The 64,099-nt window shown below is 36.2% G+C and overlaps 3 protein-coding genes across 3 annotated transcripts; 1 reads left to right on the forward strand and 2 right to left on the reverse strand.

The window, feature by feature from the left end:
• The first annotated feature begins 4,718 nt into the window (after positions 1-4,718).
• On the forward strand, positions 4,719-13,351 carry LOC110441355. Its single transcript, XM_021484470.1, has 2 exons — positions 4,719-5,929; positions 9,058-13,351. Exons 1-2 carry the CDS (start codon positions 5,114-5,116, stop codon positions 10,135-10,137), a joined length of 1,896 nt encoding a protein of 631 aa, XP_021340145.1. The 5' UTR covers positions 4,719-5,113; the 3' UTR covers positions 10,138-13,351.
• Positions 12,945-39,155, reverse strand: LOC110441353 (protein dispatched homolog 1-like). Its single transcript, XM_021484469.1, has 12 exons — positions 38,586-39,155; positions 32,306-32,516; positions 27,756-29,182; positions 27,192-27,419; positions 23,887-24,012; positions 23,224-23,367; positions 22,849-22,966; positions 18,676-18,803; positions 17,786-17,872; positions 17,155-17,325; positions 16,518-16,625; positions 12,945-12,998 (listed from the first exon to the last, which is right to left on the reverse strand). The coding sequence occupies exons 2-12, from the start codon at positions 32,514-32,516 to the stop codon at positions 12,945-12,947; spliced, it is 2,802 nt and encodes a 933-aa protein (XP_021340144.1). The 5' UTR covers positions 38,586-39,155.
• A 16,077-nt stretch (positions 39,156-55,232) lies between these two features.
• Positions 55,233-61,296, reverse strand: LOC110441352 (hemoglobin-2-like; the record flags this gene model as incomplete). Its single annotated transcript, XM_021484468.1, has 2 exons — positions 55,233-56,469; positions 61,071-61,296. Coding segments are annotated over 2 exons (373 nt in total), but the record flags the coding sequence as incomplete, so codon positions are not given.
• Between the last annotated feature and the right edge of the window lie 2,803 nt (positions 61,297-64,099).

Here is a 64,099-nt window from a genome sequence, read left to right on the forward strand (position 1 = left end):
AATAATTGAGTTTAATACTATTTTATTACGTACTGTGAATTCATTATTATTGGTGGGGTACTAATTTTCGTGGATTTTGTGGATAGCACTATCCACGAATTAAAAGTCCCAACGAAATATGCTTAATTAGTGTTTTTATTGTTAGGCACTAACTGGCAAATCCACGAATTTAAGTACCCAAGAACTTGTCCATTTCCATCAATCCACAAAATTTGGAGCCCACGAAAATAAATGAATTCACAGTATATTTCCCATGGCCATGCACAATTTTTGGCCCCTAAATTAACTATTTACTTCATGTAAGTAATTACTATAATGCCCTTATCCAAATGATTAAACAAACCCCACAAATTATGACATCATGCTGAGTTATCACGCAGCGACCGCAATTTTTGAAATTGGGGGTAGGGGTAGCAAAATCGTCATAACACATTCCATATTTATAACTGAAGCCTAATTATCGGTGTGGAGTGCCTGACATGAATGAGGAACATATTGATATATTGTATGATGTGATAGCATCATCTCTTTTTGATTACCAGTGAAGTAAAAACGAAAATATGAACAAATTATTAAAATCGGGGCGCTATTTTGGGATTTCAATAATTATAAATCATTTCTGAATGTTCTTTAAACATATTTTTCTATTTGATTAGGTTAAGACATGTCTAACGTTGGTCTGGAATGCATGTGATGACGACCATCGCCACCTACAATTGATTTGAAACAAAAATTTATATTTGTCATATTTTTGCTATAAAATAGGGGGATGCATGTACAAAATTGGCCACAATTATTTTTCGCAAAGCTTCCGACAGAGCAGACCTCTCAATTGTCTCACCTTTATGTCCAAACCAATAGAAAAAACACATTTAAAAAGTATATCGGACCGTGTCAGGTCCAACCCTTTTTATTGAGCTTTTGGATGTCTGGATCCCCGACTATTCACACAACATATTATTGTGTACGTAGTAATAAGTTGTACGTACCAGAATGAGATGATATGCTGTACTTACCAGTATGATAATTTTAAATTAAATTTAAAGGTGACGCGTATGTACCTCCTAAGTTGTACCAATTTAACCAGATAGCTAAGCAAATGTACCACTGTAGGTAATATGCACGCCCTTACATGAGTAAATCAGCGTGGACAAGTGAATTAGTCAACAATTATAAAACGCGAGACTATATAGCTAGTGGCCTTGGGTGTCGCACTGATTTGAACTTATCCGTTTGTTTAGCAACTTAGTGATGCCATGAGTAACTCATTAATTAAACAGCAACGATGTTATGGTGTTATTTGTTCTTTTGTACGACAAACTTATACATGAAGTACTGTACTGTAGGTACAATGTCTGAAGACTAGATATTGTGCGTCCCTACATTTATTTTTTGACGGTGGACCTCTCGTATCCCCCTTGCGGGCGGGACGCCAAATTAGGTAATAATGAACAAGCCCCCTGTGGATTCATACATTTGTCATCACCAGGTTGTCCGTATAATAATACCATCTGACTTCTAAAACACGCTGTTGATAGAGAATTTGAACTGAAACTGTAATTTTCTTTCCAGTACACAAAAAAAGTCTTTGGGCCATCCTTAAAATTTGTTATGTTCTTCTTGTTAATTAAACATAAAAACAATCCTCAGAACACGGGAAATCGCTTCTGAGACGTTCTAGAAAACACTTTTTTTTGGGGGGGGGAGCCCCCACACACCCCTTAAAGGAAGGGGGAATACCCCCTCCCATACCCTCCCCCTCCTCGCTACGTGCTCGGGGTGCTGCCTACGGCACCACACCGTTGACTATTAAGAAAAATTTCTCGGCCCCCCCTTTTAGGAAATCCTGGATCCGCCCCTGATATCGACTCTGTATGTATGATTAACTCCGTAGAGGATTTCCTTTAGGTACATAATATATATACTGTGCAACGAGGTTCGCATTGCGATTCACATCGGACACACGTTAAGTTCCTGTAATGTGATTTACAGTGTCAAGAGATATAATCGGAACAATCTTCCTAGGTTTAAAACATAGCGATGATGTCACAGGTGTCCAATAAGATGCATACACTGTCCAATAAGTTATCCACATGTCTCATAAGTGAAGCCTATTGAACAGTTGTCGCATGATATTCTAGAGAATTGATGGGCGGAGCCAAGTGGGAGTAATTCAGCGATATAGCTAAAACAAAATTAACAAGCTCATAGATTGTTTTAGTATAATATTAAATCAACAATTAGAGTACTAGTTGTGTTATTTTGAGAATCCAACACATTCAAAATTCAACAGCTTGAGTACTGTATAGCTGTGTATACATTCTCGGAATCCACCACATTCAAAATCAACGGCGAGATTACTGTGCCGGTGGTGTATATAGAGACAAATTTTCCCTGGTTTTGGACCGATCATAGACTCAACTGGTGACGATGCCGTTGCATCGTAATCTTTGATTTTTAATGCCATTGAATCTTCAATAGCAGCATTGAATAATCTAAGATAATTTATCCTAACTTATATACGTCCTATTTCTTTTCTGACACATTATGATTTGTTTATTTCTTTTAACCAGTTTTCAAACACTCTGATGATCCACTTTGTATTGCAACACATTGCACTTTTCTGAAGATAAGGTATCTCCTTTTATAGATTATTCTGCAGTTCTTCTGTTAGTCTCATTGTCTATATATCCTGTCTACTTCTTGTGTAATTTTCTCTACATTCTTTTCAGATAGTCCTCAAAAAATGTTGCCTTTCATCTTCAATTTGGCCACTTATTTGCCTCTTTCATTTCAAACATGTCGCCCAAGACACCACCAATATAAACCTGTTTCTCAAGTGAATCCATACATTTTGATGGAGTTACAAAAGGGACCTCCTGAGCGTCAGAACACATTGTGCCATATGGACACACTCATGAGCTTTGCATGAGTGTGAGCATAGTTTCAACTTTACTGTCCAATACGTTAAATGGGTCCTTTGAACACCAATAGAGTATATTTGTTATCTGAATCAGCACTAGAGGCACTCAGGTCTAGAGGGCACTATGGTTTAAGTTAAATATAAGCCTCAAACTGTTCAATAAGTGAGAGAAAGAACAGTTGTCGGCCCTAACGGGTCTAGGCCAGTCCTTTCTCTCACTTGTTGGACAGTTGTCGGCTTATATACTTAACATATTAATGGGTTTTGTTTTTCGTATACATACTCGTCCCTGTTAGCATGATCATAACATTCATGGTTAGGGTGTTGCTATTAACCCATGGAAAACAACACCAATCTAGTACAATTAAATACACTGTTACACCCACAGTCAACGGCTAGAATTGACCAATGAAAAAGGACGTTAAAACACGTAAGAAACATACTAGTATTACTTTTAATAGACGTTGAACATGTTTTAAAGGTATCAATTAAAAAACCTGTTCAAACGTGAGTTTTACTATTCTTTTAGTTTTTAATGTGCATAAGTTAATTTCAGCGGAAAGTGTTTGACGATTCGTTAGGACAACTTGCATCCATGGTTTTCACTTTATAAGTATTTGAATATAAATCTATACACAAAGGCGTCTAAAACTGTTTTATTTGCTCACAGCAATATAATTTCTCTTGTAGGTCGGGGATCTAAAAAATCTAGAAAAGAATACACCCAATGCATGTATCGTAAGCGGCGACTAATGGGGACGTCCTGCAGAAATGGGGATTTGTTTTTACGCCCTCTATTCGTGGACACAAACGCAACCAATATAAATCTGCTGCACCAATTGCAAAAAACGGTAGTTGTTATTCCCTGCTTTACGTTCAACATAGCATTCAGAGTAATGGAAACAACTGGCTCACCTGTGTACTGTGCTGAGTGCCTTTGGCATGGCATTTCAGTGAAACAGCACTATAAAGTCGGCATCAGATCTGCGATTTCACAAGGAGGCAAATACGACATCATACCCTGTCTCCAGCACTTATACACCCTGTCTCCAGCACTTATACACATATGTACGCTTACACAACACACATGGGGGCACGTCCTTAAATGACCTTAGCTGTTGAAGGACGTTGAACAAAATAAAACCAAACCACAACCAAATCCCGTCAATATAAGTGTATTGCTAAGTCAAGGGTTTCAACCACGGATTTGCACATCAACATGTAGAATGGTCCAATACAGCTCATTTTTACTTTCAACGTTTTTGTTTAGCAATAACGTAGCGGACATATAGGAACTATAAATCCACTGGCTAATTAAACGACGCTTGTTTGAAAATATCGTCGGTGGTTTTTCTATGTGATAGACGCTTGATATATGTGCATAGGCGTTCGTCAATGAAAGGTCAACAGCTGTTTGGCTCACTATTACAACGGAGACACCAGCCCGTCCTTTTCACGTGCAAATATGTTTTATATTTCAAATAAAGTAAAACCTTCTTCTTTAATTAGTTTGATAATTCAAATTTGCTTTCGTGGAATATTTCATGTTGCATCCACGAGAATGCTTAAAGTAGCAAAATCATAACAGTGTGATGTCGGATGACCGGACATCTGTTTACTACTGTGCTCGTGAAGTGGAGATGGTGGGCGTAGTATCTTTACCGATACTATATATGTTTTATGACGTAGTCTGAAAATAATAAAATATATATGAATGAGTTGAGCGTATGTAGGGAGTAGTAGGCGATATCCGTCTGACGTAGTACAAACCTGTTGCACACCTTACACTTTATTTAACATCGATTTCATTGATTGAACCACTGTACTATACATTGCCCAGCCGTGACGCACGTCGGTAAGCAGTGTATGACATGGGAGCAAGGTGACAGGAACTGTACTTTCCACCCTGAATTTATCAACTTTATCGTCATATATTCCTCTGAGGAAAAAATAAGTCAAAATCTCGAGGATGACCGTGCTGTTGTTTTCGCGAAGCCACATGCACTGTGTTACACACTTAACGTATTTTTTCATTAATAAATGCGTGTTTAGAGTAAGATGTATTGTTTGATTGTCAGGAATGGTTTTTCACTGTGAGGAAATACGGCTTGCCCTGGGAAAATCGACCAAAATTCGACAGGATAGTTGCGATGACATTGGATGACAAAAGGATGAGAAGCGTTAGAAAATATGATAGATACCAATATTCAACAAAGGTTTTACAAGATCTCAATCGATCCTAATACCCTATGCTATCAAAACATCAATGACTTACCTAATGAACTCCTTGCTCGAATATTTTCGTTTCTTCATCCAATTAAAGATACACTTCCGGTTCTTGCACTAGTCTGTAGAAAATGGCGAGAGATTCTTTTGAACAATGGTTCACTCTGGCGCGTGGTACATGTTGATCCCCGCCATTATGTATATTGGCACTTCAGCATGATGTGTTGTATGTTTCGTCTGTATGGCAAACATATACAAAAGCTGACTTGGACCGACCACTCGCCAGTGTACGAAAGTGTGTTTTCATATGTTCCGCGTTTACGAAACCTGAAATATCTAAGACTGCCAATTCTGTGGACAAAATCCGTCGTGGAGACCCTGTCTTCTCTGACGCAACTAGAAAATATACAGATCAATGGGGGATTTGCTTTAACAGATGATGAACTGGAAAGGATAGGGAGATGTTTTCCAAATTTGCTCGAAATTTCGTTAAATGCTTGTTGGCGGCTGACTGCCAACGGTATTGTAAACCTTATGGACAACTTATCTAGCCTGAAAACATTGAAGTTAAAGATAAATTCGGGTCTCAGTCTGAGTGATCCGCGGAGTGGACAGGCCATTCAAAGGGGATATGACATCACCAGATGTGTTATAGACGACGACAGATTCGGACTCGTGCAGGTCTTATGTCTTCACTTTGTACCAATTAAGATGGAGGAACTGTGGGACTTGGTCAAGAAACTGGAATGTCTTACGAAGCTAAGCATCAGTAACTGTGAGGTAGGTAGGACATATGTTTGGTTGCTCTTACCACTCTACAGATAGCTGTTAACACTCTACCAATAGCTACAACCACTCTATAAATAGCTGTTACCACACTACCAATAGCTAATTCCACTCTACAAATAGCTACTCTACAAATACATGGTTTGATTTGGTTTGGTTTAGTATTGTTTGATGTCCTATCAACAGCTATGGTCATTTAAGGACGGCTACCATATAATTGCTCTTGGAATTAATATCTCCAACGACTTTATCACTACTTTATCACAAAGGTATACGTATCTGAATATCTTCACAAATAACTGCTCTGCAAAACTGTTATATATTCGAAAGAACTGTACAAATAACTCCACACATATGTTTTGCGTTTGTAATCACTCTACAATTAAATAGTCTTTTCATTTTTAGGCATATGAATAAAAAAGAACCATCAATCAAAAATATCAAATGTTATTTAAATTGGTATCTGTAAAGAGTTATCGAATGCCAAACTTATTATAACAGTACACTTAAAAACTTGGGTGATAGACAGCAGTAACATCTTGTGCGCGACACGTGGCCACTAACTCGATTACAACAACATTGCAAGCTGTCTCAGTATCCCTGTGTTCTCATATAGCCAACCTACAAACGAATATCTGATTGCTTACCAAACATCGATCTTAATGATGATAATGTCAATTCGAGTCCCCAATTAATGACAAATTATATCAATAACAACAGATGCTGCTTCTACAGATTAAAAAAAACGGTTCTTTCTTTTCTCAAGTGCATCTAGTGTTTGTTTTTGATTTTTGATTAGAAGAGGATAAATCTTCACTATTAGAAACTATTGAAATACGTAAACGTAATCGAATAAGTTTTAGATTGGCCCATAATTAAACTACTAGTATCAAATACATTTTTTCATTATTTAAGTATGCGTCAAGGTAATCGACACGCTGGAACAATTCCGTGAAGCTATTACTGAATTCCTCGTGTAACTGTATAGCTGATCATGCCTGGATTACGTGTGTGTATTTAAGTAAAATTATACGTATCGTGACATTTCTTCCGTGTATAGTAGACACAGGGATATTGCCTTCTTTTATGCACGTTCATTGTCTGCCAGCTGTCATATGAAATCTATAGAAATAGTCCCGTTACACTGCGTCAGAAGTTAGCTGTCAGTCATTTTCCTTACTCACATACCGCGTTTATGCATTTATAATGTTACCTGAATTTACCAATATAGCTAGTTCTTAACTTTGTAATACTATGCTGAAGTTGGATAGGTGTTCTTAAGTATTATATCTCTCTTTTTTTTATTATCTTTTTCACTAGGTCTGTTAGTTCAAAGATATAACACTCGTGTATACCGGTAGAGGTGTAGCCATCTGTTACGATTGTGCGGTATATCACCATCTGTTTGTACGGCTGTATGCAGCACACATACCATTTCATTTGGTTGACATGTTTTGCGTACCATTCTTTTCGGAGATACTCATTAAAGGCCATAACGATTTTTATAAGGAATTATTTTAATGCAGATACGTACTTTATTATTGATTATTTGTTATGTTTGCAGCATTTATATTTAAATTAGAATGATAAATATGATACCAGCGCAATGTCGTTTAAAAGTTTTTAAAAAAAGATTGAGAAAAGTCGGCCCGAAAGGTTAAGAATTTTGTCTAGGATGATATTTGACGAGTTAAAGGCAAATGTACCTCAGCCTGAGATGTGAAGATTTCTCCGTCGCATACTGTGAGTAACGATTACTTGTTTTGGCCATTACTTTAAATAAAGTGGCCTTCGTCTAGACGGGTACTTTGTCCTGCTTATATGGGACGTCACAGCACGCTCTAATCCCATCCAACATCGAGACAGATACATCTCACACGGCGTTAGATATGAGATTATTCTGTAACATATGTGAGTAATAGAGCTTTCCACTCCCTTGGTGGTGAGATAGGGTGATCTAAATAATTGAAGATTCTGAAGCCAAAAACGTAACTTTAACGTTATCTGATGTACATGACAGCGAAAACAGGAAAAGAGAAAACTAATTATTCATTCTTTGGGTGTCAGATGGGGAACGTAACCATCGGAGAAAGATACTTAGGTTGCAAAACTCGGCAATCCTCGTGTTTGGCAACTAAAGAATCTTTATCTTTTAGTTAAGATAACTCATTACTTTAACTCACCTGTGGGTGAGATAGGAAGAGATCAAACAATGAGGGACGATTCTTAAGTTGCCAAGCACAAGGCACACTGTTGACGTTGTTAAATTGACGTGACGTCATACACTTTTAGCGACTTGAGGATCCCCTTGTCGCAATATTAGGATGAGACAAGGATGTATCTCATCGGGAATAGTGTTGATATACCTGTCCAGAGTAAGATAACTCCCTATCTCACCCATTTCCTACCATGTTGGTCTTTTCATAAATACAACTTTGACGCAACAGGACCAATACACTGTTATTGTCACGTTTATGCATTGCTTAAGTGACGTATTAAAATTGTTAAATCCTTGGACTCCCTTCGTATCAAACGAAAGGATTTCCCACTCATAACAACTGTATGGACGAAACATCAACAGTGCAAAAACGACAATTTCCCTTTTTTTGAGTAGAGATAGGGGATCTTATAAACAGTGGTAAGATTCTTAAGCTATAAAACATTCGAAACGCTTTGTGATCATTTACCTCTTTGAGTGAAAGATTTCATAAATGTATATCAGCTGTATTTTTTTTAACTAGAATTACATACCCCTTTCAGCTGTATTACTAGATTACTTACCTATGTCAGTTGTATCACTATAATATCATACTTTCTGGAATATCGTAACTATAGCAACTGTATCACAAGCATGTACTTTCGATATCAGCTGTATCCACTAAAAGATGGCTTTTATCAACTTTTGTGTTTGTTCGGAATATGAAAATGACATTTTAAAAATGAAATAGATGCATCGGACATTATCATTGGTTCTAAAACTATTCATGAAAATGTGCAACCACCATTCGCGAAAGTGATATAGACGACATTAACATATGTGTTCTTTTTTGTTGAATTCAACTAAGTTTAGTACTCAAAGTTATTCTATTGAATAATGTAGATTATCAAACATTTTTTTGTAGCAACTTCATGGTGTCCGATTGGTTTCCAATTCGCTACAAAAGTGCTATCTGTTCAACCTCTGGAATGCCCTGTTTGTATGTATAAGATCTTCGACCTTAAAACTCCTAACGATAGACCATGGGATGGAGGCAATGGAGCATGTCGAGGTGGAGGCGGCCTCACTGCGACGAGTTACCATAGACGGTTGTAACGTTATGCGCACTCTCCGCGTGTCCAGCAAGCGGCTAACGTTCATAGAATTGTCAAAGTGTGAAAATATTGACATGAGGACATTCCATGAAACCCTTAGGAATAACGTGTCTCTTCTGTCTCTTCGACTTGGTTGCATATCGCAAGACAGTCTGACCTTCGACGAGACCATGATCCCAAGCTTACAGGAACTGTGTCTTCTGGGGGACTTTTCTTGTGAGACTTTACACATTAGAAGTCCCACTCTTAGATTACTACACACAGAATCTGATAATGACATCGTTACACTGAATCACATGTACATCACGGCCAATCACTTGTGTAAGGTTGCCCTCACGGGAATGCCCGCCCTCAAGACGCTCACCATCCAGTGTGTGAGTGTAGACTGTATAGAAATGAACCTCTGTAGTGATGATCGGCTCAACCTTGAGTCATGTGTTATCCACGCTCTGAACGCCATTGGATTCCTTCGGTTATTTGACTGCAAGGTGAATCTTCTGTCTGTGTGTACCCCTTTGGCAAGGACAATAGTTCTTTATAGGTGTCAAATGACAGATTACGTCCTGCAGATGGCGCTGAATGGATGTCTGAATATAGCTTATCTGAATCTCGAGAAGTGTCGCGAGATCAGCAAAGTGTCTGTTCATTCTCCTCTGATGAAGTTTTTGAATCTGTTTGGATGTGTAGACGTACACAAGCTTGATTTGGAATACTGCCCACAGCTTCTGGCCTTGAATGTAGGGCAATGTACAAATGTAAGACTATTTATTCGTGGAATAGAGCAAAAGCTTGATTCTCTTTGTCGAACATATGACATAGTTCACCCCCAGGAAGTACTTAGGTGGAGTCATGATTTTCCTCCAAAACCTTATGTCTGCGACATACCATAGAGTCGTGTTAAGTGACAAAGAAAGGATGTTAAACCAGGTTGATGCCGGGAGGGTCTTGTTTTATGACATATAATAGATGTTTTAGGTACTGGTCTGTTTGAAAATCTGCAACAACGCACAAAATGTACATTAACCAGAGTAGCGTGTGTTAGTTATATGTCGCTTTTGGTTATCATTATGTTGTACTCCTAGTAAATGAAGTCTTCTTTTAGATGTTTTATTTGATACAAGATGCAATACATTTAATTCCATGTTAACAACAGTAATTATGTATAATTGTAATAGGTGACCTTTGTGTTTTGTACTTCCATTGTGTAGAAGAAGTGTTTATATTGAATGGGCTTGCTGGTTTTGATTTGGAACTGTAACCGTACGGTGTTTTAAACCATTTGTTTGTTGTTTTCTTTGCAATGTCGTATATTTTTTAAATTGATCCAAATAATGATTTTCATAAAATTGCGTCCACGCTATCGTGACAATGCTTAGAATCAGTTCAAGCTCTGCAACTAATGCCCGGTGAACTTTTAGGTAAGATAAGAAATGACATATGAAGGTTATTGAAATACTGAATTGCAACAATGTTTGCAAAACTGTTAATAAATATTGATTTGAATGATAAATATATTTGTTTTATTGATTTTCATATGACATGAATAGAATTAAGAACCCAGTAATATCATTGCTGCGGAACTACATGCGTTTTACGAATGATTGATGATATGATACCAGGCCCCGGAATTAAAAACAAAATTTAATTTTAGCGTTGAAATTATTGTATTTTTCCTTTTATTTACTCCATAATCCGTAACGAAACGAAAGACTGGGGAATAGCGATAAAATGGTGCACGACTTTTAAATATCTGTACAAAAAAATAAACAATGATATAAGTGTAATGAGCAATTTATATAAGTTCTATGCTGATGTGAATCTTATGTGGATTATAATGTTTCATCTATATTTTGTTAATACCTTTGGTTACATTAATATGTTTGCATATTGTTATTACAGTTCATTTGATATGATGCGTCAATAAGTGGCCAATTAATTAACACAAATCAGGTCCACATTCATGAAACAGTTATCATTATCAAATTATTTATTCAAGCTCAAATCTTAGCTCAAAGGAAAACAATCAAATTTAAAATAGTCTTTATAAGAATATAACCATCTCCGTGTTTGGTGTTTACCTTTTTATATGTCGCACTTTATAACTATGTGTTGCAACAAAGTTTCATCACGTGACTTTAACTTGAGTATGTTAATGGTTTTATGAATACGGACTCCAAGTGTGGGACACTGTCTATAAATTAAGTGTTTAAATATATTTAGTTCGTATCATCAATTGTAGTGTCTTGATTTTCCTGGTATATCATACCACCTGTTTTCTCAATGTTTATAGTAAAATAGATATTTTGTTTCAGTCACAAGAATCTCTGGCAAGATCAAATAACAAACTTACAATTTATTTATAAGTTCAAAGACATAATACATATATTAACAATATCACAGAAGGCAACACGTGCAACGCATTTTGTAAATCCTAGACAAACTTTAATGTAGTGACTCAATGTAATAGAACTCAGACTCTCTTGAATAACATGATTTGGAGCTTCATACCAATAACCAGTAAAATAACATTTAGAAATAATATTTTGTTCATGGGTAATAAGTTACAAAAGAATTTCTTTTTCATAATATGAACTGATATGGAAAATTTTGTATTCCGGTTGTTTAAGTGTGCCAGATATCCTAAATTCTTATTTTTCTTCTCTCTCTCTCGTAATTCTCTTGAAAGTAAGTTAGGCCATATAGTAGTAGCTTTAAGAATTATTATTGTTTATTTACAACAACATGTCATATGCAGAAGAACAATTTTCTAGGCTTATGTTATATGCATCTATTGATGTTGACCTGAATCATATTTATGCTCCTCTGGGTATGCTAGAGTTACATGCCGAATATTCACAATGAATTGTAAAACAATTTATTTTATTTCTCATTAATTAAAATGAAAAAGTCATGTTGTCTGTTGACGTTTATTTGAGGGAAATATAGAAAAATAAGTTCCAAATAATACAGCATTATGTAAAGCTATTGTAATGTGACTTCATTATTTTGTCATCGACATCGTATTCCTCGCCACTATTCCCATGTGTTAAAGTTTTCGGGAAACAAAGTGAGGATCAATGCGGGAAAATCATGAGTTATAGTTGGATTAAATACAATATACATATATATATATATAACAAAAATATTGAAATGATACAATAGAAGCAATATTACACACGCAAACCTTCAGCTGACATCAATTAAATGTAATGCTATCTGGCAAAACGTCGGATTAAGGCCGTTTTGGTGTCGCTTATATATTGCACAGATGTTTATCAATAATGCAATGATGTTTGACGTTATTTTTTTTACCGGAGTTAAAGTTTTCTGTGAAATCATTTACCTACATGAGCACCTAGTCGTGAAAATCAAGATATTTGACTTACGTATATACGTCATTAGTGTCCGTGTGGCAACGCTCACACTTGTTGTTGGGTATACCATCTACGTCAGTACAGCAGCTGGTCCTCCTGTTATCCCGAAACGTCTGGAACATATGTTCATGTGTCATAACTGTGAGGTCATACGTTCATTCATAAATAACGATTGACGTGCGATAAACTTCAGCTGCCGGATCTCAAACACATCTAGGTGGTGACAGCTGTTCCGTGTGGAGGCACTCAGGCAGGTACAGGTGACGTTTTAAATTGCGTTGCCCTTCTTCACAGACCTCCGTTGTCTTTCGGCACTCCCAACCTTAGTTTTGGAGGACTGTGCAGTAATTCCTTTTATAAGGTTGAATTCTCCCAAACTGCTTGAATCATCAAGAAAAGGACGAAACCTTACACTTGTGTACTTGTATCGCGTATTGCTAACTTTATTAGGTAACAATAAGCGAAGCTGTGAGTAACTAAATAAACAACCTTATGGTAACCACCATTGGTTAATCGCCAATAACACTAAGATTCTTTGCAAAATGAAATGAATAGAATTGTTATCAATAGGACGTCAAACAAATAAACTTATACTTCCAAGACAAAAACATATATCAAAATGGGAAATATCAACTAGCTCGCTATGGAGGCTGCGATTATGAGAAAATATTAATTAATAGCTAATTAACAGCTCATAAACTCTATTTTTGTAAAACCTTAATGGAATTTAACAAAATATACAATTGAAAAAAGATTTTTAAAACCATCTTTTGTTAAAGAACATGAAACAAATTCGGAAGATTTAAATAAGTACAAGTTATTTTAATCTATTTTAGGGTTAACAAATAGTGCAAATATGAACTAAAATACATATATAATATATAAAATATGTATAACTTCTTTAAATTTGAAATTGATAGTTATAAATATATGACCGTAGATATCAGATATCTAAACAATACTGTTTATTTTGAAAAATATTACTGAAATGATGCTAACTGTATTTTTACATTTCAACAGCCGATGCACTGTGCACGTTATTGTTGCTGTTAATTCTTTAACATCAGTTGGTAACTTACAAATCTACACTTACCTGTAATCTGCACGGTAAGCTGATAACTGTCTTACAGAACGTAAGATTTTGTGAAATGGTAAGCTATTCTGACTGTCTTTTCATATATCAAATGAATATTCTTAATATTGCCCCTATCTTTATATTTGAATGTGCACAAACGGAAATAACAATAAAAATACTTCTTTCAATAAGTTGTCTGAATACCAAATGTTGCTGACGATAGATATTGAACTATCATACAACTGATTTTGAAATATTTTTGGATTTACTTAATGCTAATAGGGGAGATATTCATATCAGGTTAAGTCGTAAGTATTGCATGTATTAGAAATATCATCAATTGACTTTTAAATTGAAAATGTTAATTTGTTAATGCATAAGACAATCAGAGATAGGGTTACAAAATTAATACGTCAGCTATTTTTCGAATGAATAAAAAAGGACGGGTAAAGGAATTTATAAATGATTGAAAGAACGAATTGAAAATATATATTACTAATTTAAGGGTTTAATTTAGGTCCCAACCTGGTTCTTATCTATTTTTTTTACCATTATATCTGTTAGTAAATAAAACATTTAAAACAGAAAATAGAGACAAAGGATTTATATTACCGGTATTTGTCTACTTTGATGATCGAATAGCAACAATGTAATGTTAAAACAAATTATAGGTATGCAGATTCGGAGAAATTTTTCGATCAAATTCGATTTTTTTTTTTTGTAAATGTAGTCCATGAATATTTTAGATTTCGTTGAGGTGAAATTGTCGTTATATGGACATAAGCAATTGATTTTGACTGAAGTCGAGGTCAATATCACTCTCTCAGGTCTATGTAATCCCATATGCACCGAAATAAAAGTCTTCTATTGCTAAATCAGATTCTAAATAATGTTTTATCATTATGAAGATGGAACGTATGAAAATTGTTCGGAGGAAAGTATTGCATTTGGCGGATAGCATTATAAAGTAACAATTGATATGACGTCATAAAATGGATATTGACCTCCTATTTCTAAAAATTGTAAGACAGAATATTACGAATTACCAACCTCCACGTGATTATAATCCAACCAATGAGGTAACAGGAGAAAAATACATACATGAAATACAATCTTGAAAATACTATGTTTTTCATTTTTCTTGTTGAACATAAACTTATCACTCTCGATTTGAAGTTATAAAATTGTTTACATATTACAATAGGTAAATTCTATTGTGAGCAATTTATCCTTTATCACCATCATTAAAACTATGTTTTAAGTAGTACTGCACAATATTTTCGCAAGAATAGTCGACCACTCATCCAATTTACATTACTGTTTACATTGGATAAATATAATTCCTTTTGCAATAATTAAATTTTGTATTCAATTATGTTTCAGACCTCTATAGGCATGCTTCCATTCTTTTGATAAGTAGTATCACCGACTCCTTAATGGGCGCGTTGGCCATTTTGTGAAGCAAATCTTTACTTTGCCTGGCTTTTTTAGCACAGACTTAATCTATTTTCAGATAGATTCTCTCTTACTTCATATTCTAGTGATTACATTGTCACTTACCCGCGTATGGTTCACTTGTGATAACCTAAAAGTCACCGACTGCCTTGGTTTTTTCTTTGGAAATTTCATTTTTGATCGGCCGAAAGATGATAAAGTTAAAGATATATTTTGCCAAAAGTGAATGAATAGCAAGTAACTTAACAATTTTTTTTTGGACTTTTAAATGAAATTATTCATTGGTCACTTCTCAAAGTAAAGAAATAAAGTATTTTCGACAATACAGTGATATACAGAAAACAAATGAACAGTTAATCAAATATATGTAGGGATCAAATAATTGACAAAATAAAGCAATGGTAAACTATTTCTTTGGTTGTGTAAATGTATATAAATCGTCTTTTTTGACAATATATTATCATACCATTTAACACAATTTGTCTTTGCACAACAGTTGAAAAATACCGTTCTTATCACATCATCTGTCTCATAGACGTAATGCGACACTCCTCTACTGGAAGTATTTTAACTCTGTAAAACTACATGTTATAATCAATTTCATCGAAATTCTATTTGTCAAATCAAATATGTATTCTTAGTCCAAAAATAATGGCAACTTAATAGTTTTTTCAATCATATCATTTTCCAATATCATTTCATTATCTGACAATATTTCCGTTCTAATATGTACTTTGTGATGGTATATTTATACTGAGCTAAGGATAAGGCAACCTCATGTGTATCTTTATGTATAGGATACTGCGTCTTCTTTATTTAACAACAAATTAAGTCCATTGGCCGATATTTCTAATTTTTGAAACGAATCTGATACAACATATTAGTAACAAATCCCCTATGAATATTTCCAGTTATCGACATGAACCTATTTTGTATTTATGGGGGAAAAACCATCAAATTCCTCATCTCATTCCTTAGAAAACGCGTTGTTTACCACTCCATTTGTTTGAGCAGCTGGTTCGTTTACTTGACTCTCACCGATATGTAGGTCATTTTCGGAATGAAAGCCCTTTCCCCGACATGTTTCACAAGTTTGGTCTGTCGATTTACGTCCCTGTACAAAATAAAGAAGTTTTCGCCAAAGAGGGACTAACGATCCAACATTACCTTCGGGACCCATCAATGCCAACATAGTTGTAAAGAGACCAAGTGAATAAATTAGAGAGAATCCAATTGTACAAAACATGAATATTCCAAATTGAACAAAAAATAATATTTCTGCGAACAACATGAATATAGACGCTCCAAGTGTTGACGCTGCTCCGGAAGATATCGACACAGCTACGGATTCCAGCATGTCACGAACCTTGCTCTTCCGGTCTGCGTGTATGGACATATGGTATCCTTCCGCCAGGTGGACGACGTAGTCGACAGACAGCCCCACTACTAACGACAGGTTCAAAGACTCAAGGACCTGAAAACAATTTAGCATATCACCAGGTACATTACTATTCTCACTTAATATAACTTGATGTATCAACAAAAACATGCCATCATCAAACAAATTGTTTGTTCATTCTTTACTAAAGAGTTTGTAATTTGAAATTCGATGGGATTAAAATATAAAGCAACTGGAACATTGTATACATTTACATATTTCTAATTTCACTGTCTGATATATATTTCATATATTGGGCCACTTGTCTGATAAAAAGATGAGAAGGATTTATATAAGTACACGGTACTTGTCTCCTTATCATGTTTACTTAGGTTTATGTTTAAGAACTCACCTGATGTAATTAAATATGATATGAATTAATGCAGCTGAAATCTAGAAAAACTTATTCTTTATACTAGTAAACATTTCAATGTTAATGTTTTGAACTCACAGAGAAATGTTAAAATATTTTACATAAGCGAAGTCTCTGGTGTGAATGAAGAAAGTACATTATTTTTACACAAGTGATATTTTGAACCAATCGTTTTACACAAGCTGTACGTACCCCCAGTTTCCAGCCTACCATTGGTATGATAGCGATAATGGTGACGGTGACACACGCTATACTGAGAGTAGCTAGGAATCCGATGACAACGTTCTGTGTGGCTATAGTAAGTACCACGAAGCCAAGGCATATCCCAATAGCGATCCCACGAAGCGCCGAGTCCACCAATGTCTACAGTATACATACATTTTTATAGCAATATATTACTTCAGTCCCTGTAAAACACTTTATCTTGATTGACTTGAAATACATCACTTGATACGAAGCGATACATATGTGTCCCTCAGAAATCTTTTATCTTGTCATAAATCGTTATATAACACTCTCAGATGCCATTCTGAATTTCGTATTTGTTAAAACTTAGACCGTCCATTTTTAATTGTCTTATTGATCTTGAAAAATAAGGTATAGATTTGTTTAATATAGCAGTTATTTGCCCTCCACGGTGTACATGAAATTATCCCACTTTAAAGTGGCAATATAATTGTTGTGAATCAAATCCTGTCTTGAGCACTATTTCCTGTCTCAGACAATATCTTAGGTAATATTATTTGAAATATTTTACGACAAGAATATAGTGTCTTTCGTTATAGTTTTAAAGTGTAACGGTAGTCAGCCAACACAATCCTACCTTTTGAACTTTGAGCCAGTGCCATGGGTTGTTCCCCTCTGGTGTACACTGAAAACCTCCAGACAAAGACGGAGGCAGTTTTGCAATCTATAAATGACATGTGTAGGTAGATTGAAACCACCGATCATCTTCGAGTATATCATGATAATGGACTGATAATCAAAACTATGTGTCCTTTGTTAATCTATACATAAACTTCTTCATATTCTACGTAATTTTACATATTTAATTAAAGACAATTATGCATAATATGAGTGCGCGAAACAAGTATTTATGTCGTAGATGAATAATGTAACAGAAAGATAAAGAATGGTTAGGCTTTAATGCTGCTTTCCGTACATATATCGTCAACACTCTGTGGGTTGATCAACGTCACTGGGGTAAACCATATTCTGGATTTAGTTCACCGCATGTTACTTTACAATATTGATGCAGTTACTTTTCAAGGAGATCAATTTTGTTACAAAAAAAAAAAAATTGTTACACATTAGTTATATCATTATTTCCTATTTCTAACATTCCAATTTGAAAGCATATTTGAGTATATTTTTGTTTTATATTCAGGTGGCCATTTCTTTACATAAGAAACAGTCAATTTCATTTTCATTAGTGTTGTCAGATAGATTCAAGATTGACAAAATATTAGCAACAAATGCTGAAAAAGGTATCTGTGATAATTTCAAATATCATTTTTGTTCCATGTGCAAAATGTTTAAATGGTGATCGGATAAGGATGAATAGGGATGCTCAATGTGTATCATTTGGATTACTTAAATAGTACAAAACATAATATGATGATAAGAATAAAAAATGGTTGAAATAAAAGATTGTTGCATAGTTTACAGTGACATTAAACAATATTTCAATGGATTTTTGTATATGATACAAACCTTTGCTTTGAAGAATCGTTCCCAGGCATCATATATAGGGATGCCCATCTCGTACCCTAGTTTTCCTATGACAAGAGAGGTATTTGCTTTGATGGCGATATACCTCAATCTTGTTCCATACGATTCCCCTACAACACAACCACATGTACCTGTACTATAAGGTATGCCACATATTTTTGATTCGGGAGATTCCATTTATAACGTATGTCATTGCTCTGAGACGTACTATTATCACATGTAACTCTGCTACATAATTTAAGAAACGTTATGTTTTTTCTCGATGACGATTCTTTTAGAAGAGATATACAAGGTTGTTTTTTTTTACATTTGATTGTACTATAATTTATGACTTATCAAATTTGGACAATAACCATTAAAGTTTTATTTATAACTTATTTGCTTTGAGTTACAACTTATAAATTAATAGATAAAATATCTGTAACTTTTCTACGTTAAAGTTCTAATTTATTTACTTTGAGTAATAACTTATCTACAGTATGTTTAAACAATTTTAAAAATATATTCAAGCATTCCGCTTTTACCTTTTTAAATATATCAAAGGGTGGTGAGTTACATTTTATTCCGAATGTATTCCCGTTATACTTCTTCCATCTGACTTTTTAAATGTAAAATACTAGTCGGCCAATACAAAGTTGAAATTGTTTAACCGGGTCCTCTAATACATCACCGCCTAAATGACCAAAAGGGGAAAAAAATCAATGCTTACATTTGAGTAATACTCAACAAATTTACGTGTATTATGATGGATTATATATCGAGGGTGAGAAAAGGTTGAAAAAAATAAATAAGCGAAGGCCTCTTGTGGAACGAGTTAATTATTTTCCCAACATTTTCGAATCCCGAGTTGTATATTCCACAACGATATACAAATAGATATTGATTATAATTATTCTACCAAATAGAAAGTAATGAATGCATTTTTCGCGTCTACCTCAGTGTCCATATGCCTATGATAATTTTATCAATTCAGTCCCTTTTGGTCGACAGACGCTAAACATTAAACACTAACGTCGTGCTTTATGCTAAATTTTAATTTCAATTCATAAATCCACCAAACTATCGACAATGCTCGTCAACACATGAAATCAGCATTTGGCAGATTTACAAACACCGTTTCAAGCCACCTTCACAGTAATTTAGCAGAACATTTTGACCGTGAGGTTGACAGATTTTCATTAGATCAAATATATTTTTTGTTTGTCCTCTAGCAAATCTTCAAATACAAAATAAAATGCCGGTATCCTCGTAAGACAAAGAAAACCAGCCCCACGACTCGCTTGTTTTTTTGGGGGAGGTTTTTGACGACCGTTTGTTGAAAAATAGTACACGCATGCGCATGATCTATCGTCTAATTATCCATGGTTATTAACCAATGAAAAGTTTAGTTCCATCGCAAACTTGGTAGAATTTCAAAATAATCTACATTTAAAAACGTAAATGTTACGGCACTATAAATGATGACGATCACGACGACGACGACGATGATCATGATGTGCACAAAAGAAGCTTACACATTTCTGGGGACGCATTAAAGAATGATACATTTAAATGTAATGCATCATTAGTCACCTAAATATTGTCACGACTGAGACTTGAAGTCAGTTTCTGAGCACCCCGGTAAATTATATAATGATGATAACCATTAAAGCTAGGGGCGGGGGCATGCATGTTGTACTACATAGTATGGTCACATGACATACATAACAATACTTATTTTTCTGTGCAAAATTTTCAAAATAAATATGAAAATTTGACCTATATTATCACTAAGTTGACAAAGCTTCATACACTTAAGCCTGAATGTCATCCTACGCATTGACAACGGACGTTGACTTCTTTCCGTAATTAACGCATCCGTATACATCATTAATACGAATTTTGTTGAACTCTGTATAGCTTCCTTATTAATAACTGACGTACGAAACATACTTAAGCATTGAACTGTTACCAGATGCAGTATACAGTCGATATGAATACAATTTAGGTGACAGATAAATAGAATGTCGGCCGTAAAATGGTTTAAACACAAACTTAACTTTATTATTTATTTCATATGAGTGTGTATATGTTGAAAAAATATTAATAATTGCATAACTTCTGCTTGTTTAAAATTAAAGCTGTTTTCGCGCACTGATAGATTACATGTATTTGGAAGTGATGCGGCGCTGAACGGACTTGATTGTTTCCTTGGAAACGCTTACTGTTTCCATCGACTGGAATATTACGTTATTTAGAAGCATATATACTCGGAAATTTTTAATTTAAGTGGTCCTTTCAGTAGGTGATAACAATTCCAAGGACATTTCGTTTGAAACAGATTCCATGTCTAATCGGTCAGATTAGCATCGCTAGCAGACGACGTTCACAGGGGCTCGGTTTCGTGATTTTGAGTAATGAATGACTGGATCACTGAAGAACCACAACACTTAAAAAGATATTTATACACATTCTAAAACCTTGCCGATACCCTCGACTTTTACAAGGTTTTATAAATGCTGAATTTTAGTGTTGTGGTTATTCACTGATGTTATGCATAACTCAAAATCTCGAAACCGAGCCCCTGTGTGATGAAATTGACAAACTTGGTAATTTCGTATCTAGAATGGCGCTTACAATACTTTTGTGGTACCTACACATCTTATAATAAATTTATATTGTCATAATTTGTCAAGTTGCTTTATTTTTTGCGATGACCTAGATACCGAAAGTATTTTGTGGCCATGTATGTTCCGACACTGAGCGAACCACTGTAAAATGCAGTGTACAGTCTCATATACTGGAATTGTATTTACTAACGACATATAGGCAAATGCAACACAGAATTTAAATATATCATTAAATGCGCTTCTCGGTGGATATATGGATTTTTATAATGCTCCTTTCTACAAATATTCCTGTTACCAAGGCACATCAATTGATTTATTTAGTCTGCAATGCTACATGTTCGGTTGCATTGATTAAGGATCAGGTAGGGATAATAAGGTTTTACTCAGGTAGAGGTAAACATTGTGTTAATATACACATACAAGGACACTGCTAAACCTGGTCGTCCTTCATTACATTATTGGTTTTTTCCTGTCAGCTTCATTAGTTACCTTTCCTCAATGTCATCATTGAATTCCTTACCCATTGAAAAAACCCCGAAAATCTAATATCATTTAATTATTTTGTAAAACAACACCCTGAAGACACATTTAATTATTGAGGAAAACTGCCTGTATCATTGTGTACATTTAATTGATGAAAACGCACTAATGGGTTATCAAAGTCTACCCCTCTGTATTGTTTAGCATGCTCACTTGTGTATATCATTGTTTTCTGCTGGGACTTCTTTGGTGCGTCAACCATTTTTTTCCAATTTGATATCCTCTATGGATTGGTTTGTCTCTGTAGCATGTGCTATTCCGTAATGTGTTCTTTCCTCTGATATCAATTTGATAAAACGTCGTTTTGCATGCACCTGTTACTGTTTATGGCTAAAAGAGGGAATTTCACAGCGTTCCTTTTTGAACAGTCAGATTATCCAAAATTCGCACTAAAATAACGGCTGATACTAAGAGGCAGACGAATATACTATCGAAGTGTTTGAGATATATCATTGAACACCACAGATATCTTATTTCTGAATGTCACCACTAACCATTGTATTCAACACATAACACCAACAGTGCAAACAGCTAGTGGGATTTCTTCTGGCTCTGATAAATAAGTATGGCATCCTGAACGTTATTTTATTAGTATACCTACATAGTTCAGTTGTGTTGTTAACCGCTGTCTTTGTTTATCAATTATTAGTTAAAATTAATTTGATTATTTCAAAGTCAAGCTTTCCAGCGTTTTCGATATGTATATATTTCATGATTGATCTTTTAGAAATGGTATGAAATAGAAATGTTATGTTATTCAGCCTCGAGATATATTCGTTTTCTGTGCGCCACAAACTTCGTATTGACCTCAGCAACGAGTAATTATCGTACGGAATTCTAATCTACATTACGGAATACTCTCGAGTCCCACCACCTATAATGTTGAAAATTCCCATCTGTATTGTTGAGTGCGGTCACATGTATTGACGAACACGCTCATCATCATCGTTGAGTACGCTAACCAGTATTGTTGAGTGCGCTTACATGTTTTGTGGAGTACACTCACCAGCGTTGTTGAGTAAATTTAATGTATCATACTGGTCCTTGGTAAACCCTAGGAGTTGACTATAGTCGGAGCTAACATTGGACGTGTAGCCGCCATTCAGCCAAAAAGCAGCAGCCGTCTTTAAAATAAAATAAAATAGTATTTAGTATTTAAGCCGTTTGTAACAGAGGTCATTATTTTTTCAATGCCTCCGCTAGGGCTCGTACCCTGGACCTCTGGCTGACAAGGTTAATGCTTTACCGAATGAGCTAATGCCGAGGGAGACGGTGGTAAACAGATAGTTTATTATCAGGATGACATAAACTACATGTAAAGACGTTAGAAACAAAACTGCATAAAGTTATAAATATATTTAAGCTGTGAAATCCAAGTTACCTCAAAATATCGGTATACATTAGAAGAGATGGCAGATCCGTTGTACAACTCCGGGTGTGACGTCATTAGGTGTGATACTTTGGTCCCGGTTAGCGGAATGCTGAAATCCGCCGATACCCCGTATACAGCTTTGGCACTCTCGTTCTGTGGACATGAAATGTTACATCTATCAGACAATATTAACGATCTAGTTTTATCACATGTTGTAGCTGTTGACAAATCAAAGTGACATTTTATTTACTAAATTTTCATCTTTTAAAAGGTTTGCCGACTAATGTTTTATGCTCAACTTGGCTGACTTTTTGTTATAAATCGACATAAGAAACCCTGTTGAACTTTTTCGGTCCCCTGAGCCTTAACAATGTGAAGCTTAGATAGGTGAAGGATTATTTGTATGTTAAAGATGAATCTGCATTAGTTTTAGAATTTATTCATACAAGATGTCATGAAGCTTACATTCCGACCGAAGGTCCAAAATATTGTTATTTTGAGTCAAATTATGATCAAACATAAACATCATATTCCAGATAAGGGTCTGTGTATCCATGTGGTGACACGATTTTCAGAAGTTGATATGACCTGTGTTACATATAACAATAGCCCCTACACATCTTAAAATACACGTGGTCACGCGTTAAATCTGAGATTCTTGTACATACATACCACAAGAAACGTCTCCATATTGTCTAGGAAACAGTCCACCTCCAGTTTACCTGTCAGAGAGTTTTTACGTATATGGAGATCAGCATTGGCATTGTCGGGTAGGTTCTGCAAGTCATGGCACAGTGTCTGATAAATACAACAGGTGATAAAATAGATGAAATGTTGAAATTGATAAAAAAAATCACATACACAAATATAAAACATGGCCATAATTAATGTTAAAAGTTGGACAACATCTATTACAATATAAAAAGGAGATTTTTTTCAAAACATTAATGCATGCCGTATCACAATTACCAACGCGTATATATCTTAATGTTATACGCGATGATTTGTAATTACTATAAAAAAAACCCCGTTAAATTCATTGATTTTTTTTACATTTAAACTATTTAAAAAAAGAGGCGATTCTAACACTAAGCACCTGTATTAAGTATGGTAGCGTGTTACAGTAAAAACTAATTCACTGCTCAAGTGAATTAGTGAAGATGTAAGCGCCATTATCGATCTTGATATCCACTAATTCCCTAGCTTTAGCAACCAGAACCGACTTCTTACTGTTTAATCAATACCGTTAATGTCGCTCGCGTAACCTGACAGACCATCGCCAATAATTTGAGCATAGCCACCAACAATTATACATCGGTACGCGCATCAATACCTTAATCTGCTACTGTGGGTACAGTATGATGCGATAATAGGAATTTATTTAAGAGAGTCGATTTTTCTCTCGGGAATTATTGTGTGAGAACTAAAACATTTTTCCACGACATATATATCCATGTTCGTAATAGGTTGCATTTTGATACGTTATTGATGATTTGGTCAACCATAGCTTTGATGTTATTATGACGTGTACCTACATCATCTATTGTTCCATTATTACGTATGTAAGGCGGCTGTTGAATTACGCCATCATCGGCTGTGAGGAAACCAATAGTGGTTATGGAAGAAAGTAATATTACCAATGGGCAAACATGGACGGGTAAAGAAAGGTTTAATTATTCTACCAAGCTGTAATTTTGAAAAAGACTTAGCAAGCAAGTTCAGTGATTACTTTCTGAATAAAATCGGCGCAATCAGGAAATATTGCCGAATTTAACTCTTCTGCTTATATTGATATCTCTGTCATGACTGCTGACATTGAATTTGATGAGGAACCATTGGCAAAGTTCTCACCAACAACCCAGGACGAGTTGCGCAACATCATCATAACCTTGCAATCGAAGTCCTGTGAACTTGTTCCACTGCCTACAGACCTATTAAAGCAATGTCTCGAAGCACTGCTTCCTTTGATTACCTCAATCATGAACAAATCATTGGCTGAGTCAAAGGTTCCATTGTGTTTCAAGAAGGCACATGTGAGACCATTGGTAAAGAAGCATGGAATGGACAAGGAGGAGTTTAAGAACTAACGCCCAATTTCAAGTTTGCCTTTTCTGTCTAAGATCTTGGAGAAGGTTGTGTCCCGGCGTTTAGAGGCTCATCTTCATGCAAACAGTCTCCATGACAACATGCAATCGGCCTACCGCATGGGACACTCTACTGAGACGGCCCTCCTACGTGTACATAATGATATAGCTTCTGCAATGGATAACAACTGCAGAGCTGTGCTTGTCATGATGGACTTGTCAGCTGCATTTGACGTCATACTTTATAAACGTCTGGAATACTCTTATGGAGTGACTGATACCGCACTATGTTTGATACAGTCTTATCTGAGTGAACGACGGCAGTGTGTTGCCATCGGATCTTCCACCTCACATGACAAAGTACTAGATTTCGGGGTTCCTCATGGGTCGGTGTTAGGACCACGAAAACATTGCCTGTACTCCAAACCGATTGGAGAGATTTGTCGTCGCCATAGCCTTCGCTATTATTTTTATGCCGATGACACACAAAATTACATGTTCATCAAACCACAGGACAGTTGGAATACAGTTTCAGAAAGTCTGGAAGGTTGTCTGACAGATATCAGTATCTGGATGAACGCCAACATTCTAAAGCTTAATCAGGAAAAAACGGAACTAATCGTCTTTTCCCCAAAGTGTCAGCAAACAATGGCTCTCCAGCTCAAGGTCGGTGCCAGAACTATTGAGCCTGTCCTAGGTGTTAAAAACCTAGGGGTATACTTTGATAGTTCTCTGAAAATGGAGAAACAAGTGAACGCTATTGCCAAATCCGGTTACTACAAGATCAGGAATATCGGCTGTATTTAGCAGTCTATAATTGCAGGTGCATGCAAGATTTGGTGCATTCATTTGTTACCTCTCGTTTGTTTTATGGTAACGCCCTGCTCTGTGGGATATCGGACAAACTAACTAGTCGTCTGCAGAGGGTCGTCCAGAACACTGCAGCACGACTGGTTACTCGTACTCGAAAGAGAGAGCACATCACACCTGTGCTATATTCGTTGCACTGGTTACATGTACGATACAGGCCGCAATACAAAATTCTGGTGTACACATACAAGGCACTGAATGGAACAGCTCCTCAGTACCTACAGGAGATTGCTACACTGTATCAGCCGTCACGATCACTGCGGGCGGAGTCAGAATCTTTGTTGTGTGTCCCAAATTCTCGTACTGTAACCTATGGAATCAGGTGCTATCGGAGGGTTTTGGCCACGTTGTGGAATAGCTTACCATCTGCTATTAGAGAGTCAAATACCCTGGCCAAGTCCAAGAGGGACATCAAAACTTACCTCTTCACGTCTGCATTTTAGAATCCTTGCAAATACGTCATGTAAATACCACCCTTTATTTGTTCAATTATGTGCACATTGCTTGCTTAAATGTATAAAAGTGATTGTAAGCCTTTGTTTTTTGTTTCACAATAATAACTATTACTATTTTCACTATGTTTTAAAGCGCTTTAGAGTAATTTACTGTTATATATTATTATTATTAAATGGTTATAAAATAGCATCAATACCTGCAGGAGGAATAAGGTATATAAGGAGTGAGGGGTAAAGTATCAAATACATTAGGCGGACTTGATAGAAAAGGGGTGTGAGATCAAGTTATCTGTAAGCAGACTTAAGTTAGTAAAGGGTTTGAGGTATAGTATCATTATATGTAAGTGGACTTGAGTTGTTAAAGGGTTTGAGGTATAGTATCAGTATATGTAGGTGGACTTAAGTTGGCAAAGGGCGTGAGGTATAGTATCATTATATGTAGGTGGACTTGAGTTTGAAAGGGATGTGTGCTGTAGTGGGTTGTCCTAGACAAGTGTCGTTTTGTAAAGTATTTTGATCTAACACTTGACCTGTCGTAGGTAGGTGTCTTTTTGTTACGTATTTTTACCTGTAACTGGACTTGGGCTGGACTAGGGTTGAGGTCGAACGCTTCGTCCCACACAGTTTTCCCTGTACACTTTTCCCCGTCGGTTTTGTGACAGGCACTGCGGTCCTGTAGACGAAGGCCCCACACCATGTACACACGAATTATCGGGTCTCGACCACTCGGTCTGAAAGCATTTTTCTGTCGATCGTTAGCCATCTGGTAGTTATGATCCTCTTTGAATATCTTTGTCTGAATGATGAAATGTAATTCTATTTCAGGCGCTGTTCAATTACAAGAATGTCAATGATAATCTAAATGACAATGAAAGGTAAAGCTATATTCTAAATGAAGTGGCGGTACATCCCGTTCTAGCAGTATTATAGTTTGACTAACTGCAGTACATTTGATCATTTATTTAAAGTGTGGAAACTTACTGATGTTAATATGTGCTTTTTATAATTTCAAATTTAAAGTAAACGAGCAACAAATGAGTCCAATTCAAATTAAGCAGGAAAGAAACAGTAAATTCCTTTGTAACACGACAAATTTTTTTTAGATGTATAAGCATGATAAAGATGGACTTACCGATTCTTCGTCTGGTTTTAAATCTTTCATGAACACGATGAAAACCCCAATTAAGGCAAGAAATGCTGCAATTATCACCCAACGGATGATTTGATGTGTTACAAATCGGAAATAATATCCGTAAAAGAATCTCACGACAATATTTTTCCTTTCTGTCTGATTTTCACTGACATCTGTCATAGTGCGGGAAGGCACTGTATGAGAACGTTGTGTGCATGGCCTGCAGCATGGCCAGGTCCACTGCTCGAAATAAAGGTGGTATATTAAAACCACAGAAGGAAAAAACGTTATCACAGACAGATAATTAATAAAAACTAGTGTGGCACTGAAAAGTCCGAATGAAGATATTCCCAAAACGGGTGAAAATGCATTTGAAATGAATGCTACCATGGTTGTCAAAGACGTGATCAACATAGATTTTGATGCCCGTCTGTAACACTTGGAAAGTCTTTGTTCAAGTGACTCCATTTGATCATGAGATGTAGCGCGCCAGGTATCAAAATATACAAAAACGTCATCTGCACCAATGCCAAGAATTATAAATATTGACAGCACATGAAAAATACCAAAATATTTGTAATCAAAGACTATTCGATAAATCATGTTGGCCCCAAAGAAACTTGTGAGAATGCTAAAAATAGCAAAAAATGTGACAAATAAAGAATGGGTTTGAAACAGCATAAACATGAAGATGAATCCAAAACTGCCCACTGCAAGCATCATATCAAATATGACTTGTCCTTGAACGTCATAAACAAATAGTGTTTCGCAGGAATACAGGAAGTGCATTGAACCAAGCCCATTTTTATTTAAGTCAAGAAGTTTTTGTCTATAATTATTTACCATGAAGTTCTCAAGCTCTGTATAATAGTTAAAGTAGAAAGCAGTGCGCGTAATCGATGATTTGGCCACCCCATCAGCTGCGCTAACAATGGAATTTTTTCCAAGAAAAAAATTTAATTGTTGTGAAACCTCAGGATGGTTCGTGGCATTTTCCAAAGTCTGTGGAATGTTACCGAAGGAAGAATCGTTGAAAAATGGTCCAAACGTCCCATCAAATAGACGGAGAATAGAAAATGGTTTCGGACAAGTGATACCGTCCTTCTTGAAACAAAACGTTGTATAGTCTGCGACATTGGTCAACTCGTCCTCAAACGCTTGGATAGCCCGCAAATTGTCAGCCGTGAAAACGTTAGCGGACTCATAGTAGAGCGTTAGTGATTCAGACTCAACGTCATTGGTAGTCTGTGACGTAGGCAGTATTTCATTTGTCTCTCGGTTTTGCCATGCCAGGGCTCTCAGGAAAACATCCTCTTTTTCAAGATCTAAGGGCACCCCTTTGAAGTCGACCGGAAGTATGTCATACCCAGCCATCATCATCACTCCTGTGACCACTAACAGAGAAAGATGTACCAAAAGAAGAAACGCTGGAAGAAAACGAATTCGGTTAATGATATCATTTTGTCAGCATTTGTGATAATGATTAATTTACTGGAGTCCTTATTCCGTCTTTGCGTATTGCAGAGTTATCTTCTCTTGTGAACAGGTATTGATTGTTACGTCATTGGTTTGTGTGAGAAAATTACGTCGTTTTCTCAAAAATTGATGACGTTACTCTCACAAACAAATGACGTAACAATCAATACCTGCTCATAAGAGAAGATAACTTTGCAATACGCAAAGACGGATTATTTATAGTCTTTTTCTTTGATATAACATAAAACGCTTTCTTTTAACCGGAATATATTCCGCGGGAGGGTTACAATACAAGCATTCAATTCAAGCTCGGTGTGTGATGCACCAACGGCTCGCAGTTTTGGAACTCTCCTGTGTTTTTGTAGACTCGACGGCAACGGTAACTAGACATAGTGTCTACAAAATCACAAACACACGAAGTAACTTTATAATTTTGATTTAAACTTCAATCATTACAAAACCCAGTTCGTGTGCTGTGATCTAACTATCGGTATTTAGGCAGGCATATTACATGTTGGTCATATTACGTTATCGAACCCGTCCTGTGATTAGCCTACCATTATAACCCGATTATCGAGTGCAGTAAAAAATATTACGGCAAAATTGCCGTATATCGAATGTTATTATCAAAATTGAATTTACTATCGTATTTTCGGGTAATGTTTACACTCTGTTATCAAAGTAAACGTATGTAAATGAACACAAACACGTAGAAAAACACAAAATCCAGCCGTCCTGTCAGTCGGTGAATTAATCGTGCGCTGTAAACAACGTGACGTCATCGGAATATATACATTTCAACAATGTATCTTTTGCATGAATACTATAATGAGTTGTACAAGTCTGGTATCCTCGGTACTTCTCTTTATTACCGTAAATAGCAATGGAAACCCCGGGTTGATAACGACAATCACCTCAACAAAGTATTTTGAGTCAATTACACTTGAAACTGTAAATAAGCCTGTTAATCAAGTTCGACCGTAAAACCTCCCTGCGTCATTGTTTGACCTACCTAGAGAACAGCGGTGTTTCTCCGTCAACGCTCGATCAGAACGAGATACCGACATTTCGCGGAAAGGTTAATCATAAACATAAATTACAAAAGGAAGAAGTTATGATAATAACGACCATGTTTCCAACACTGTATGCGCGACAGATGTCAGGATGATACCTGTAGGTGGAAGAGCCAGTGTGATCACCCAGCACGATGCACAGTGTGGTACATGTACACGTGCATGTACAATTCTTTTGACTATTTCTCGCCATTTCTAACCCGTTTTTGCAATTGATTAGTGCAAACAATTTGAAAAGTGTTCCTCTAAATCTATTACAGAAGGTGTTAGTATGAGTTAAGGATGTACTCTTCTGAGGTTTCAGTCACGTTCAAGTCTCGTTTTGATCTGGTGTAATGGGTTTTTGTAATATTTAACAAATTATGATAGGTTTAATAGCAAACACACATCTGAAAAATATGTCAAAAAACTAGATGTCTGTTGCGTGTAGAACATTTTTTACAAGAATTTTAAAAAATAATGACCAATTTGGCGGCCATTTTGAAAAAGTATATTGATGTGAATTTCTTGCGCTTCGCAAAGGGCAAAATTTCACCTTTTTTGACACTAGATTGATCACTTAAAGTGTCATTGTGTCACCATTTTTAAATGTAGCGGGTTCAATTTTGCTGTACAACTTCATAATGTTCAATATGATTAAAACAATATAAAAAAAAGTGGAAAGTTATATATATTTGGTATTTATTTGTACATATTAGGGTAACTGAAGCACTTTTGATATTTGACACCGAAAAAGTTGAAAAATAACACAAATGATAATGGGACAAAAAAGGAAGCACACCGACCCCCCATTTTTGTGGCTGTTTTAGAAAGAGAAACACATTTTCTTTTGATTCATTGAATACTAAAAAAAGTTTAATACAGGAATTTTTTATATCAAGCGTTTAATCTGCAAAAAATGGTGAAAATTTTTGCATTTTTTCATTATATAATAAGGGGTAGGGGGTAACTAAAATCGCATTTCTGAGTAAAATGAATAAGATTAAGAAATTTAACTTCCATAATTTAAAAGAAAATAATATTTTTATCAATTCTACAAACATGCATACATATCTGATAACACACTTGGAAGAAATTATATGAATTTGTTCTGCAAATGGTCAAAACCCGAAAATTCACCTAAAATCACCTTTAGTGTTAAATTGGTATCTTTGACCAATAATAGCACAAAAACGAACACACGGACATATAAATTTTTTTGCATTTTCTACTATGCCATTATCTCCTTTTTCCAAAAATCAATATAAGAAAAAAAGTTTAATACAGGAATTTTTTGACTTCTCAGAGGTGTACATCCTTAAGTGCACTTACTAAGGAAAAAGAGATTGCGTGACCATGTGTTTCTCTATGCAACTGATTTACCTTTTCATTTTGTTTAGACAGGAATAGTATTAACTGTCATAATCTGTTGGAAATTTTTTTTTTGCCGTAAATGTTATTTTAATAGTTATACATCATCTTACTAGCATGGACCTAACATCAAAAAGAACAATCACAATAAATCGTCATTAACACACATCTCTCCAATTTATTTTTTCTATTATTTTTTGGTACGTGAAGTTTTAAACTTGACATAGAAAGAGACAGAAAACAACCATGAGGCACATCTCTTGTATATGCAAACGTTAACTCATCCAAAACTACTTGGAACAGTTAAATTCTGTAAAACGTATATGGTTATGCAAAAACGTATGTTCACGCAGAAGATCACAAAATATTAAAAACGTAAGATAAAAAACAGAGAGGTGAAAAAAGTGTCATAGGCATTTTGAAATGTTTACATTTGTAGACATCTGTTGAGTGGAACAAAGAGTGATCTGTGTAATAGAATCAGTTTGCCTGTGACAAAAGTGTCAATCGGCAATGTTGTGTTGAAGAAACGAGCTAAAAGCAAACTGAGGCTTGTCAAGTAATGCTGGTTAACTGTGCGTTTCTGCAACACATACCAAAATGTATCAACTCAAGTAATAGTTCGATTTTCAAATTTCATTACAGACTCACCAAAAACTGTTTTTGGCCTTCTCGTCATGAAATTACAAATCCACAGAGGGGGCGGATTTTCAGGCTTTGGCCGACATTTTTTGGCACTGTTTGCTTCATCATTCTGTATCTCCTGTAGAGCGTCCGACTTGGACTCGTGTTCTGGTGAGACTGTAGTCTTAACAGTATAACTGGACTTACGGTCTACCTTCTCCATAGCGATATCATCCATCTGAGAAAAAAAGTAGGACTAGACACGAACCGAACTTATTTACATGTTATACATATACTGAACCGTAAAAAAGAATGAAAAAAACAACGTTATATTAACACATGCAGTTTTAAGATATAATATAAACACGATATTGCTAATTATTATAAGCAAGAAACATTTAAAAAAAAAACTTTTTTGTTGACAATTGATTCGTCAAAATTATTGTCGTCTCATTTGCTACTTTTGACATAAACTAATTATTGATATGATCAGCGTAAACTGCAGGAACTTTTTCTATACCGACGGAATTAACTCCCCTGTTTCAGCCTTTTGCTTCTGATTACAGGTATTCTCTATCAGGGCTTTCTCACCACCGTTTCGTTGTTTTTTTCTCTTTTCTTTTCTCCTCTTTTTCTGCTGTTTTTAATCATATATTCTCATTTTCCTTCATAATCCTATGCATAAACCATATTTACAAACAATAGATAGTTACAACATATTTACAGTACAAAATTCACAGCATATTTACAATATTTTCGAGTATGGTATTAAATTGAGATGACCGTTTTTCGTGTAGGAAGTGTGTGTGGAGGTGCTCTGGAAGGTGTTGTAGCGTCCTTGTTTGAACTGAAAAAAGTAGTTAATACGTAGACAATTCACAATAATACATTAGCTAACGATATAATAAAAAAGTAAGTTACGTGATTCTATTTGGACAATATACTTACAGGGTAGTGTGTAATATACACTAGCCGCTTGCACGTCGCTGTCTATACATTCTTTGGCGATGTTGTTTCCTAATGCGCTCCTTGTTGTTTGATATGTTTTGTCGTTCCTTCCTGTACATGTCTGCTTGCTGTGGTATTTGTGTTGGTGGAGGAAGTTGGATGGAATGTATAAGTTTGTCCTGTTAGGTAATGAAGAGTGTGTCGTCAATGTCTAAGCTTGTCAGAGTCGTACATGAAGCTTAGATGACGTTACGATCGCCGAACGTGACGTCATTATCATCGATCGATATCAGAGCAACAAAACCTTTGTGTATCCGCTCTTAACTCAGGTACGCATGGCGCAGTGGTAGAACGTTAGTGTACTGGGTGTGTGAACACCACCTTTTACAACACCTTCCAGAGCACCAACACACACACTTCCTACACGAAAAACGAAAAAAATTAATACCACACTCGAAAATATTGTAAATATGTTTTTACTATTTATTGTGTGTAAATATGTTTTATGCATAAGATTATTAAGGAAAATGAAAAGATATGTTAAAAAAAGAGTAGAAAAAGAGGAGAAAAGAAAAGAGAAAAAACAACGAAACAGTGGTGAGAAAACCCTGGAGAGAATACCTGTACATCTATTGCTCACATTGTATTGTTCCAAGTATCTGAATTATTTATACACGACAGGTAATTATACATACATGGCTGGTGGAAGAAGAAGTAAGTGCGCACGTGTTGTACACTGTTGTCGTCATCCAATTACATACGGTCTAAAGGATGGTTCAACCTGACAAAATTACCTATACATGTCACAATATAATAATCCTACCTGTAAGAAGGGCCCTATATCTGTAAAAATGTCTTCATCTTTTCCGCGTTCCATATGCAACCCCTTCAGTATACAATTTCATACATATATGGCCCGTCTGACATCGTTATAACTTGCCGTCTCGATACCATTATGTAAAGTTACGAGAGCTTCCCATACTGTGAACAACGTATCGAGAGACTCTTACCATCAAGGGGATTCGAATTTAAAGAAACTAATAGACTTATATATTTCACTCAATTCACACACTCTAAGGGTTCAATTATACTATAGGTCATATTACGGACATACGTGTACTATATATGTTATACACTATTGTAGTATACGGTGCATATTTATAGAAATTATATAAACATACTTCCTTTAAGCGAGACTTCACAGAACTTTCAAAAATAAATTCCATTTCAGAAGTGTCTTCGTTAAAAGCTCTTACTTCACGATAAAGGTGTTTACTGTTCCCTGACATTACTATGGTAAACGCTTTTGAAACAAGAATAACAATATTTTCTTCTAGGTACGAACAACTAAACAGCTAAAAAACGTACTTTAAAACAGAAATATATTATTCAATTATAGTCTTTGGCTGGTGTCCATACCTGGATTTATCAATCAGAGAAAAAATAGATTAACCGAGGACGCAGAAGTGCATCACGTTTCCAGCGATAAAACCCGATATTGACTTGGAGACAGTATTTTTGCTAATGGACTAGGTGTTTCTAAAAATAGATTGATGACGTGTCTCTAAACGAGCGCACCGTCACGCTTCCGTAGCCTTTTTGTTTTTGTTTTATTTTCAGATTGCTTACATTACTGTTGAAAATAATAAAACAATTGTAGCCTTTAATTTCGGTTGACACCTGCGTTCTCGGTCAATATAACTTGTCTCGGGTTGATAAATCTAGGTATCGACCTCAGCCAAAGGCTATACTTGAATAATAAATTGCGACAGAATAACCACGATATCCCGTCGGCAAATTTCTTATATGCAAACGAAGCCCGGATGACATCGATGACCCCGACTAACCCTGACACGTCATAAAATTTGTTATTCATGACGCTGCGAACAATAGCGTGATCCCTAAAGGTCACTGTAATTCCGACTCATTTTGAATATTACTGACGTCACCAATCTACGGCACAGTGACCCAAATTTGAAGAAAACACTCAAAAATATCTGAAAACTGTCGTTTCTTTCGGTGGTTTTGGCTTATATGAATTAAAATGGATAAACTCATGATATACCGCCGCAAATTTTAAATTTCATTATGGTTAACCCCACCCCCACCCCCCGTTTCGTTGACTAGCACGGTATGCACTCTGTCACCTTCATCAGACAGATGACTAGTGAAGCGTATGTTCACAAAGGTGTAGGGTGAGGGTACCCAAAATGGAACGGTACCAGAAATGGAACACTTTAAATATATATGATACAGCATTTCTTATTTTGCAATAAAAATGAATGGTTTGTACTCAATCAAGATTTATATAGTTTTATGCATTTTTAGTAGATTTCATCTTCAATACTTCTTATGCATTGCTCATAAACTCAATTGAAATATTAAAAAAAATGAAATAAAAATAAATCACGGGAAACGGTATGTTGCGACAACAAGGTTACTTATCCTATTTCTAAACATGGAAAACTGTATACATATATTGGAATATTTTTTGGAAATAAAGATTTTTTTTTTTTTAATGCTGTTAGTTATTTTCATAAACTGGCTTAAATGATAACGTCTTCCATTTTAGGTACTCGACCAGCTTAAAATTCCAAGTGAATCTGACTCACTTTAATGAGCTCGGTAAATAGACACACGCGCTGATGATATCCAAGAAATAAATAAAATGAAGGCTTAAAGCATTATTGCTCCATTTCAGTAAAATAAAATGGTTTTTCAGAATCTTTATAGGAAATATTGATATTTTCTTTATAAAGTGTTCCATTTGGGGTACCCTTACCCTAAAACGTGTAAGAGTTTTCTACAAATCGATGTCAATCCAGCTACGCCGTAAGCGAATGTACAATTAGTTGTTATATATGCACAAAAATTACTTGATTCAGCTAAGCTTTGTTAAATGCTTGGTCATAGATGTGCGTGCGAGAGTCTATGAGTCCCTTTTCTCGATTTATAACAGATTGCTCTCTCTGTCCAATACTTTGGAGTGATCACAGTCAGTCACAAGCTGTTTTGTGTGGTCTGTGATTGCCGGAAGGTACTGGTCTATAGAAAAAAGACCCATACTGACCAATACCTGAACTTCAAATCTCACCATCCTTTGCACCAGAAGATATCTCTTTACATCGTATTCCTAATTATTATTTAACAACTCCGAGCCTTGAGAGATGTACGCTGAAGAAGACTATGGTCAACTTTATGGTCGCAATCATGATTTAAACGGGAAAGGTTCTATGTCTTTGCGTAAATTGAAGGCTTATGTTTTTATAATACACACGAATGTTCTTTGTGAGTTTTTTCTCTCTCTACGTTACATTACTACCATTTCTTTCAATTTACCTGGTCGGTGATGTAGGAGGAGACTCTTAATCATCCAGAATATCTTGTCACATTTTCCTTGTACTTTTTCAATGGTTTCCACGTCAATCTTTCATTTGCTCATGTGTTTCCCTAGTTTCATTGAAGTATTGTTCAAGAAGCGTGTAGCGTTCGTACTGTGGTATCCTTTCCTGTTTTCTAAAGATCTTTAATGTATCAATTGTTTGAATAGTTAGCTGTGAAGTAGCACGATTTCACTTGAATCTGAGTTATGACTACTTGAATATGTCAATGTATGTCCAATATATGACATGGTAGACCCTTTACACTGCTGTTGCGCAGATAAATGCAAAATTGGTCAGTTTGCGCCCATTGATAATATGTCTTTTTGATTTTTCAACTAACTCCTCATTAATTGTATGTTTTTTATTAACTCACCTGCCCGAAGGGTTAAAACGCTGCTTGTCCTGAACGGCTTAGTAGATTTTAACTAAATTTGGTCTGGAGCATCCTTGGGCCAAGGGCACTCAATTCAATTTTGTATAAACGGTAGGTGTGGCCCCCTGGGAGCAAAGAAGCGAGGCCAAATAGGGGAAATAGAGGTACCTTGGACCTTGGACCTTGGAAAGGTGGGGTCAAATAGGAGAAAAACGTTAAAAAAAAATCTACTACCATAGGGATTTCGGCTTTTCATCCCAATTTGGTCTGAAACATCCTTTTTGTTTAATCGTTGGGTGTGGCCCCCATAGGTGCAGAGGAGAGAGACCCATAGGGAATCTAGAGGTAAAATATTTGAAATCCTTCAGGGATTACGGGATTTTATCCCAATTTTGCCTCCATCAAGTTGTCTAGTAGCGCCTTTTACTATTAGGGTGTATTCATTAAAACAAAATGGCCACCGGATTTTGACATTTGAAGTTTGTTCTCGGAGTGTTTAATCTTTACCGCATATCAAGTACTTTAAACATATCCAAGTGAGCGATACATGCCCTCTAGGCCTCTTGTTCTATTACTCATATTTTAATAAGATGAAATTAACAACATCCATGCTCATTTTTGTACATGCCCTTGTATAAAAAAGGGACTATACCATGACTCAAATGAAATATATTCTAGTAGTCAAAAATTTTGAGACGGCACTATGACACATTACTATATATAGATATTTATATATCACGCGAATCATAAAATATTTCGGGATTAATCTATTTGCATATTTTGATAATCTGCGACACGGAATTTCCAAGAGTGTTATTGGGAATGCCACTTCCGCATCATATCGTGAACACTTTTGTGGAAAAAAAAATATCATACATTTTGATTGACAGTGTTCAATTTCTTAGGAAAACTGTTATCTTATATTATCAATGCACGTTGTCAAATCAAATATTTGTTTCCCTTTCAAAATCCATGTCAAACGTTTTCAGGAATATATGGTGGAATAAAGTAAAAGGGATTAAGAGTCCATCAGCAGAGTCTAGTCGCCTTGTTACGTAAACTAATACTTAGAAAACCCCACCTCTGTTATAATTTTAGATTGTTGGTTCAGGGAGCCAAAGCAAATACAGTTTTGCTGTTTTACATGGTTACATAATTTTAAGTTCAGTACAATAGAGATATTAGTTGTGATAACATTATGACCTGACTCCACCAACGACCATAATATTGTTTACTGTGTCGTATGATAGTAAAACCTGCATACGACCCTGGATTAGACCGGAGACACCGCTCCAGGTGACACAAGAGGTACATTTCTAGATTTTATTCAGGTGTATGATGCCTCTCTTTTTGTCTTGGCGTATAATTAGTTTTTGCTGTTTTTCATCGCCCTTTTTTGTCCCTGTTTGCTGACGTTATGGTTCATTACATTAACCAGATCGATTGTAAAGGCAAAAGAAATGATTAATTTCTGTCATATGTACTGTTGAGTACAAATATGTTATGGTAACCTTTTTAAAAGCGCATACTTCTTCAATTTTCAAATAGGTATTTTTTACTTTATATGTTTGGTCATTATTTAAAATATTTAACATAAACTTACCTTCTGATGTCCCGGTACCTCCGTATCTATCTTCTGTATGTACACGGTGATGGATTTAAGTCTTTTTATAGGTCCCTAGTCTCCAATAGACTAGCACCATGTTACGTTCATTGATTTACTATTACCAAAGAAAGAGGATAAAACCACGGCAACCATGTACTTTTGTTGAAGGTAGGATGCGATTATTGGCCTTTTCCGTCAGGTATACTTTGTTTTGTAGTATGTCTTTTCCGATATGAATACAGTGTTGTATGTTACGTCCTTCCTGTCAGGTATACTTTGTTTTGTAGTACGTCTTTTCCGATAGGAACACTTTGTTGTATGTTACGTCCTTCCCGATAGGAATACTGTGTTAAGTAGTACGCTTTTCCGATAGGAATACTGTGTTATATAATACGTCTTTTCCGATAGAAATACTGTGTTATATAGTACGTCTTTTCCGATAGGAATACTGTGTATTGTGGTACGTCTTTTCCTATCGGAATTCTGTGTTATGTAGTACGTCTTTTCCGATAGGAATACTGTGTATTGTAGTACGTCTTTTCTGTCCAAAGCACAAATCTATGTACCTGTTCGTTCACATGTACAAGGTTTAAACTACTTGCCTAGAATAAATAAATCAATAGAACACCCACCTATGGAATCTAAGCGTGCTATGTTGCTAGCATTTGCTGGTCATGCTGAGGTAAACTTGACAATGGTTGCCTGGTGTTATGGATTGATGCATACGAATATTTAATCAATGTGTATAGTATTTAATAAATATGCACAGTACCTTTCGATAATGTGCATAGAAACGTAGCTATTCAATACAGGTTTGTTTGTTTGAGAACAATATTCCCCAATGTTCTGTACAAACACTTCATTATACATGAAGGCAGTTATTGTTAACGTCATTATCCGATATTTGTGCCAGTTTTGGTTGAAGCCTATTAACTAGTGAAAATCTTGATAAACAAATCAAACGTAGGCGGTCAGATAAAAACAATGCACTCACACAAATAGTTGTAAAATCTCAAATATTCCCCCGCTCACGGATAAATTATCAGTAAATCACGTTAATCTAGCACACAGTTAATCCGATGTTTTAGGATACGGATAATCCTGTACGTCTAGAATCTGTATAGGCCCCACGAAAATATCTGATTCTGATTGCAAAGTAGTCAATTGTTGTGAATAAAACTAATTGTTATATTTCGAGTGCAATTCTATACTGCGTGTAAAGAACAACAGTTGATCTGCCTAGAATAGATCACATTCTGTATCCGATAACTAAATTAAATTAGATAAAGGTAAATTTCGTGTATCTATTTAAATGTTATGTTTATAATACAGACTGAGTGTAACAGTCAGTTCTGACACGGGCAATCTTGTGTGTCTAGAATAATAGACTCTTTCATGTACAGGGATGTCGGAAAGGGACATTCCACCCGATGAGTATTCACATTGAGTCAAACTCGAGGCTTTCAAGGAATAAGCCTCAATTTGGAAATAAGGAAGGATTTTAGAAAATTATTCAACAGCTACTCCAATGAAACAAGACAACAGTTACTCCAGTGTAGCTAAACATCAGTTACTCCAGTGTAACTATACAACAGTTACTCCAGTGTAACTAGACAACAGTTACTCCAGTGTAACTAGACAACAGTCAATCCAGTGTAACTAGACAACAGTTACTACAGTGTAACTAGACATAAGCTACTCCAGTGTAACTAGACAACAGTCACTCCAGTGTAACTAGAAAACAGATACTCCAGTGTAACTAGACAACAGTTACTCCAGTGTAACTAGACAACAGTTACTGCAGTGTAACTAGACATCAGTTACTACAGTGTAACTATACAACAGTTAATCCAGTGTAACTAGACAACATTTACTCCAGTGTAACTAGAAAATAGTTACTCCAGTGTAACTAGGAAATAGTTACTCAAGTGTAACTAGAAAACAGATACTCCAGTGTTACTAGAAATAAGGTACTTCGATGTAAATATCAAACAGTTACTCCAGTGTAACTAGACAACAGTTACTCCAGTGTAACTAGACAACAGTTACTGCAGTGTAACTAGAAAACAGTTACTCCAGTGTAACTAGAAAACAGCTACTCCAGTGTAACAAGACAACAGCTACTGCAGTGTAATTAACCAACAGTAACTGCAGTGTAACTAGACAATAGTTACTCCAGTGTAACTAGACAATAGTTACTCCAGTGTAACTAGGAACCGGTACTCCAGTGTAACAAGACAACAGTTATTTTGGTGTAGATAGCAAACAGTTACTCCAGTGTAACTAGAAAACAGATACTCCAGTGTAACTAGACAACAGTTACTCCATTGTAACTAGACAACAGTTACTGCAGTGTAATTAACCAACAGTAACTGCAGTGTATCTAGACAATAGTTACTCCAGTGTAACTAGAAAACAGATACTCCAGTGTAACAAGACAACAGTTATTTTTGTGTAGATAGCAAACAGTTACTCTAGTGTAACCAGACATCATTTACTTCGCTATAACATGCAAACAGTAACTGCAGTGTTACTAGACAATACCTACTTCGGTGTAACTAGCAAACAGATACGCCAGTGTAAGTAGTCAATACCTACTTCGATGTAACAAGCAAACAGTTTATCAAGTGTAACAAGCAAACAGTTACTCAAGTGTAACTATATAACAGCTTCTCCAGTGTAACTAGACAACATTTACTGCAATGGCACTAGACAAAAGTTACTGAAGTTTAGCTAGGAACATCTTCTGTGATGCAATTAGACAACAGTCACTTAATGAAGAATAGTTTTTTTTTTTATCTATCCAACAGTATTAAAAAATCCACTACTTGTGGCTAGTGACAATAATCGTTCTATGACATTATAAAATTTCAAGACAGTTACTTATACGTTTCATGAACGCTGATAATAAGGTATTTCTAGAATACATCTCATTCGAAATTTTAAACAAAGTTTTATGTTTAAGAATATAATTTTTTAGTTGCAAGTTGTCAGTACGCTTTCTTTGTATGATGTTGTGATGTTTAATGCTGCTTTTCATAATTATTGCTATAAGCGATCTCGTATTTTGGGATGCCGAATTCCTTTAATCTCTGACTATACAGAACACTACCGATATCCAGGTATTTCAGTTAAAGCTGATACTAAATAGTGAAGCCGCTCTTGATCTCGTGGCTGGTAGGTAGTGAAATCAATAAAGACTAGGATGATCACTGCTGACATGACATGTATATATAGTTCCATATACTGAACTCACGGCACGCGCCATTAAGGTTCCCCAAGTCCCCTTAAAAAGATGGAATCGGCATCCTATATTTTGAACCCCCACCTCCCGATAGGTCACCTGAAGTAAAGACACTAATGACACATCGGAATTCAAAAATGCAATTAGGATATAATAAACGTGTACTCGAGTTATTTAAATGATGTATATAGACGTTAACTTAATCAATTATATATACCACCAAGACTGATGGCTTATTGAAATATTTCACCAGCATTACAACACGTCAATCTCTTTTGCGACACAACTCATTGCTACGAAATTGCATGTTTTCTAAAGTTTATTTACATACCTAGGCCATGTGGAGCTTAATTTCTCTCTTTTTTCTATCTTCGGAACTGGTGTAACGACTTAAAATAAGGAAACGAGAAACATTATTAAGGAAAGAATATACAAGATTGATCAAAAGATCTTTCGAGTTATATAGGTTCTTGAAATCTGTATACATGTACCATTAATTCCACCACATCTTGAGCATATAGTCTAACAATACCTCACCAGCCCGATCTTATGGTACTCTAAGAGGGTTTCTAAGAGGTTTAGAGAGTGGCTTGATATACCAGCTATCAGAGCAAGCGATTTAAGTTTGTTTAAAGAGATTTTTGCTGTGGCATTTCAGAAACCAATACAAACGAGGCAAGGAACATCCTTACCATTACCCTTTATACGGGACATTTTAACACAAACATGATTATCTGGTTATTAAACAACAATAGTTACATGCACTTTTGGCCTTTTTAAAATGATTGACCTAATGGATTTAACCCTCTGTAGATTTAATCCTCTGTAGATTTAACCCTCTGCAAGAAAATCTAATTCAGCGTGCTCTCAATTTGCCTCATTGTTTGGCGTAGTCTTCAACAGTATTCAGCAGTATCTTTAAATTTATATCATTCGATAAGACCTCGGAGCCTTTCATTATGGATAATGTTTAGATCGCCTGTTGCTACGTGACATTATCAATATCTTGACGATTGTTTTGTTTATAATTGGAGGGAGGAACAGTTCTAGGACCTGGTAAACTCGGGCGTGTTAATCGTTTTCTTGACGTGGAAAAGCTTGGAAGTAAAGGGTTTTCAATAACGTTAAATTCCTTGGGTATTTTTGTATCTGAATAACGTTGGTATGTTGGCTTCGATGGACTATAAATAGTCTATCTAGTCCTATGATGTATAGGATAACACTTATGTTAGTTGTATCTATCGCCTTGTTGCCAAATTAAACTTCCTAATAATTCGAGCGTCGTGCCTATCTATACAAACAAGTTTAAAGAGTCGGATTTGTGCAACATCATCAACGATTTTATGAAGTCTCCGAACTAACTTAGCTTGCATCAAAATGCTTTAAAATCTTCCACAATGTTCTCCATGGAAGACATCTAGGTGAAGTGACTATCATAGGTCCCGCAAAAACCACCGTCACACAGTTCATCGTGAACTCTACTGGGGACAAAGATATTTTTGAAAAGACGGCTGACATTCAGTTTGATGGTATAACAAGGACACATCTAGCTCCATCAACCTACGATGTTATGCTTACGTAAGATCATCACAAAAATCGCAATTTAGTCCCTGGCACTGGATCCGCTTCCCACATGTCTGTTGAAGGCAAGTACTGCTCCCTTCGATGAACAAAAAGTTGATTGCGTTGAAGGTTGTTTTTTTCAAGGAATCTTGGAACACTGTTAAAGAGGCCTGGCATTGGTTTGAAAGTAGTTCTAGAACTACTGCCCAGAATAAAACGTAAGGTTCTTATCTAAAATCTTAGAGAAGCATGTGTCTCATGTTTTCAATGTGCACCTGCATGCAAACCGTCTGCATTTTATAACCTAGAAACAGCCTACCGTACGAGACACTCCACCCTGTCAATAATAGCATTGCTGTGACCCCGGATAACTAGTGCAGAGTGGTCGTTTTCGCGTTGGACATGTCCGCTACATTTGACGTCAGTTACCTGGGCCCGTATTCATTAAACAATTCTCATGATCAAGCATTGAATTTGTGCTCAATCCTAATTTCTTATTCCGTTTACAAATTAATAATTAAAACTAATTTCGTCAATACTTTATGGGAAAATAACTGAAGAAACTTAAAGCCAAACCCTGCTTGAAAGGTTTAAATCTGTCTTTTTGATCGTTTGACATGTTTTAAGTGAATGACAAGAAAGTTGTTATATTTTTCAACGTTAGATATTTTCAGGGGTTGCTTTGCAATGCAATCTGCAGGACTTAGTCTTATTTGAGTGAACGAAGACTGTGTCGACATAGAAACTACTATCTCCAATGAAAACAATACAAGTCAGCCCAAGTGACTCTACGTAAGTCACCTCTGAGTATAACCTACAGTGGTATACAGTAAGTCATCTCTGATTATAACATACAGTGGTATACAGTAAGTCACCTCTGAGTATAACCTACAGTGGTATACAGTAAGTTACCTCTAAGTATAACATACAGTGGTATACAGTAAGTCACCTCTGAGTATAACCTACAGTGGTATACAGTAAGTCATCTCTGAGTATAACCTACATTAAGTCATCTCTGAGTATAACATACAGTGGTATACAGTAAGTCACCTCTGAGTATAACCTACAGTGGTAACCAGTGAGTCATCTCTGAGTATAACAAACAGTGGTATACAGTAAGTTATCTCTGAGTATAACCTACAGTGGTATACAGTAAGTCATCTCTGAGTATACCTACAGTGGTATACAGTAAGTCACCTCTGAGTATAACATACAGTGGTATATAGTAAGTCATCTCTGAGTATAACCTACAGTGGTATACAGTAAGTCCCCTCTGAGTATAACATACAGTGGTATACAGTAAGTCACCTCTGAGTATAACCTCCAGTGGTATACAGTAAGTCACCTCTGAGTATAACATACAGTGGTATATAGTAAGTCATCTCTGAGTATAACCTACAGTGGTATACAGTAAGTCATCTCTAAGCATAGCAAACAGTGGTATACAGTAAGTCATCTCTGAGTATATCCTACAGTGGTATACAGTAAGTCACCTCTGAGTATAACCTCCAGTGGTATACAGTAAGTCACCTCTGAGTATAACCTACAGTGGTATACAGTAAGTCATCTCTAAGTATAGCAAACAGTGGTATACAGTAAGTCATCTCTGAGTATAACATACAGTGGTATACAGTAAGTCATCTCTGAGTATAACCTACAGTGGTATACAGTAAGTCACCTCTGAGTATAACATACAGTGGTATACAGTAAGTCACCTCTGAGTATAACCTACAGTGGTATACAGTTAGTCACCTCTGAGTATAACAAACAGTGGTATACAGTAAGTCATCTCTGAGTATAACCTACAGTGGTATACAGTAAGTCTTTTCTTTCCCCGAACGTGTATATAAGTTTGCGGCAGGCGGTGTCTGCTTATTATTTTGTAAGGAAGAATTTTCCCATAAATCAAAACTACCCTGGAATAAAGTATAATAAGGTAAAGTACAATATAAAAAGACGCTTGTTTAGACAATGTATATGAATGTGTATTTATATATAGCACTTAACATTAGTCATTGACTTTGGGGTCCTAAAACCTTTGTTTAGTGAAGAGAAAACAAAAACTGGTAATGCACATTCGTCTACGCTTGTGTCCCTCTTAAAAAGTATATTTTCGCCTTTTAACTGCAATTTAATTACCCTTTTCTATTGCTCGTGATGCCTCGTCCTCACTTCACCAACACACCGATGTCACAGCTGATTGCTGGACGTTGTAGCAAGTTATTACTTGTGCCCGTTTAACGTAGTTCTATGCGGAAATGTTTACATTTGTGTACATTGTATATGTATCCTCATTCGACAAAGCTTATCTGTCTATGTTCGGGCAAATACGGCTGACTTGTTTACCAATACTTGCAATACGAGGATGATTTATGATTTTTGGGGAGCGTTGCTTGTACTCGGTTTGTTGGAAAATAATAAATGCCGATGTGGTAGAATGTTAGAAAATTTAACTGTTGTTTAATATTAACATAATATAATATTTGTAATAAGATATTTCATAAAATGCCATATCAGCGACTCAAATACTTCAAGTTCGTTTAAAGGTTTAAATAAGATTGATTGCTTTTATTTATCCTTCTACACGTATCTGCATATGGTATCTAGTGAAACAATACCAGCTTCAAACCTGGAGAGTGCACGTTCATACTTAACACGTGCGTGCGTGATTGGTATGGTCCTTTTGGTAAACTAAAAAGGGATCTAAAATACAGTCGAGCGCTTGTAGGAGCGAGTTTTTGTTATTAAACAATTACAACAATGTTTTATAAGGCCTCTTTTAATTGAAAATTTAAATCGATACAGTTAATATTTCCTGTGTGATACTTTGTAATATAAGATAGCAATTTGTATTCCTTCGTCGTCATTGGTTGGGTGTTAATCACGTCGAAGTCGGTGCTCTGTGATGCTAATCACGTCGAAGTCGGTGCTCTGTGATGCTAATCACGTCGAAGTCGGTGCTCTGTGATGCTAATCACGTACTAGTCGGTGCTCTGTGATGCTAATTCGGTGTTACTATAATAGAAACAGTAGCGTTTTTTAAATTGTGACGTTACAATGTTCTCTGCCAAATGCAACTACAGCATATTTTCCGCCGTACAAATTTCATACGGTTTTTTTAAATAAATAAGACATTACTTAGCATACAACAATGAAAAACTTGTATTGTGGTGAGTACGTGGTTTTATGAACATGAGAAAGTGATATTGACTGAGACGAATGTTAATATAACTTTGAAAGGTCCATATACATGTAACCACATATTCATCTCAACAAAAGTCAATGCTTGATAAATACAGTGTCTGATTTATAAATGTTACGATAGGGAATTGATCAAATTTCAAATGTATATTTTGTGGTTGAGATATGTGATTTGATGTCGATCAAGCATGGCACTTTAAAAAAAATGTTTTTCATTTATACTATACAAACATTAAATGGCACAGATGAACATACGAGTAAAGTACATGTGAAATGATCTAAAAAAAAGGACTATATTTCTTCTCCGAATGTTTTATCAAACGTGGGGAAATTGGGAACAAGCTCGGCGGATGTATCGAAATTCCTGCTACAGGGGAGGTAATCCCTAGCATTAAAGTACAGAAGTATTATCGGTTAGAGGATTTTTAATAATGGATTAGGTTAGACTGCCGTCAATGGAGTGTGTTTAGTATATCCTGTACTCCGAGCACAGGGATATCACGTGTATATTCTGTGACAGTGTCTATTTCAAACCAAAACTTCGATTAAAGGGTTTAATTAATTGAATACAACTTTCAAACCAATCACCTAAATAGAAATATATATTATTTTCCAATCCTGTATTATATGAACTATAAATTTCACTTTTTTTCAAATTCTGAAATTTTATTTAAACTAAGAATTTATTATCCCGAAAAATCTCTCAATTACTATTGGAAATCTCATTTCACGAATAAATATCAATGTCATATATGACATAGTTGCAATCAAATGATAAGGATTTCTAGGTCTTGTCATTCATAAGCTGAATTATTTAAAAGTTTGATTTCAAAAACGATTTCTGTGACCCTGAATGTTAGTTTATGTCATTTTTTTTTTATTTCAAACTTGATAGCCCTTCACTCTACCTGTGAGAGTCGGAATGTCGTGCTTTTCTATGCACACTCTAGATCTTTATTCCGATGAAGTTGTGGAACTTATATTTTCTCTTTATATATTATAATCCGCGTCAATGATAACGTTGACCAAGGTAATTTAGTATTTTAAATAATCCATCTTTCCGCCCTGTTTCTATAGGCCAAATGTTGTGGCTCCTGCCAGGTTTCGTCATTCTTCAAAAGAAGTTGTTAAACAAGTAAATCAGTATTTGCACACTGTGACCTGATTTACTTTCAAATTAAATAGCTCTTAGTCCCAACGCCGCATGTAAAACATCCTGACACTGGACCTTAACATTTTTCAGAGAAAGTTGTTAAAATGCCTCTTTTAACATGTTTGACTCTTGTGTCTTAGATGTGGGTCAAAGTCATTTTTCTGGAATCAGCCACTTTCATTCTGCAGAAAAATTATATGTTTAAACTGTTTTCATACTTTTAACATCAGTAACAACACTCCGAAGGTATCTCATACTGTTCTTGTATTACTATTATGTATAGGAAAACAGCAAAAGGACTCGCGATTTGTCCATATTTACCCTATATTTCTCATTTCTCTTTTTTCTTTCATCTCATTTTCCTGCGACATTTCATAAACTTAATAATAAAAATTGGGTAAAAATTCATTTTAATATGTAATAAATATGGAAAAATCACGAATATATTCGCGGTTGCACTGTACAAATACATAATTATAAATATTTATACATTGGCGCGAACAATCGAAATCTTTACACAGGGTTGCCACAAAGTAAACAATGTCTTAATAACTACCTTAAGACCATGTTTTGAAGTAAGGCACAGGCTGCCCAAGATACCGGAACAGCACATCGTATCCAAATACTGTTAAACGCCGTTGAACTGCATAAAGGCCAACCAAGACTGTTATAAAAATGGTATTGTGGAGCATTTGTCCTCGGTAGCGGGAAGCCCTGTTGAAACAACGTTCCCTGTTCCCCAGGCTTGTTGCAGGCCAAACATCATATTTCTCTATTCGTCATAGAAGTTAAGTGACAGCATTATATCAGTATTGTATTTACTTTATAATTTCCATCGTATGGCATTGCCAATATGTAACCCTCATACATTCAGATGACATTTATAAAGGCTATGAATGCAATGACAGGTATTTACGATAAATGCATTATTTGAACTTAATACTCAATACTGAACAGTTTAATTTAATTTTCTATGAGATACATAGATTAAAAAAATGGTAAATATAAATACTATCCAATTGGAAGCAGTATTTCACACTATTCTCGCCGTATTCCACATCAGATATACACTCGGGAAGACACTTAAGCATTGAACTGTTACCAGATGCAGTACACAGTCGATATGAATGCAATTTGGGTGACAGATAAAAAGAATGTCGCCCGTAATACAGTTTGTTTTGTATAGTAACTGAAGCAAAAATACGTTTGAATTTCCCGCTTATCATATCAGTGACGTCAGTAAGTTAAAATCCCAGAACAGCCCAATTTTCCAGAAGAAATAATATAGTCCCTCGTGTCATTGCAAACCACACGCACATAAAATGGTTTGAACACAAACTTAACTTTGTCATTTATTTCATATGAGTGTGTATATGTTGAAAAATTGTTAATAATTGCATAACTTCTGCTTGTTTAAAATTAAAGCTGTTTTTCGCGCATTGATAGATTACATGTATTTGGAAGTGTTGCGGCGCTGATCGGACTTGATTGTTTCCTCGGAAACGCTTACTGTTTCTATCGACTGGAATATTACGTTATTTTTAGAAGCATATATACTCGGATTTTTTTAATTAAAGTGGTCCTTTCAGTAGGTGATAACGATTCCAAGGACATTTCGTTTGAAACAGATTCCATGTCTAATCGGTCAGATTATCATCGCTAGCAGACGACGTTCACAGGGGCTCGGTTTCGTGATTTTGAGTAGGCCTATTGGATGACATCACTGAAGATACACATTCTAAAACCTTGTCGATACCCTCGACTTTTACAAGGTTTTATAAATGCTGAATTTTAGTGTTGTGGTTATTCACTGATGTTATGCATAACTAAAAAGCTCGAAACCGAGCCCCTGTGTGATGACGTTGACAAACTTGATAATTTCGTATCTAGAATGGGACTTACAATAATTTTGTGGTACCTACACATCTTATAATAAATTTAAATTGTCATAATTTGTCAAGTTGCTTTATTTTTTGCGATGACCTACATTGCTAAATGATAACGAACCCAGAAAGTTCTCTGACTATAGACCTATTGATACCGGCCATGTATGTTCCTACACTGACCGAATTACTGTAAATTGCAGTGTACAGTCTCATATACTGGAATTTGGTTTACTAACGACATATAGGCAAATGCAACACAGAATGTAAATATACTGTTTAATTATGATGTGAAATACGATACTTCATGAAATATACAAGTATATTTTGTACAATATACTAGATTGATATAACAACTTTAAATGACAGCTACTTGGGTTAACAACTTCCCGTCTACTTCCACCTTTCTAATAAACTCGATGTTTGGCGATTATGCATGAAATATTCAATATATTCTCGCAATTACTACCTTATTTTATTATTTCTCTGCTAGTGTAAACCAGGAAAATTCGAGACACTCTGACTTAGAACAATTTGGACTCTTCTTTTTTTCCATTTTAATGTTATCACATCTTAGATCTATAGTCCAAAAGCATTTCCCTTCTACGCATGCTCTGCTGGAATTGTAAGCAGCTTCTGCTGACGTTGAACTCAATCTCTGTTGACGTCTTGCACAATTTCTGTCTTTAAGTCTTTATTACATAGCTTTTATGACTTTATGAATGAAAGATGAGTACAATCTACTGCACTCTCAACGATACGTAATATGAATTATAACTCTGACTCTGCAAAAACGACAATACATAACTGATCCAAACAATAATCCAAACTCTTCACCTTCTGCACAAGTTCATAGAACATATGCCGAACAAATAGCGCGACAGTGAAAATTCTATTTGTATTTTTCAGGTCAATGTCAAATGCTCTAATGACCAGAAAGAAAACACGAATTGTCTCCCTTCATACTCGATCAGTTATCCAGACCAAACATTCTCCAGTCTCTATATTCTGTGTGTGTATATCTATGTGTATACATCTTGTCTATATGTATATCTTCTGTATGTGTATATCGTCTGTGTGTGTGTATCGTCACTGTGTGTAATACTGTGTATATCACCTCTATGTGTATGACGTCTCTGTGTATGACGTCACTGTGTGTGTGTATTCTGTGTGTGTATATCTATGTTAATATCTTCTGTATGTGTATATCGTCTGTGTGTGTGTATCGTCACTGTGTGTGTGTATTCTGTGTGTGCATATCTCTGTGTATATCTTTTTGTATGTGTAAATCGTATGTGAGTGTATCGTCACTGTGTGTAATATTGTGTATATCACCTCTATGTGTATGACGTCTCTGTGTATGACGTCACTGTGTGTGTGTATTCTGTGTATGTATATCTATGTTAATATCTTCTGTCTGTGTATATCGTCTGTGTGTGTGTATCGTCACTGTGTGAGTGTATTCTGTGTGTGTATATCTATGTTAATATCTTCTGTCTGTGTATATCGTCTGTGTGTGTGTATTCTGTGTATGTATATCTATGTTAATATCTTCTGTCTGTGTATATCGTCTGTGTGTGTGTATTCTGTGTGTTTATATCTATGTTAATATCTTCTGTCTGTGTATATCGTCTGTGTGTGTGTATTCTGTGTATGTATATCTATGTTAATATCTTCTGTATCTGTATATCGTCTGTGTGTGTGTATTCTGTGTGTTTATATCTATGTTAATATCTTCTGTCTGTGTATATCGTCTGTGTGTGTGTATCGTCACTGTGTCTGAATCGTCGGTGTGTGTATCGTCACTGTGTGAGTGTATTCTGTGTGTGTATATCTATGTTAATATCTTCTGTCTGTGTATATCGTCTGTGTGTGTGTATCGTCACTGTGTCTGAATCGTCTGTGTGTGTGTGTCGTCACTGTGTGTGTATTCTGTGTGTGGATATCTATGTTAATATCTTCTGTTTGTGTATATCGTCTGTGTGTGTGTATCGTCACTGTGTCTGAATCGTCGGTGTGTGTATCGTCACTGTGTGTGTGTATTCTGTGTGTGTACATCTATGTGTATATCTTTTTGTATTTGTAAATCGTATGTGTGTGTATATTGTCTCTATGTGTATATCGTCTCTATGTGTCTATCGTCACTGTGTGTATCGTCACTATGTGTATCCTCACTGTGTGTATATCGGCACTGTGTGTTTATCGGCACCGTGTGTATATCGTCACTGCATATATCGTCAATGTGTGTATATCGTCACTGTGTGTATATTGTCATTTTGTATATATCGTCACTACGTGTATATCGTCACTTTGTGTATATCGTCACTGGGGGTATATCGTCACTGTGTAGATATCGTCACTGTGTATATTCACTATGTGTATCCTCACTGTGTGTATATCGGCACTGTGTGTTTATCGGCGCCGTGTGTATATCGTCACTGCATATATCGTCAATGTGTGTATATCGTCGCTGTGTGTATATTGTCACTTTGTATATATCGTCACTACGTGTATATCGTCACTTTGTGTATATCGTCACTGGGGGTATATCGTCACTGTGTAGATATCGTCACTGTGTATATATCGTCACTGTGTGTATAAAGTATATGAATGTTGTCGTCACTGTGTGTAAATCGCATCTGTGTTGATATCGTTACTGTGTGTACAACGTCTCTCTGTGTGTATCGTACTGGGTGTGTATAGTCACTGTGTGTATAAAGTCACTGTGTTTATATCGTCACTGTGTGTATACTGTCATTTTGTATATATCGTCACTACGTGTATATCGTCTCTTTGTGTATATCGTCACTGTGGGTATATCGTCACTGTGTATATATCGTCACTGTGTGTATAAAGTATATGAGTGTTGTCGTCACTCTGTGTATATCGCCTCTGTGTTGATATCGTTACCGTGTGTATAACGTCTCTCTGTGTGTATCGTACTGGGTGTGTATAGTCACTGTGTGTATAAAGTCACTGTGTTTATATCGTCACTGTGTGTATACTGTCATTTTGTATATATCGTCACTACGTGTATATCGTCACTTTGTGTATATCCTCACTGTGGGTATATCGTCACTGTGTAGATATCGTCACTGTGTATATATCGTCTCTGTTTGTGTATCGTCACTGTGTGTATCTTGTCTTCTTTGTGTATATCGTCACTGTGTGTATATCGTCACTGTTTGTCAATCGTCACTGTGTGTATCGTCACTGTTTGTGAATCGTCACTGTGTGTATCGTCACTGTTTGTGAATCGTCACTGTGTGTATCGTCACTGTTTGTGAATCGTCACTGTGTGTATCGTCACTGTTTGTGAATCGTCACTGTGTGTATCGTCACTGTTTGTGAATCGTCACTGTGTGTATCGTCACTGTGTGTATATCGCCTCTGTGTTGATATCGTTACCGTGTGTATAACGTCTCTCTGTGTGTATCGTACTGGGTGTGTATAGTCACTGTGTGTATAAAGTCACTGTGTTTATATCGTCACTTTGTGTATATAGTCTCTGTGTGTGTATTGTCACCGTGGGTATATAATCTCTGTGTGTATAGTCACTGTGTGTATATCGCCTCTGTGTTGATATCGTTACTGTGCGTATAACGTCTCTCTGTGTGTATCGTACTGGGTGTGTATAGTCACTGTGTGTATAAAGTCACTGTGTTTATATCGTCACTTTGTGTATATAGTCTCTGTGTGTGTATCGTCACCTAGGGTATAAAATCTCTGTGTGTATCGTCACTGTGTGTATCTTGTCTTCTTTGTGTATATCGTCACTGTGTGTATATCGTCACTGTGTATACCCAGTCACTGTGTATATATCGTCACTGTGTGTATAAAGTATATGAATGTTGTCGTCACTGTGTGTAAATCGCCTCTGTGTTGATATCGTTACTGTGCGTATAACGTCTCTCTGTGTGTATCGTACTGTGTGGGTATCGTCACTGTGTGTATATTGTCTCCCTTCATACTCGATCAGTTATCCAGACCAAACATTCTCCAGTCTCTATATTCTGTGTGTGTATATCTATGTGTATATCTTTTTGTATGTGTAAATCGTATGTGTGTGTATACTGTCTCTATGTGTATATCGTCTCTATGTGTCTATCGTCACTGTGTGTATCGTCACTATGTGTATCCTCACTGTGTGTATATCGGCACTGTGTGTTTATCGGCACCGTGTCTATATCGTCACTGCATATATCGTCACTGTGTGTATATCGTCACTGTGTCTGAATCGTCGGTGTGTGTATCGTCACTGTGTGTGTGTATTCTGTGTGTGTATATCTATGTGTATATCTATGTGTATATCTTTGTGTATGTGTAAATCGTATGTGTGTGTATACTGTCTCTATGTGTATATCGTCTCTATGTGTCTATCGTCACTGTGTGTATCTTGTCTTTGTGTGTATCGTCACTGTGTGTATATAGTCTCTGTGTGTGTATCGTCACCTAGGGTATATAATCTCTGTGTGTATCGTCACTGTGTGTATATCGCCTCTGTGTTGATATCGTTACTGTGCGTATAACGTCTCTCTGTGTGTATCGTACTGTGTGTGTATCGTCACTGTGTGTATAAAGTCACTGTGTTTATATCGTCACTGTGTGTATATAGTCTCTGTGTGTGTATCGTCACTGTGTATATAATCTCTGTGTATATCGTCACTGTGTATATATCGTCTCTGTGTGTGTATCGTCACTGTGTTTATCTTGTCTTTGTGTGTATCGTCACACTGTTTGTACATCGTCACTGTGTGTATATCGTCACTGTTTGTCAATCGTCACTGTGTGTATCGTCACTGTGTGTATCTTGTCTTTGTGTCTATCGTTACACTGTTTGTGAATCGTCGGTGTGTGTCTCGTCACTGTGTGTATAAAGTCACTGTGTTTATATCGTCACTGTGTGTATATAGTCTCTGTGTGTGTATCATCACCGTGGGTATATAATCTCTGTGTGTATCGTCACTGTGTTTATCGTCACTGTTTGTGAATCGTCGGTGTGTGTATCGTCACTGTGTGTATCTTGTCTTTGTGTGTCTCGTCACTGTGTGTATAAAGTCACTGTGTTTATATCTTCACTGTGTGTATATAGTCTCTGTGTGTGTATCATCACCGTGGGTATATAATCTCTGAGTGTATCGTCACTGTGTATATCGTCACTGTGTGTATATAGTCTCTGTGTATATCGTCACTGTGTGTGTATCGTCACTGTGTGTATAAAGTTACTGTGTTTATATCGTCACTGTGTGTATATAGTCTCTGTGTGTGTATCATCACCGTGGGTATATAATCTCTGTGTGTATCGGCACTGTGTTTATCGTCACTGTTTGTGAATCGTCGGTGTGTGTATCGTCAATGTGTGTATCTTGTCTTTGTGTGTATCGTTACACTGTTTGTGAATCGTCGGTGTGTGTCTCGTCACTGTGTGTATAAAGTCACTGTGTTTATATCTTCACTGTGTGTATATAGTCTCTGTGTGTGTATCATCACCGTGGGTATATAATCTCTGTGTGTACCGTCACTGTGTTTATCGTCACTGTTTGTGAATCGTCGGTGTGTGTATCGTCACTGTGTGTATCTTGTCTTTGTGTGTATTGTCACTGTGTGTATCTTGTCTTTGTGTGTATCGTCACTGTGTGTATAAAGTCTCTGTGTGTTTATCGTCACCGTGGGTATATAATCTCTGTGTGTATCGTCACTGTGTGTATAAAGTCTCTGTGTGTGTATCGTCACTGTGTGTATATAATCTTTGTGTATATCGTCACTGTGTATATATCGTCTCTGTGTGTGTATCGTCACTGAGTGTATCTTGTCTTTGTGTGTATCGTCACACTGTTTGTACATCGTCACTGGGTTATATCGTCACGTTGTGTATAGCGTGTGTATGTGTCTATCGTGTCTATGTATATATTGTCACTGTGTGTATCCATTATTTGCGTAAATTGTCTCGATGTTTGTATACATTTTTTTTTATTTCGTCTACATTTGTTACAGGATGAAGTGCTACATGTACCGCATTGTCTGTTATAGTTCCTACGCATTAACATTCGCGCTATTACTGAAGATGTAATCTTCGTTCTAAATAGGAACAGACAAAATGGTTGGGTCCTTTTAATTTGACATACAAATAAGACACTCCCGTTCAATTTACGAATGTCACGGCTTCATTTTACCAGGTCGGCAAATCATCACTGGCATGTTTACAACTGAACAGGAGAACCGTATTTGTTTTTGTGTGACGTGTTACAAAGCACTTATCTCTTAGGATTTCACTGAGTTCAGACTTATTTCATGCAGTGAAAGGGACGGTAATGTAATAAAACGTCAGAGAATCAGTATGTCAAACCTTCGCCAAGCGTCTAATCGGCGGGATGCAAAGATTCAAAGTTGCAATTTAGATTTCCTTCCCATGTCTGCAATCCTATGTTTTCGATTTTTTTACAACAGTATTCTGGGGTTAATCAACGTTAAAACACATCAATTTAAATGCCATATTAAGTGTCTCGCAACATATATTGGAGATCACAAATTTGACATATGAAAATGTTTCTGCCCATAATTGCCAATCCTCCTGTACCGGAAGTACAAAACGTGTCGTTTTATATGCCATTATCTCCGAACAAGTCAGTTGATGTCAGCTATTTCCGGTCAGCAGCTTAATATATGAAAAGGGTCAGAGACATTGTTTGGTCAGCTGTCCTGTAATGCATCTGTCATGCCTTCCGTCATTACAGTAGCGATCATCCAGAAGAATTTCAACCATGCGTTTTCCACTTCCGGTGTCCATTTCTCTCCGATGGCTGGTTTAATGGAGTGGAGGAGAACTGGTCCGAGAAACTGTAAAGTAAATTAGACACGTATGTTATATATCATGTATTGGTTACACTGGAATATGGACTGGACACATGTTTATGTAGTTATGCCAGTATGAACGCAATCGGCTACATCTTCATTACACAGAGCCCGCACTGGATTCATGTTTAATATGGATAAGACTGAATTGCGTTCATACTGACAAGTTTCCTAAATGTTTGCCTCTTAAGATGGTCTCGTGTTATTTGAGGCAAGAGGAAGAGTGTCCAAATCGCACCAATCAAATTGCATTGGTAGCCCTACGGTCGAAATTTTCTGTGGTTATGCAGGATTGTTTTTTTTAAATGTCAATACTCGTGTGATTCGATATACTGTTTATTTACTGTTGATTCATTATTACATAGCAGTTAAATGTTAAGCAAAGCAATAATAGATTTAGAGGGGACATTTTGTAATGTACAATGATATATCTCAGTCTTTTCAGAAATCCTACAATGGTCTGAAATATTCCCAGATAGCATACACAAATTATGTTCATATCTGCTATCTTTTATAACCAGGCAGGGTGACCAGAAATGTAAAGAACGCGTCAAAGACTATGTTTGGTTATATTTACGAATCGATGTAATTCTAAACTTAAGTCAAGTTGATTAAAGATTTATCGATTAAGTCTTATCACAAGTAGGCATCACTTTAAGTTATGAGTATGTGTGTGTGCTTGATTTGTATGACGAATAAACTAGTTGAGTTAAGAGAAACGATAAAAATATTACAAAGAAATATTGGGTATGAATGCATGACTATCTGTTATTTATAATTGTACAGAAGATAATTCCGTAGTCACACCCTTTCCCGCCACAGCAACAACAGCCTCCGTAGCATGTGTTATGTTGCTATCTATGTATACGTCTCCTCATCATTACATTTTAATTCGAAATGAATATCCGGGTCATTGATGCACAGCACGTAAGATGTATTAACATGGAATGTGCCGGCTAAACTGATGCTTTCAAACGATAACCGTCTACGCTATCAAACTCATCTTCCCTCATAATCACTATGAAAATGCATAGCCCTAGTGCATGTTGATATCTTAATATTAACGACATGCTTTAACTTAAAATGCATCATCTTACTGTCCGCCCTCACTAACCATTCCTACCTCTATATCAGTATTCTCTTACTATCCGCCCTCACTAAACATTTCTACCTCTATAGCAGTATTCTCTTACTTTCCGCCCTCACTTAATATCCCTACCGCTATATCAGTGTTTTCTTACTGTCCGCCACACTAACCATCCTTACCTCTATATCAGAGTTTTCTTACTGTCCGCCCCACTAACCATCCTTACCTCTATATCAGAGTTTTCTTACTGTCCACCCTCGATGACCATCCCTACCTCTATATCATTATTCTCTTACTATCCACCCTCACTAACCAGCCCTACCTCTATATCGGTATTCTCTTACTATCCGCCCTCACTGACCTTCCCTACCTCTATATCAGTATTCTCTTACTGTCCGCCCTCACTAAACATCTCTACCACTATATCAGTGTTCTCTTACTTTCCGCCCTCACTTAATATCCCTTCCTCTATATCAGTGTTTTCTTACTGTCGCCCTCACTAACAATCCATACTTCTATATCAGTGTTCTCTTCCTGTCCGCCCTCACTAACAATCCATACTTCTATATCAGTGTTTTCTTACTGTCCGCCCCACTAACCATCCTTACCTCTATATCAGAGTTTTCTTACTGTCCGCCCCCATAAACTATCCCTGCCTCTTTATTAGTATTCCCTTACATTCCAACCCCACTAACCAACCCTTACTGTCCGCCCTCACTAACCAGCCCTACCTCTATATCAGTCTTCTCTTACTGTCCGCCCTCACTAACTATCCCTACCTATATATCAGTGTTCTCTTACTATCCACCCTCACTAACCAGCCCTACCTCTATATCAGTATTCTCTTACTGTCTGCCCTCACTAACCATCCATACCTCTTTATCAGTGTTCTATTACTGTCCGCCCTCACTAACCATCCCTACCTCTATATCAGTATTCTCTTACAATCCGCCCTCACTTACCATCCCTACCTCTATATCAGTATTATCTTACTGTCCGCCCTCACTAACTATCCCTACCTATATGCCAGTGCTCTCTTATTATCCGCCCTCACTAACCATCCCTACCTCTCTATCAGTATTCTCTTACTGTCCGCCCTCACTAACCATCCCTACCTCTATATCAGTATTATCTTACTGTTCGCCCTCACTTACCATCCCTACCTATATATCAGTGTTCTCTTACTGTCCGCCGTCACTAATCACCCCTACCTCTATATCAGTGTTTTCTTACTATCCGCCAAAACTAATAATTCTTTCCTTTTTTTCAGTACATCTGACAGGGAAATATCACCCAAAATCAAGCACTTGTTTTCCCATTTCAATATCCTCGATCCTTAATTTTTCGGCAATTTTTTGCTCCACATTTCAGTTTGTGGCAAGTTAGATAAAATACTCTATCGTCCTTACATTTACTGTACAAATTAAGCATATGATATAAAATTACGACTTGAACATTTACATCTCTCCATTATCCAGGTTAGTAAATCTGACTCCGTATAAATTAGCGTATACCCAATGAAAAAAGGTTCAGCGATTGTATACCTGTTTCAAATATGGCGCCGTTCACGCTTCAGCGAGATAACTGTTCGATGGCAACCATTGTTTGGTTCCTTCAACTTCTAGAAACATGGAACATATTCGGGATCCATTATGCTTAATTATACAATAAAGGGATGCTGGCAAACTTGTTCTTCCATGGCTGCCCATTCAAAGATCTTTGACGATAAAGTAAACAATGGCGGCTTCCTTTTGCAACGTTCGACCGCGTCACTACTAGAACAGTGTGTGTCTGTGTTTACATAACGACCGTTGTAAATGACGGATATAATACTACTTTATTAAAGATGAAAAAGCTACGAAAAGAAGAAAACTAGTGTTGACCACTGCGTATTTTCTAAATTTACATATACAGTGTATATTGATGTGTATTGACTGGAACTATATTGTCCATATAACCACGGCTACCTTATAGATACCATCGTAGCAACCCGCTTCGAATGCTCTTTCTTTGTTAAGCATTTGAACATATTTTTTGATGTAAATATAAGACAGAAATTCATTTTGACGGCCTATACGGTAGTATGAACGCAGTTGGCAACGGACGTATTCTATGGTGCGAAACGCAGTTGGCAACGAAAATATTCTTTATGACGCAACATAGAATATGTTTGTTGCTAACTGTGTTCATACTACCGTATACGCCGTCAAAATGAAGGTCAATCCTTAAATATCATATCTTAGAAAATTACGTTAAACACTGCATACATGTTGGAACTATTTTCTATAAGCGTCGCAGCAACCAATTTTGCTTAAGCAACGTCAAAATACACTTCTTATATGACAGCACAATCAGTTTTGGGTTATAAATTGTTGGCGCAATTATTCGAAACGAGCAAAAAATTATCTTTAACTTTAAAGAAATTATCAAATGATTAATTTTTTGTTCGGTAGGGATACGAGAAAAACACTTTTTTACGGTCATTTTCACTACCAATTTATCTCTTCGCTAAAGCCTCGATTAGATTTCACGGCATATCAACCCTCAAAGAGTATCGACCAGGAACAGGTAATACAGTTTCACCTTGGCCAAAAATTCGTTTTCACGATAAAACATTTTCTTACTGCCCCGCGCAGACGAACTACCCCTATCTTATATTTAGATCTTTTTAATGGTAATAAAATGAATCTTTCAAAACAAAAATTTCAAGTTGCGTCCCATACAAGTTGCTGCTACACTTCTGCTCAGTAGTAGTACAGCTGCACTAAGTGAAACTTGGTACATTTGATCTAGCGTTTACATTTACTCTAGAGTGCTTTAGATATAATTTTAGAAAATATGAGGTCAAAAGAGTTTAGATAACAGCTTCCGCGCTTGCGATATAACGATTTCTGCCCATTAACGACAGTTATGTACAGATTGTGCATCACTGCTCTCGACACCAAATGTTCTTCGTGTTATCGTCTCCGTTGCATTGCATGCGTCTATCATAGTATGCTTACATCAATCATGTTGTCATAAAGCCAAATGCCAATAATACAAACTTCAAGTGGTGGAACACACGTGCTAACTATTTTTTCCAAGCCAATGTATCAATTAATAATTATGTAATAAGTCAGTAGCGCTACACCTAGATACTGTAAATCACTCCGATAAGGCAGCCTGTTCCTCTCCAGCGCGCGCGTCTTCACATGTCCTCGCTATCGATAGCGCAATCGAACCAGGGCATATCTGTATTATGATGCTGGAAGCTTCTGTCTACGGAGTGAGCTGTTATGTAGTATAAAAATGATATAAGGAAGGGGGAACACATCACAGGTTAAACAAGAAAAGTAAGATAGCAATTCCCCATGTCGTCTGACCTATAATTAGGACTACCACAGCGAGGACAAACGCCGTAAAATCACAGGTCTGCTACACAATCAATCAATAAATAGACCGTGCTGTGAAGTTTTTATAATATAATTGTCAGGTAAATTGGGTTTTTACAATACCCTACCTCGAAATGCTCCACTTTTGTGTCAAACATTCTGTGCTTGCTCCCTAAGTCGTACAACATGTTGTACAGCTTGCCGGGCTTGTGTTGTCTGGCAATAGCTTTCTCGATCGTTCCCATCACGCGCAGACCGTGCTCACGTAACCGATCACTGTTCCGAAGCTCATCCGACTTTAACCCGCGAAAAGGCACAAACAAATCTTGTAAGTCTGGGTGTTTCTCGAACAATCTGAAAAACATAAAAGTCGTGAAAATAACGTGTAATTATCGACCCCACGTGCCTCTATAGTGCAGTGAGCTTATCACAATTTCATATCATATCGGTTTCCTAGTATTGATTTTGGAAGTGCAAAATTCGATCTTATAATTTTGTGTACAAACATTTGGCTGTTGCACACTCAAATGTTGACAACTAAAAGTTACAGAAGTCCACATATACTCCTTATCAGTTGGCATGACGTGCTTCAGAAAAGACATGGCTGCTCCGTCGTTGAATAACATTGTTTTTTCATACGCAGCAGCGGACCTGGTCAAATTCAGTCTAGGATACATAAAAGGGATATAATTATCTATGAAAAACGGAAAATCTATTTCGTGAACGATAAAGTCGACATGGATTGGTTTAGATAGCATCTATCAGTGCGGTCAGATGGATCACACCCAAAACCATCCTGATGTCACCGTATCAATATCGACCGCCGCCAGAAGCTGTTTTGATTTCTTTGATCGAATATGTTATATATGAGGGCGCCTTGTAAATCGGTTTTCGTCCTTGATACCATGATAAGGTATTAATTATTTTAGAAAATGAAGAATTGCCTTGCTACAAACAAGTAGACCGAGACACCATCAATCGTCCCTACACATGTTGCCCCTTACTGTACATGGATAACTAAACAGATTTATAATGGCTTTACAAGTATCGTAAACGCTAAACTTATCATTCCTCATAGTTATTTCTAGTGGTGTACTAAATTATATTGTTATTTACAGTTATGTCCTAAATAATGTTACAGTTAGGTCCTAAATAAGCTACTTAAAAGTGTTTTTCGAAATAATGTAGTTACAATGTAGTTACAATGTAATTACGTTATAATGTAGTTACTATGTAGTAACAATGTAGTTACAATGTAGTTACAATGAAGTTACAATGTTACAATGTAGTTACAATGTAGTTACAATGTAGTAATAATGTAGTTACAATGTAGTTACAATGTAGTAATAATGTAGTTACGATGTAGTTACAATGTTACAATGTAGTTACAATGTAGTTACATTGTAGTTACAACGTTACAATGTAGTTACAATGTAGATTTAATGTAGTTAAAATTGTTACTTTAACAACGTAGTCGGTTACAGTGTTGTTAAGTGATTTTCGCCTAACTACGACTTTCACGTTCGCGTTAGTCCGAGTTTATTTCACGTTATTACATGTTTATTTGCATAAGTAAATAATCTGTTATTTATACAATTGTCCTTAATAATGTAGCTATTTAAAGTGTAGTCCTAAATAATGTAGTCATTTATACTGTTGTCCTTAATAATTGAATTAGTTACAGTGTTTCCAAAATAATGACAATAAACCATCGACTTAACGAGTGCCAAGTCCGTAAATTTTTCATCATACCGCTGACAAACAAATCCCATAGAACACCTGCTTGTGTTAACCATCCCTTTTTGTAAGCACCTGTTTTTGCTCGCCTCGGGAAACATAACTGATCGAGAGAAATCTCAAACTCTCCAGAATCTGTATCACGGGATCCCATCCTGTAACTATTTTATAACACGTATAAGAACCACAGAGGCATTTCAAAACACAATTGTCGAAACCATAAGTTCCTTAAAATATCTAAACCCATATAAATTCTCTTCAAGTATAACGAGAGGATACCCAAAATGCTACGCCTTTTGAAGAAAACATCAATATTTCCATTTTTTTTTACTAAATTATAAAATACTTTACTATAATGAATTAAAAAAAATGCCTTCAGTTTTTTGTGTATCTTTTATCTGTATAAATAGCGTATGTCTCTATTAATAAAGCCCATTTAGTGGAGTCGGGTTTACTTGGAAGCTTCAGTTTGCCGTATACCAAAATTGGAACACCTCTTCTATTCAAATTAGTCACTTAATGTATATCACTGGAAGCAATTATAATACCTTTGTTGACAATTTCTGATAAATTAAAGTACTATATCCATTAAATAATTATTTGAAGAATATTTTTCAATGTTTCAAGTTTTCAAGTGAGCTAATGAGCAACATATAAGAGGTACATAAAGGCAGACAAAGCTCGATCCAATATTACTTAAAATGAAATCATTTTGATTTAGAACATAAATCACCGATTTGTATTTTAAAATAAAAATGCTGCATCAGATGCATGAAAGGGTTTAATCTTCGGTAGCGTTCCATTTTTGGTACTCTGGCATTAATGACATTAACTACCAGTAGGCAAACAGCATGTGAGTACAACACTGAACACACTTTATGAATGTTCCATATAGTATTAATATATGCAATAAAGCCAATTACCCTGCAGATAAATACTATATCCCGGGAAATAGCTTATTTGACCGGACTGTTTTATGACTATTTTCCTGTAAAAATGAACCAATCAAAACAATCGCCTCCGCCACGTCATATCATCACGTCACGTGGACCGAGCCAATGATGTTTGATGTTGGCAGATTTAGTAGCCATGACAACCGTTTGTAATCGACGGAGACATCACTACAGATGATGGTGAAAGTAGATATGAGTTTTTGTGGTTTGAAATATTGCTTTCAAAATATGCCTGTGGTTCATATCTGTATAACAAAACCGATACCTGTGAGATTCCTGGCTACAGAGTCTAGTAAACTGTTGGTCCCCCTCAACCACGTATGTTTACGTATTTCAACACCCGACTCAAATTGCCTATATAAATACACTATGAAAACAAAAGAACATTGCGAATACTGCCATATGAACAATGGCACCAAAACTATACCGTGATACCTGTATTAACACTGTGACACTCCATCCTAACA

Source organism: Mizuhopecten yessoensis, unplaced genomic scaffold (genome assembly GCF_002113885.1).
Source record: "Mizuhopecten yessoensis strain PY_sf001 unplaced genomic scaffold, ASM211388v2 scaffold715895, whole genome shotgun sequence".
Lineage (NCBI taxonomy): Eukaryota > Metazoa > Mollusca > Bivalvia > Pectinida > Pectinidae > Mizuhopecten > Mizuhopecten yessoensis.

Bases quoted from the DNA above. Each gene is read 5' to 3' on its own strand.
- LOC110441353 (XM_021484469.1), bottom strand. From the start codon at position 32,516: ATGGATGATATCGCTATGGAGAAGGTAGACCGTAAGTCCAGTTATACT. The intron at 18,804-22,848 runs GTGAGTGTACTC...GTTGTGTTGTAG, and splicing joins AAATTTACTCAACAACGCTG to GGGAATCGTATGGAACAAGA. The intron at 16,626-17,154 runs GTACGTACAGCT...AATTGTTTTCAG, and splicing joins TGGTAGGCTGGAAACTGGGG to GTCCTTGAGTCTTTGAACCT.
- LOC110441355 (XM_021484470.1), top strand. From the start codon at position 5,114: ATGATAGATACCAATATTCAACAAAGGTTTTACAAGATCTCAATCGAT. The intron at 5,930-9,057 runs GTAGGTAGGACA...ATTTTTTTGTAG, and splicing joins TAAGCATCAGTAACTGTGAG to CAACTTCATGGTGTCCGATT.